The sequence below is a fragment of the Phaseolus vulgaris genome, chromosome 11, assembly GCF_051622355.1.
Source record: "Phaseolus vulgaris cultivar YP4 chromosome 11, ASM5162235v1, whole genome shotgun sequence".
NCBI classification, from domain to species: domain Eukaryota; kingdom Viridiplantae; phylum Streptophyta; class Magnoliopsida; order Fabales; family Fabaceae; genus Phaseolus; species Phaseolus vulgaris.
The window spans coordinates 48657432-48728157 of NC_143508.1; the positions used below are offsets into that span (position 1 = coordinate 48657432).

At 31.5% G+C, this 70726-nt stretch overlaps 6 protein-coding genes and 1 non-coding gene across 7 annotated transcripts; 2 read left to right on the forward strand and 5 right to left on the reverse strand.

Annotated features, from left to right (window-relative positions):
* Positions 1-2136: 2136 nt before the first annotated feature.
* LOC137810452 (G-type lectin S-receptor-like serine/threonine-protein kinase At1g67520) lies at positions 2137-6597 on the reverse strand. Its single transcript, XM_068611717.2, has 7 exons — positions 5353-6597; positions 4390-4500; positions 4082-4278; positions 3677-3737; positions 2960-3197; positions 2722-2872; positions 2137-2627 (listed from the first exon to the last, which is right to left on the reverse strand). Exons 1-7 carry the CDS (start codon positions 6509-6511, stop codon positions 2322-2324), a joined length of 2223 nt encoding a protein of 740 aa, XP_068467818.1. The 5' UTR covers positions 6512-6597; the 3' UTR covers positions 2137-2321.
* Positions 6598-14269: 7672 nt separating this feature from the next.
* Positions 14270-14342, reverse strand: TRNAR-CCG (transfer RNA arginine (anticodon CCG)). Its single transcript has one exon. It is a non-coding gene; the product is annotated as a tRNA-Arg (tRNA).
* Positions 14343-28987: 14645 nt separating this feature from the next.
* On the forward strand, positions 28988-42513 carry LOC137810740 (RAF-like serine/threonine-protein kinase 20). The gene is made up of 9 exons (XM_068612156.1): positions 28988-29395; positions 30108-33053; positions 33143-33223; positions 37251-37403; positions 37550-37713; positions 37989-38136; positions 38220-38342; positions 38712-38799; positions 42131-42513. The coding sequence occupies exons 2-9, from the start codon at positions 30276-30278 to the stop codon at positions 42322-42324; spliced, it is 3729 nt and encodes a 1242-aa protein (XP_068468257.1). The 5' UTR covers positions 28988-29395; positions 30108-30275; the 3' UTR covers positions 42325-42513.
* A 2954-nt stretch (positions 42514-45467) lies between these two features.
* LOC137828238 (GRAS family protein RAD1) lies at positions 45468-47405 on the reverse strand. Its single transcript, XM_068634723.2, has one exon. The coding sequence runs from the start codon at positions 47337-47339 to the stop codon at positions 45693-45695; it is 1647 nt and encodes a 548-aa protein (XP_068490824.1). The 5' UTR covers positions 47340-47405; the 3' UTR covers positions 45468-45692.
* An 8793-nt stretch (positions 47406-56198) lies between these two features.
* On the forward strand, positions 56199-57614 carry LOC137829836 (glucan endo-1,3-beta-glucosidase). Its single transcript, XM_068636798.1, has 2 exons — positions 56199-56370; positions 56461-57614. Exons 1-2 carry the CDS (start codon positions 56295-56297, stop codon positions 57396-57398), a joined length of 1014 nt encoding a protein of 337 aa, XP_068492899.1. The 5' UTR covers positions 56199-56294; the 3' UTR covers positions 57399-57614.
* A 5736-nt stretch (positions 57615-63350) lies between these two features.
* LOC137831016 (glucan endo-1,3-beta-glucosidase) lies at positions 63351-64745 on the reverse strand. The gene is made up of 2 exons (XM_068638502.2): positions 64596-64745; positions 63351-64505 (listed from the first exon to the last, which is right to left on the reverse strand). Exons 1-2 carry the CDS (start codon positions 64669-64671, stop codon positions 63568-63570), a joined length of 1014 nt encoding a protein of 337 aa, XP_068494603.1. The 5' UTR covers positions 64672-64745; the 3' UTR covers positions 63351-63567.
* Positions 64746-69151: 4406 nt separating this feature from the next.
* Positions 69152-69930, reverse strand: LOC150023326 (uncharacterized). The gene is made up of 2 exons (XM_090297809.1): positions 69346-69930; positions 69152-69205 (listed from the first exon to the last, which is right to left on the reverse strand). Exons 1-2 carry the CDS (start codon positions 69928-69930, stop codon positions 69152-69154), a joined length of 639 nt encoding a protein of 212 aa, XP_090153935.1.
* Positions 69931-70726: the final 796 nt, after the last annotated feature.

The window sequence follows — 70726 nt, forward strand, 5'->3', positions numbered from 1 at the left end:
CATATTAAAATATAAATAATATTAACTTTATCTCCTTTATATATTTAGGGATAGTAATTTACTAAAAGAAAATATTAAATTAACTTCTATCAATTGCAACGTCATTAGTGTTAACTAAGTTAACCCTAACGTGACATTAAAAAATATTTTTTTTAACTTTAAAATTTACATATTATTTATATTTTTTAATTAAATAAATATTTGTGTTAGTGTTGACTTAAACTATGCTAATAGAGTCCACTTGGATGCTAACTAAGTTAGTTTAACCAATTCTAATATGACACAAAATGTAAAACATTAGGATTTAGGTTTATGGTTTAAGTGTATGGACGTTAAATTAAATAAATTTTAAAATAAAAAATATTAATGTGAGTCAAACAGATGCTAAATTAAATAATTTTAAAATAAAATATATTAACATGAGTTAAGAAGACACTAAATTAAATAAATTTTAAGAAAATATTTATGTGCACAAAATGGACTCTAAATTAAATAAATTTTAAAATAAATATTTGAGTTAAAGTCTAGCTAATGTTGGACACTATTATAGTCGGTTTAGTCAATTCTATAGTGACGTTAATTATTTTTATTTTTGGGATTTATATTTATTTAATTTAGTGTCAGCTAATTAATTTATATGTTATGAATATGTGCGTCTTCATGATAATAAATAAGAACCGCAAATTATTTATAATCTTAAGGCCCAAATTTAAAGGTGATAAATCTCTTCACCCACAATTTTTCTCTCTCACTTTCTATATAAATCTCCTCACATTCATTTCCTTCATTCACACTCAAATCTCCTTACACTCATTTCCTTCATTCACACTCAAATCTCCTCACACTCATTTTCTTCCTCAACATTCATTTCCTTCATCTACAATCATCTCATTCGGTCACACTCATCTCCTTTCATCCACACAGATCACCTTCATCCACAAATATCTCCTTCATTCACACTTTTTTCCTAATTCATTCATTCAACTCATCTACTTCATCTACATTCATCTCCTTCATCAACACTCATCCCCTTCATCCACTACAATTTTTTCTATTCTTTTGTTTATATTTCATTTTGTTAAATATATGATGTGTTACAAGAACTTTTTTTTTAAATTACTCTCATTAGTGTCGGTCAAACCAATGCAATTTAAATTAATATTAAAATGGGTCAAGTCGAAGCTAAATTAAATAAAATTTAAAATAAGAAACATTAGTGTTGATTAAATCGATGCTAAATTACTTTAATTAAAAATTCAATTTGAGACAAATTAGTATTGATTACGTTGACACTACTTAGAGTCAATCTTCAAAAGTCGATATTAATAAATTAGCGTCAACAATTTTAGAGTCGCACACACATGAAAATCCATTTAGAGTCGACTTTTATTTAACGTGAGCTTTTAGTCAATGTTAAATAACTATTTTCTTGTAGTGGCTAAAGGAATTGATTATTTATAAAACTACCTAATTCATAAATAATTTATATATTTATATTAATTATCCATGTTTCTATCACTATGTATTATTGAATTTTCATAACTTTTTAAAGGCTTGAATACTTCATGTATTGTCGATACCGAAAAGGTATCATTTAGTACCTCGGTCATTTGGTCAAAACGACTTTAGCAGGTCATGCGGCTGAATGACCATTGTCTCCAAACCCATCTTAAATTATATCAGGCTTCCAACCCAGTAAGACGAACCTGCAATTAAGACTAATTATAATCAAACGACTAATCACTCTTTAAGCACGGTTAAGAGAGCATCGGGCTCTCATGGGCCTGGGATAATTCCTCTTACAGGAAAAGACCCATGGCAAAGCTATAAATAGACAAGTGTTCCATGGGTAAAAAGTAATGACTATTCAAACTATAAAACTTGTGACCTAGACATATTTACATCTAACTTGAGTGTCAAAATGTCTTTGCAGGTACACTCAAGAGACTTAGAGATTAGAGGAGTAGAGTAAAGGAGATCTTGATAGACGATATCCGACCTTGGAAGAACACTTCATATATGATTTGTATAGTATTAAAGAGTATTGAATATATCAATGTGTAAAACAATTTAAAGTTTCATTGAGTACAGGTAATAAGCTTCAATGCTAACAGAAAAAACATGAGAAGAAACGTCAAGAAAGCAAATTATTAGTATTATTATGAATCAACTCTATATTCAAAAATAGATACAAAGGTGGTGTATATATAGGTGGAGAAAGGAATCTGCATTCAATATATAGCAGCAATCATAGCTATCATAATTGAAAAATAACAACTTCACAAGTAATCAATACTCTATAACATGGTAACTTTTTGCAGTCAAGTTGAAGATACATAAAGGGAATTCTCGTGTGTAGAATCTAAACCAAAATCTCTGGTGGATGTTTCTTCCCCAAGGACTTTTGTTCTAACATAATAAGCTGGTTTTTTAGGCACAGTAGTAACTTTACTTTTGTTGGCTAACATAGATACAATGTTAGAGATGGAGGGGCGATCATCTGCATTTTCTTCCACACATAAAAGACCAGCATGCACACATCTTAGCACTTCATCCTCTGAAAATGAATCATTCAGTGATGGATCCACCAACTTAAGAACCTCACCTTCTTTCCATAGCTCCCATGTCTACAATAGTGATTATTTTCCAAGTTAATTTACCAATCCAATACAAGAACAAGAACAATGTGTTGAAACAATAAAGTAAATTACTTAATCGTACATGTCCTACTAGATTCAGTTGTCTTTCATCAGTGTAGAAGCTATTGTTTCTTTTACCACTAACAATTTCAAAGAGCAACACTCCAAAGCTATACACATCAGATTTTGTTGAGAAAACTCCTTCCATAGCATATTCAGGAGACATGTAACCACTACAAAAAAAAGTAAATAATTAAAAAACATGTCACAAAATAACTTAATTTATACAGCAATTGTGATAATGAACTTGGTTCACTCACTAAGTGCCAACAATCCTGGTGGTATTTGATTCAGAATCCTGCTGTGTGAACATTTTTGCTATGCCAAAATCAGAAATTTTGGGGTTCATATTGGCATCAAGGAGTATGTTGCTAGCCTTCAAGTCTCTGTGAATGATTCTATGTCTTGAGTATTTGTGAAGGTATAGTAATCCTTGAGCAATTCCTTCTATTATACTGAAACGCTTATTCCAATCTAGCAACTGATTTTGTGTACAATCTTCCACAAAGAAACATCAATGTCAATGTCATTTCATGATAGAAACGGCTGTAATGTAACTACTTAACCATCATAGTTTGTGTGAGAGATTAAGCTCAAAAGTTATGCAGCAGAATGCTATTAAATTGGTGAACTTTACTTCCTAAAATAGGAAACTCAATTATTGGTCTAATAATCAATTTTTGAAGCTGAAAATAAAGAATTTATCAGAACATGAAGGGGTTCAGAATAGTTCTCTTAAGGAATCTTTTACCAAAGAATAGTTCTCATTTTTTTTTTCATATGCAGATCCAACACCCTATGATCTTCAAAGATCTTAACATTCTTACCAAATAAAATGAAGTCCAAGCTTTTGTTAGGCATATACTCATAAACCAAAATCCTCTCGTCTTCGTGAATGCAGTAACCGAGTAGCTGAACCAAATTTGTGTGCTGCAGTTTAGATATGACTGTTAATTCATTTTTAAATTCAAGTAGACCTTGCCTGGAAGATTTTGAAAGTTTTTTCACAGCAACTTCTTGCATTGTAGGTAGAATTCCCTGAGGTGAAACCAAAAAAATAATCAGTCCTCTAAAAGAAAACAGTAATGTTATACATATGTTAATAGTAGAATTCATCTGGACTAAAGATAAAAACATTTCATATTATATGGTTTGTTAAGATAATTTTTATATGATTATGATACTATATTAAAAATTAGATTTTAAGTCTAATTCAATCTTACAAAACGGACTTATAAGATGAGGTTTACACTTACTTATATATTATTTTATATATTATGAAGTATCTTTATTTTTTTTTAATGTGAGATCTCCAATACTGTATATTAACAATTTGATGTCATCTTTTAAACCATGACACAAACAATGAACAAAAAAGTCACCTTATAAACTGGTCCAAAGCCTCCTTGTCCTAACTTGTTTTCAGATGAAAAGTCATTTGTGGCTTCCACTATTGATGCATACTTAAAAACCTTGTCATGTTCATCCTTTAAAAAAACTTCTAGTTTTTCTGCATAAGAAGATCTATTGGAAGCTTCAAGATCCTCATTCTCAATCCCCATTCTTTTAGCTTTAAGCTCTATTAATATATTACAGACAAAAACCATAATCAGGGAACAGTGATACAAATCATGAAGTAAAACATGTTATAGAAATGTAGATTATAAAGTAAAACATTATTGATGCATACCTTCAAGGGCATATTTTCTTTTCCTTAAGGCTCTATGACACAGAAGGCTAAGGCAGATTATGAGTATAGTTGCTCCTATTGCAACAATTGCCCATATCCATTTTTCTGTACCTATTAGAAAAATATTAATTTATATATATAAGGAACCAATTTGAGTTATTTTCCAGAATCTTTTTGCAGTTTGTGTAATCTTACAGATACAACTTCATATGATAAAAAACAAGAAATAATACTCATAAGAAATCTATTGAAACCAAGAAATAAAAACCTAACTATTATCCTAGAATAAATGAAGTTTACCAAAACAAAATCTGTTAGGAGGAAAAGACCTTCCTAAAGACAAGAGACATCTTAATTATGATAAAACCCACAAAATTAGCTAATAAAAGTAAAATACGAATCCTTGTTTTGAACTATAGATGTAGATATGACTGGTTTAAATATATGTTTTAGTTTCCATAAATATAAAGACATTTGGGTTGTATAAAAATTTTAATCTTTTTAAATTTACATATTTAATGAAAAAAGTACTATAATTTTAGTCCTTCTTTAAAATTGTTTCTAATTAAGTGCTTTTAAAAGTAAAGTGAATACTGGGTTGTAAATAATCACAAGCCCTAAAAGTTATAAATAGTTTTAATTGAGTGATAAACGTTTCCCTAACAAGCTTATTAAATTGTAAAAGTTCACATAAACACTTTAATCATTCCTCTCATCCAATACTATTCCACCAGGTAAACAGAAATCAACTTTAGTTTTAAAACACTTTTTAAAGTAAAAAGCTATAAAAAATAAAACTTCAACTTTAGTAACTTTATGTTTAAAAAGAGTAGAAAAAACATAAAGGTTATCACTATTAGAAAATATATTTTTAACATGTAAGTCATAAAAAGAAAACATTTTCACAGAAATGCACATCTAACCAAAAACAAAACTTAATTGCAAGTTAGTACATAGACTTACTTTTGTGATGGTTGCTCTTTACCAGCATGTAAAACTTATCACCCTCGCTTGCAATGTTGGTACCCTTGGTTGTATTCCACAGAAAGAAGGTACAACCAGTTTCATTATTATAAAGATGAGTGAATCCAACACAGTTGCAGTCTCTCCAGCAAATAGCTTGGCAATCATTTATGCCATAACTTGAATTTGCTTCATCTCTTGTCATGCGCAAGTCAAAATTGGCATAACCTTGCTTCAGTTCAAAGGCATCACCAGAATTTCTGCAAGAGGGTAGATCCTCCCACTTTTGGCACCCTTCATCTGTTTTGTATCCATAACACTGATCAGCCCTTGCAACATCACCTCCATTCCTGTTTATCACTTGACCAGTGGACAACAGTGTCCATTTTGTGAGCTCTTCCTCTGAACTCCTCAATGTGATGTAGGCTTCATTTTCATTTGAGACAAACACTATTTGGTGATAAGCCTCCCCCAAGATGTGCTTCATCTCTTTTTCACCAGCAGCCCAGTAAAGCTTTTCTCCTCTCTTGATCTTCAACTGTCTTGTTTCGTGCTCCCATTCAAGCCTGAAGGGACCAGGAGTAGGAACATATTTACTCAGCAATGAAACCAGTGACCATTTATGACCAGTTTTGTGATTCACACCTAACTTCATCCCTGGGAGCAAAGTGTCTGCGGGGAAATCAAAAGTTTCCCACAACACACCAATTGCAGACCCATTGGGGTGAAGTTCTTGAAGCACAAAGCTACCTGTGTCCAACAGTGTAGCCACAGTGTTGTTGATAGCTTGAGGTGGTGAAAAAAGGATGATTTCTCCATGTTGAGATTCTATTTTGAGTACCCCAGAATGATTCAATGATAGAACTGCAGAATTTATGTCAACAGGTTGGTCTCTATTAGCAATCCACACAGCCCAAAGATCCTTCTGATCATATATATATAAGATAGCTTCACTCTCACCATCAGATATTGGGTTAAAGTACATGCAGTAGTTACCCTTTTCTGAATATAGTTTGGCCTCTCCTCTGGCCTTCAACGTATCACCTGGCCTCAAAGTATTGTTGGTGGCTTCACCATGGACACAAGTACTCCACCACCACAACAAGAACCACGTCAGAAGTGGCAACACATGAGGTTTTCTTTCTGCACTGCAAGCCATGATTTCAGTGATACAATGATTCAGTTGCGGAAAGTTTAAGCTGCAATTAAGCTTTTGGTTTTGTATAATATAGGGTTGTTATTCATGACAAGCTGTCTCTATAAGATTATTATTATTTTTGGATAAAGTTAAGCATAAACAATACAACCCCATTATTTTGGGAGAAATTATTCAAAGGATCTTTGTTACGTTACGTGATGAAGGTGGAAGGTAATTACACATATATATAATATTAGAGTATGAGTTAGTTTATGTACCGTTTACAACCCACTCAAATAACATTTATAATATAATAAATACACAATAAAGAAATAGTTACAAACAATATTGAATGGGTTAAATACACTCTGAAATATACGAAAAATATCTCAATGCAACCATAAAAATTGATGAAACCAAAAGATACACCTCCACAATATTCAGGAAGTCACTATGCATGTTCTTATTAATGACTATCCAGCCCACCAGGTAAAAGTTCATGAGTCAACACTATAAATAGAATGTTGGTAGAAAGAAAGACTCACCTAAATCATAACAAAACGTCACAGTGCAATCGCAGATACCCGACCGGCGGAGCATCTATAGCAAAAGAATAAATATTGAAGGAATTGGAAGACAACCGACACATCAACAAATTGTGTACCCAACGAACAGGTATTGTCTAGCCCCTCCCTACTCCATACAATATCAAACATATTTTAGTCTCTTCTTTGAGTTAAGTTACTTTTTTTTTTAATTTAAAATCAATCTTTTTAGTCCCTCTATCCACATGCATACTTAAATATTGTGAAAATAAGTACTTTAGAAATAAAATAAAATGTAACTACGTAATATAAAAAAACTGGTAAATCGAAGTAAATAGGTTACATGTAATTATTAGTTATATAAAACAAAGTTTTTAAGAATTTTCATAATAGAAAGACAAAAGGAAGAGTTTAAATTTGAGGGGAAAAAACTTATTTCAAATATAAAAAAATTGTAAACATCAATACAACCAATTATTTTTGTTCCTTTTCATTTAGAATGATCCATTACTTTTGTATGAAAAGTAGATGGCACTTGTTCGTCAGAGTAATTAATTAACAGACTTTATTCTAGGAAAGATCCATGTGAACAATGGTGGTTGTAACTTTTCATTTAGAAGACTCGTTTGCATATATATAATGAGTGAAGACATGTGTTATTTTTCAATTCATATGTGTTATTTTTCAATTCAATGTGAATTCAAGACGTTTTATCTTAAAGTTATATATACCCTCCCACTTTCTATGTCAAAGGTATATTATAAAAGACTTCTACCTTAAGAAAAAAACTTTAAAGACTTGGACTTGCTTTAATTCCTCGTGTAAAATATGGATTTAAAAATATGGATAACTAAATATATTTTAATAAACAGATAGTGAAAAGAGAAAAATATTAGAGGTAAATAAATTCTTTTACCTCAAATTGGTTAAATTGAAATTAATATATCTACAAACAAGTTCAATAGTACCAATATATAATCTTTCTAATCAATAATTTATTACCTTTTATTACTTTCGGAAAAATATTTGTCACAATTTTTAAAAGGTTAGGGCAAAATAAGTAAATAATGACTGCATTTAATGATTTAAAAGTGATCATTGTCAAGAGAGAGAGAGAGTGAGACTTTTGTAATTAGAACGAATTTTATGACGTACTTAGTTTAGGATCATTGTTAAAATAGCAAAACAATGGTTTAGTATAAAAATTATTGTTAAAAGACAAATAGAAGTATAAATTATCGTTAAAGATCGTTATTGCTTGTTTAATTTATCTAGGTTCTTATTCTTCTTTATGTCATCTCGTAATTCTTTTCCTCCCTATCTTGAATCCTTATTATCTGTTGGTTCATAATAAAGTTTTAACTGTTCAATTAAATTTAGTCAATTATTTAGTTTCTAAATTTAGTCTCTAAAACATTGGTTGTTAATTAGATACCAATTTAGAAATTATTTACCAATAATAGAAACTAATTTAGAAACCAATTTTTTTTAGTTTCTAAAATAGTCTCTAATTTAGTTACTATTGTAACTAATTATTTTGGTATCTAAAAATTGATTTTTATCTCATGATTTTTTTTGTAGTGGAGTATATCCATCACCTAAAGAGGATGACAAAAAAAAAATAGTAAGGATGGGGATGAAATCTTGCTCTTAATTAACCTAATAAATGTTACACATTTTTCTAAATTTCTTCACTGCTCAAGCTTTGTGGAATAATTAACACGAATTTTTAAAACACTTCAATTAATATTTCTAATAAAATATCATAACTATTATTTTAAATAAAATGGAATCCACGACATAACTTTCACAACTATTTTTGCATAATTTTAAATACATCTTATACTGAATGCTTACAAAATTTTGTTATGAACAATTATTTTATAATGTCAAGTTCATGACCTTACATAAATTCGCTTTTAAGGGCACTACTTGCTTAAACATTGTTGCTCAAAGAGAAACATTTGGAAATTTTTTTATTTGATCTTTCCTCGATTAAAGTGTCTTACATTCTCTTATTCTTAAACAAGGCCACTTAATAATTGGGTCACTTAAAATGTCAAATATAATTATTTTAAGTGATCTACAAATATTTGATTATCTCTATCTTTTATTTTGCTTCAAACAGAACTTCAATACATTGGCTATTGAACGAGTTTAAGTAACATTTTTTTTTAAGACATTTGCAATATTTGCATTTTGTATTACATATTCTTAGTGATAGATTTTGGTGTCACAAGGGATGGTTACTAACACACTAAAAAATTCTTTTATGACATTTTAGGGATATATATATTTTCATTATAAAACCTGTTATAATTATTTGCTAATTATAAACTCTGACTATTTTCTCAAAAATTGTTACAAATTATGACATGTTCTCACAATTTATTATCACACAAAAATATTTTTTTTATAATGATTATCATAATTAAATTAACATATTTATTAAATATTAAGCATTAAAAATATTGAAGAAAAAAAACTAGAGATACTAATTGTACTGGTCGGAACTAGACAAGTCCTAAATATCTCGGTACCAACATGTTAAAATGCATTGAGATCAAGAGATGATTAACAAGGCTAAGTCATATGGAGAACTAGGTAATACGCTCTTAATCATGATTCATATGTTAATTTTGGTCCAATCGTAACAGGACTCGTCACATACATATAAATAAGCACAACTTTCAAGAAAAATGTACATCATTATTATGCATTTATTACACCAAATATCAAACACTTATTTGAGCATCAAAACACCTTTTGTAGGTATCCTCCCAACCAAGAGCGACGAAGGAAACAAAACTTGATCAAAGGTGGTGAACAAAGATGAATGAAGGAAGTAGATCCCAACCGAATCTCTGAAGATAGAAGAGAAGGAGCGAAAACAATACCGACCAACCAAAACGAAAAAGTCAATTGTTGAGTCAGTAGAAATTTTCTTAATATTTTTTTTTGTATAAGAACACTAGTTTTAATAAAATTATAATTTTAGAGTTGCTAAAATTTTATTCAATATAAAACAATACACCCATCAGTGATGCAAAATGGTCAAAGCAAAGCAATATTAAAACAAATAGAGAACATAGTGGTAATCCATCTAGTAAGATAAAATCATTTAAATTTTATTTATATATAAAATGATATTGTTGAATTAAATTAATCTTTACATATTTAAACTTGGAAGGAGTTTGGGTATTATGTGATTATAGGAATTTTCTATCTTTACTAAGTGACTTGTCTTCAGCCATAAAACAAGACAAATTTAATAACCCTTTTCAATTATTGCTACATTAAAACCTTGTACCAAATTAGAAATAGATACTATTATTAGAATTGTATACTCTTGGTTTTTGTTTATCAAGTTAAGATTAAGTGTTTAACTTTGTTTTGCAACGCTCAATCAATAGTATTTGTTATATTAAACATTTTAAATTTTTGAGAAATTTAGTTTTTTTTGGCAAGATTAGTTGGTACTGGTAAGTTAGTTAGTTAATAAGCTAATTTAGTGAAATAAGTTTTTAATAAACTAGCTGATAGTAAGTAAATATAAAATAACATAAAAAATTATTATCTAAGTTTATTATATAAATAAAATTTATGTTTCATTACAAAAAAAAATTATTAAATAGAAACTAATTTTAGAGATAAAGAATAATTAGTTATTATATTTGACTGAATTAGATATTATTTTATAGATATAGACTAAAAAATTATTGGTATCTAAAGTAGTTATTATATTGTTCAAAACCAAAATATTCCTTCATGTTTGAGAAAGATGATTTTGCAGGGTTGGTCTTGAAGGGATCCTTCAAGGATTAAGAAACTTAGGATTTCTCTTAACTCAAAATAGGCTTTGAGTCAAAAGATATCTTCATGGGAAAGAAAATCAATCCGCTGAGCAAATTGGTTAGGCGCTAAACGGATAGCCAATTTGAAGTGAAGAAATGTCTTATAAATTTTGAATCAACATAGAAGATCATGTGTGTCTTGCAAGAAAATATTAAGTCAAATTTTCATAAAAAATACTACACACAACATTGGATCACTTTAAGTTAAGAAGTTAGTTCGTCTTCAATGTGCTAAATGTATACATACATGTAACCTACACAAATGTTGCTAGAGTGTTATTCCAAAGTAGGCTTGATAGATGTTGTGAAACCCTCTTCAATACTAACATGTTCCTCCATTCTATCATATCTTTTCTTACTCCACCACCAACACCAATTATTTTTGCTCCATTTACACCCTACTTCATACACTCCACCTCAATTATCAAGAAAACATCCATCTAATTTTTGAACATGTAGTAAACAAATACCTAAATTAGCTTGCAACAAAGAAAAAGATGAGTGGAAGGATTTTACATTCATCCTTAACCATATTCATGTTGTAAAATTGATTGTTTTATTAAAACACCATTATCAAAAGCCCCATTCCTAAACACCACAACATTTCTCATACTCCAAATACACAATATCATTGCACCCCATACAACATACCACTTACCTTTCCAAGCCAAAAATCATGTTGTCAAAAATGATAGCTAGACTACCCGACAAACAAATAAATTTATCTACTGACAAATAACATGACTTACAAATGGAATTCATTTTCTATAATTAAATAATAAATTATCAAATTATTCAATTTTCATATCACATAGAGAACGTCTCAAGTTGTTGACTAACTATACATTTTATTGACTAACTATAATTTCTCTTGTGAACATTATCCTTAGTTGTTATCATGTTTCTAATGCTTCACTTGTTCTTACATGGTCTTAAAAACAATTAACTCCTTCTTCTCTTCCACTCGATTTCTCGACTTCTCGGTTACTGGATCAACTAGCTTGGACTCTTTGTTATATGGGCTTGAGCTTGTTCTCGGCTACTGGATGTGGACCATCATTCAACTATTAGATTTGGTTTAGCTCTCGGTTTCTAGGTCCTGGATCACTCTTAGATGTGTGTACCTGCAAGGGGCTCTGATGATAAAGTCATAATCAATTTGTTTGATTATCAGATAAAAGAAATTCTACTTACCTGTTAAACCGACCACCTATTTATAGTGGTTGTTGTTGAACTTTAACTGGATTGGACTTTTTACTTTTCACACCTTGCAATTACTAAGTATATTTTTAGTATTTTGAGCTTATTTATTGAACTTTAATACAATGTTATTTTATTCTATTATTTATTTATATTATTTTAACTTTCAATATTCTCACAACCTTTCGGCCTGTTCCTCTCGACCCAGTTAATACATCGCCAAATGAAAAAAAACAACAACTTTGGGTGGTACCTTTGGTAGCCATATATTGGGGCAAATTGCATTTTGTTTAGAAACTCACTCCATTTAATGAAACACATCGTAATTTAATGTTACATTGTACCTTCCACCTCCCTCATTAACCTAAATCCAGTTTTCCTTTTTGTCCTTCACTACTTGCACTCGTAAAATATCTTACATGAAGCTTTGTAACAAACTTAGCTCCATTCATTCTAATTTCTCCACCACTTCAAGTCTTAAACCCATTCATCTCAACCTAAGATTGCTCATTAATCAACTTCTCACTCTTTTCTTTTGCATTTAATTGATCTCTTGGATAATTTATTGCAAGACATTTTTCCCATAAACATTTGTCAAACCAAAAGCTAAATTTTTTCTCTAATCTCCACTTCATTATTGCAAAAATCAATTATCATTGTTATTACCCTCACACACCAATCATAATGTGATGCATTCATATTTGAATCCACTTCACTTATCAAAGAACTCCATTCATAAAGAAACCCTCTAGTGACAAAAATTCCATCTCTATTTTGCTAACAAAGCTTGATCAAACAATTAATATCTTTCACTACCAAACACCTCCTTTTTTTCCACAACATATATCTTTCCAACTTAACAAGTTATTTTTCTCTCCTCCTTTTTTTTCCCCATAAGAAACATATTTGCATGCTTCTAATCTTTCTTGCCACACCATAGGGAATTTTATAGACTGAAAGAAAGAAAAGAGATAAAGATGACAGCATATAGAGCAAAACATCCCAAGAAACTGAATAATAGATCTTTTTGTAATCCACTTTAAACACTAGACATTCTTTATGACATCTTTTAACTCTATTCACAGCCTCATTGAGCTTCAAAACACTTTGGAACATATTACTCTTTCCCATTGACCATCTAGAAATTTTATAATTTATACAATTAGCAAATTGTAATTAAATCATGAGTTTTAATAAATAAGTTGAAGTAACTTAGTGAAAATAATGAGTTTCTAAATATTTGTTTCACCATGTTATCGGTAATTAATTAGATAATGAATAGAAATAAAGGGAGACATTATTGTGAAAAAACTATATTCTCTTATTTGTTTTCGTTATTGTAAAAAGGAAGAATATTGTTTTTTTCTAAACAAAATGAGGATACATTGAAAGTAAATTATTACATTAATATTTTAACATTTATATATATATATATAGATAGATAGATAGATTATATAATTATATATACAGTAAAAAATATTTATATTTATGTTTTTAGTTATAATAATAATTTAAAACATATATAAAATAATAAAATAAAAGAAATAGATTAATAATGATAAATTATTTTACTTTTTCTTTATTTTCATTTTTTATTCAATTTAAATATTTTTATTTTTATAGTTATTTTTAGTCTCTCTTTTTTCCCCTCTTTTACTTTCCCTCGTCTAATAAAAGAACAAAAAAGAAATGCTATTCTATTCTTAGTTAGCAAATAAAAAATAAATAAAAAAAAGTTATATTTTAAAGTATATATAAAAGTTATATGCATGAAACTTTAATAGGAGCTATAAAAAAATGAGAAATGTTTAATTATAAATAAATTACAAATAACTACATAAGCTAATGGGGAAAATCTATTCAAAAATATAAAAAAAAAAGATAATTATTAACTAACAAGTTAATCTCATGAGAAATAAAGAAGAGGTAAATGTAAAATATAGGTTGAAGTCTCTCAACTTGTGATTTTCAATGTGTCTTTCTCCACTGAAGACAAATTCTTTTTAAATTTAAATACCCTGAATTTGTGTTATCTTTCTTAATAAAGGGTTATATACATACTTAATATAAAAAGAAAAAAATTATCGTAAAATATGTATAAAAAAAAAGTTGTAAAATATCTTATTAATTGTTATATTAAATATTAAAACAACATAAATTAAAAAATTCATTTAAAGAAACGATCGCGATGGGACTCGAACCCACAGTCTCCCGCTCCGGAGGCGAGCGCCTTATCCATTAGGCCACGCGATCACATGTTTAATTTTAAGACATTTTATTATAAGTATTTAACTTATAATACTTAAATTGTCCCCAAAGAAAAACCAATGTCAAACAAAAACTCTTAAATAAAATTTAGGTCCTCTATTTTTATAAATGTGTAACTTTAATTAGTATAAAATTTTAATTGTAAATTTAGTTCTACAACTTTTTAATCAAATAATTATAGTTCATTACTAATATGTTTTTTCTAACAGAAAATGCTATTGTGTACATTAACAACAATAAGATTAATTACTTATTTATATAAATTAATATTAATAACAGCTTTTAATTATACATTTTATTATCATCATCATAAGAAATATGTTAAAAAAAATTGTTAGCAGTTTGATGAGATATTATGTTAGATTAAAATTGTTTTATTATAGAAGCATAGAGAAAATAAATTTTTATGTTTATAACCAAAAATTTACGTTGATAAATGTACAAGGACGAAAAATAGATTTAGGTAAAAATAAATAAGCACGACTAGAGTATATGTACTGTGTAGATTATTTTTACATTGTTATAATTTTAATGATCCAAACAAGTTCCTTTAAGACAACTAAACATAAAACTTATTTTAATTAAGCTCTTTGCTAATTTAATTTTTGAAAATACAATTAAATTTTACTATTGCGATTGTAATAATGACTATGATCATATCATAACATAGAAATAAAAGTTAATACATAAACAACATGAAATGCAACCCATGCGTCTGATATAAATTTGTGAAATGCAACTCATTGACTAAAGCAAGGTCCAACAAATTGAAAAACTTTTCAAACTTATTCATTAAGTGCAAACTAAAGAAAGTTCAACAACAATCACATCTTTATAATTTGAAATAAATGCAACTATCTGATATAATTTGAAATAAATGCAACTATCTGATGGTTGATTAGGTCATTTTATTATATATACACGAGGATAAGTTATATTATCTATATTTTTTTATAAGGATTGGAGCATCTTCAAGTACTTTTTTTTTAATTTAATTCATTATTTATTGATCAAACAAAACAAAATCAGTATTGAAATAATGAGAATATAATATCTAATTAAGATAGTTGGGTCAAGTTATCTTCAAATTGAAAATTGATTTATGATATCATAAATCAACCTAATATCTAATAACAAATTAATCACCTCAATGCTTCATAACCACTTTATTGGATATTTCACTAGGTCCAATAAGCCTATAAATATAGTTTCATTCTCGAGGGAGTAGAAACTCAATCCTATATACTCACTTAAATATTATTATATCTCTCTAAGTTCTTACTAACTTGAGAGTCGAAAAATCTTCTGCAGGTGAATCATTACTCGATCTACATCATTAAAGTTCGACAACCCTTCAACGTAGAAGTCATTCAACCCATACAAATTCGGGCATTTACATTAGCCGATTCTAACTCGTTTTCTAGTAAGATACTCAATTTATTTGTGCACTGAAGTTTGATTAGGTAGTATTTAAGATTCATTTTCATTTTTTTTTCATGTACTTTTCTTATTTTAATGGATTAAGTTAATGCTTTTATTATATTTTCTAAATCAAATTTTAGTAGGAAAGAGAAATTCATTTTGATTGAAAATGTTAGTGAGGATTCTTATGCAATTTAAGGGTTGCTTAGTTTAGAACATAATGTTGTTGTAGTGCAAGTTATCATGATCAGACTCTGATGGTTGTGCTACTGAAGCGTAGTTTTCTGTTAGCCTTGTAACTAACTCCATGCTGTTGCGGCATTGACAGTAAGAAGTTGTTAGAGTTAGTTAGATTAGTTTTGCTTATAAATAGAGGTTGTAAACAGAACTAAAAAGATATAGAGATTGATTTTACTTGAGATTACGTTGTTGTTGTAATGCTCTGTTTTCGATTAATAAAATTCCCAATTTCAATACTTTCAAACTCTCTCAAGTTTCTCTTAGTAAATTTCACGTTAGTTTTCAATCACAATAGAGAGCCTTGTACCAACAAATTGGTATCAAGAGCATTGGTTAAGATCCAATTTCCGCAATGGCAAATCAAAGTACGACGAGTTCCCAATTTCCAGCGAATCTTCCGGTGTTCAAAGGCGAGAATTATGATCGGTGGTGTGCGCAGATGAAGGTCATATTCAGATTTCAAGATGTGCTTGAAATTGTGAATGATGGAGTTGCAGAATTGGCAGCAGATACCAATGAGGCTGCAAGAACCTTGCATCATGATATGAAGAAGAAAGATGGAAAGGCTTTGTTCATCATACATCAATGCGTTGATGGTAATGTCTTTGAGAAGATCATTGAGGAAGAAACGGCGAAGGGAGCATGGGAGACTCTAAAAAGGCTCTATGGAGGTGATGAAAAGTTAAAGAAGGTGAAGTTACAGGCTTTGAGGAAGCAGTATGAGGTGTTGAATATGAAAGAAGGTGAAGCCATATCAGAATTCTTTTCAAGATTGGTAGTCTTGACCAATCAGATGAAAACATGTGGTGAAACGGTCACTGGTTTGCAGAAGATTGAGAAGGTGTTGAGGGCCTTAACTGCAAATTTTGATCACATTGTAGTTGCAATTGAAGAGTCTAAGGATCTTTCTGTTATGAAGCTTGAGGAGTTACAAGCTACTATGGAAGCTCATGAGATGAGGCTGAAGCAGAGGAAAACAGAGAAGGGAACAGATCAGGCTTTGCAAGCAAAATTCACCAAGAAGGTCAAAGATGAGGCTTCATGGTTCAAGAAGAACAAAGAGAAGTGGAAAAAGAAGAAGGGTAATACTGAATCTGAGAACATATGTTCAAAGAATCAGAATGATGCCAAGAACAAAGGTGCTTCTAGTAGTAAGAATCCAAAGAAGAAGGATCTGAATGAGGTACAATGTTTTTGTTGTGAGAAGTATGGTCATTATGCAAGAGATTGTCCAAGTAGAGGATCAAACAATCAAGGGAAAGATGAGGCTCAGCTGGCAGAAAGTGACTCAGATGATGCAATGTTGATGGCTACAACACAATTGGATGATGACACATCAAATGTGTGGTACCTAGACACAGGTTGCAGCAACCACATGACTGGAAACAGAGGTTGGTTTGTAGATCTGGATGAATCTAGTTCTAGAGGAATCAGATTTGCAGACAATAGTCAAGTGAATTCTGAGGGCATTGGAAGCATCATGGTGAAGAGGAAGGATGGCAAAGAGGCTATCATCACAGATGTGTTGTATGTGCCAAGCATGAGGAGTAACTTGATTAGTGTTGGTCAATTACTTGAGAAGAATTATACAGTGAAGATGGTGGATAAAGAAATGAAGCTTTTTGATTCAAAAGAGAGATTGGTTCTTAAAGCTCCACTGTCAAGTAACAAAACCTTCAAAGTGTGCATTAACATGATTGATCACAAATGTTTTGTTACCACTATTGCTGATGATCAGAATTAGACATGGCATCATAGATATGGCCATTTGAATTTTAGGAACCTGAGCATGTTGAATGCAAAGGGTATGGTGACTGGTCTTCCTAAAATTCAGGTTCCAAGACAACTTTGCAAAGAATGCTGCATTGCTAAGTCTGCAAGAAAGGCATTCAAGCATGATTTACCCATGAAATCATCACAGAAATTGCAAGTTGTACATTCTGATTTGTGTGGTCCTATGGAGGCTCAATCTATTGGAGGTAATCACTATTTTCTCACTTTCATTGATGAGTACACTAGATCTGTGTGGATATATATGATTGAGAAAAAGAGTGACACCTTCCCACAGTTCAAGAAATTTAAGCTACTTGTTGAGAAGGACAGTGGTTGTAGCATTAAGAAATTGAGAACTGATGGTGGAGGTGAATACACTTCCCTTGAATTTGCCAAATTCTGTGAGAATGAGGGCATAATTCATGAGATTGTAGCTCCATACACACCACAACATAATGGCATTGCTGAGAGGAAGAATAGGAGCATAATGAATATGGCTAGAAGTATGCTCAATGGAAAAGGAATGCCAAAGAGGTTCTGGGCAGAAGCTGCTGCTACTGCAGTGTACATTCTGAATAGAAGTCCTACAAAGAAGCTGCAAGGTGTGACACCTTATGAAGCATGGACTGGTGAGAAGCCAAGTGTTGGTCACTTTAGGGTGTTTGGCTCACTGTGCTATAGACATGTACCAGAACAATTGAGAAAAAAGTTGGATGATAGAAGTCAAACAATGGTGTTCGTTGGTTATCACTCAACTGGTGCTTACAAATTGTATTCACCAACAGATCACAACATGGTCAAGAGTAGGGATGTACAATTTGATGAGGCAAGAGGCTGGTGCTGGAATGAAAATTCAACACAGAGAGAAATTGTACCACCTACAGTTAGAGCCACTCTTGATGACTGTGATGCTGAAGAGAATCCTATCAGGGTTGGTGCTGAAACTGGACCTGAACAACCAGCGGTCAGAAGATCAACTAGAACAAGGGTACCTTCAGTGAGATTGACAGAGTATGATGTGTTTCCTGATCAAGCAATAGGCTAAGAGGGTGAATTACTTGAGAAAAACATGTTAGCTGAATCAGAACCAATAAATCTCGAATTAGCAATGAGAGATTCAAATTGGTTAGATGCTATGAAAGAGGAATTGGCAGCTATTGAGAAGAATAAGACTTGGGTACTTGTGTCACAAACTGAGAAGAAGGCAATTGATGTAAAGTGGGTTTACAAGCTGAAGCTGAGGCCAAATGGTGAGATTGCAAAGTATAAGGCAAGGTTGGTAGCAAAGGGGTTTCTGCAGAGGGCAGGTATTGACTTTAATGAGGTATATGCACCAGTAGCTAGACTAGAGACTGTCAGGATTTTGGTAGCAATAGCAACACAGTATGGATGGAATTTGCATCAACTGGATGTAAAATCTGCATTTTTGAATGGTCCATTAGAAGAGGAAGTCTATGTGAAGCAGCCACCAGGTTTTGAAGTTAAGGGTCAAGAGAGCAAGGTGTATAGGCTCAAGAAGGCACTGTATGGGCTGAAACAAGCTCCAAGAGCTTGGAATAAGAGGATTGATAGTTTTCTGATAAAGGCAGGATGCACTAAGTGTGTTTCAGAACATGGAGTATATGTGAAGGGCTCTAGTAAGTCTGATCATATAATCCTATGTCTTTATGTGGATGATCTACTGATCACAGGTGCAAATGAGCAAGAGAATATGAAGTTCAAGTCAATGCTGATGAAGGAATTTGAGATGAGTGATCTAGGAAATTTGTCATATTTTCTAGGGATGGAATTTAAATTCACTGACAGAGGGGTCTTTCTTCATCAAAAGAAGTATGCTGAAGACATTTTGAAGAGGTTCAAAATGGCAAACTGCAATCCAGCTATTACACCTATGGAGACTGGTTTGAAACTGAGCAGAGAATCACTAGGGGAGCTTGTAGATGCTACACTGTACAAACAGATCATTGGTTCACTGAGATACTTGTGCAACACTAGACTTGACATCAGTCATAGTGTTGGGTTATTGAGCAGATTCATGGAACAGCCAAGGTCATGCCACTTGCTTGCAGTCAAGAGAATTTTGAGGTTTATCAGAGGAACTACTGATCATGGCGTGTTGATGCCAAGTGAAAACAATTTGAAGAAAATTGAAGTTTTGGGGTATTCAGATTCTGACTGGGGAGGTGATGTGGATGATAAGAAGAGTACTGCTGGGTATTTGTTCATGATTGGGAAGGCATTGATATGCTGGAGCTCAAAGAAACAGGATGTGGTAGCTTTGTCATCGTGTGAGGCAGAGTATGTAGCTGCATCATATGCTGCTTGTCAAGCTATGTGGATCAAAATGCTATTGGAAGAAATGAGGATTTGTGACAGTACCAAGGTGAAGCTGCTGATTGATAACAAGTCTGCAATTGATCTTGCAAAACACCCTGTTAGCCATGGCAGGAGCAAGCACATTGAGAGGAGGTATCATTTTCTTAGAGAACAAGTGAATGAAGACAAGCTTGATGTGGAGCATTGTAGAACCGAGGTTCAGTTGGCTGACATACTGACCAAACCTCTTAAGAGAGTGAGGTTTGAGGAATTGAAGAAGCTTATGGGAATGGAAAGCTTGGATAACTTGTACTAGGAGGTGTGTTGTTGTAGTGCAAGTTATCATGATCAGACTCTGATGGTTGTGCTACTGAAGCGTAGTTTTCTGTTAGCCTTGTAACTAACTCCATGATGTTGCGGCATTGACAGTAAGAAGTTGTTAGAGTTAGTTAGATTAGTTTTGCTTATAAATAGAGGTTGTAAACAGAACTAAAAAGATATAGAGATTGATTTTACTTGAGATTACGTTGTTGTTGTAATGCTCTGTTTTCGATTAATAAAATTCCCAATTTCAATACTTTCAAACTCTCTCAAGTTTCTCTTAGTAAATTTCACGTTAGTTTTCAATCACAATAGAGAGCCTTGTACCAACACATAATAGTATTGGTTCTGATGATAATTTACAATTAGGGTCAAGTTTCTCTTATTTTGTTTACTTATTTTTAGGGTAATCTTTAATTCGATTCACATAATTCAATGTTAGAGTGAAATGCTTTAAATCAAATGTTATTTATGTTTTTTCTCCTTAACTTATTCAGTCTTTAAAAAATATATTTTTTCATTATTGTTTTTATTTCTTCCAATTTTTATTGTTAATCGTCCTTTGTTATTTTTTGTGGGGTATTTTTTCACTGTCCTATTAAGCAAAAGAATTTATGAAAATCAAGAGAAGTTTTGTTGAAAAAAATCCAATGTAAAAATAATTATAAGAAAAAATTGAAAACAAATACATTCTTGGTAGTCAATGTTTGCTTCACATTGTCTACTGCAATATACAAACAAATTAAAAAGAAGTTTCAATTCAGTTTTTTTTTTTTCTCTTTATGGTTCTATAACACCATAATTGATCTTATTTCGATTAGAAAAAGAAAATTCTTATTGTTCCACTTTTAATTATTTCTTAAGAAAGTCTAAATGAGTGAAATATGAGTTTGTTAAATGTAATTTGAGTGAGTGTCTTTATTCTCATTTTATTTTTCTAACTCAATTTTTTAGCATTTTAATCGAGTGAGGTGAAAAAGAAGGAGAGATTGATATCAACTTGTTATTGATGAATGTTTAACAACAATTTCAAGTCTTAAATGCAAGATTGAATAATCTTCAATTTACATTGAGGTCTACAAATTAATTAAAAGGAGATATTTTTTGTGTGTGTAAAATATTAAGGTGAAATAATAATGAGAGAAAATTGGAGTATTTGTTTGATTTGTTGAGAAACATAGTGGGTTAATATTTTGATACTGTCTCAATATAGTTTTATTTTATAATTTTATAAGGATTAAAGTATTAATAATTTTTTAAGAAATATTTTAACAAAACTTAATTTGAAAATTAATTTTTGCCTTTTATAAATATATAATTAATTATGTTGAGTTCATTGTTTAGTTTTTATCCCAACTTGGTAGTCTCAATTCAAACTTTTTTTTTATAGAAGTTTGTTACTCATATGTGTCTAATTGCTTTAAGAATTGTTCTCTAATTAACGAGCATTAGGCAGTTGGACTGAATGTTTTTTTCTCTTACAACTCTAGCATGAAGGTATATCATTTTTATTAGCTTTGGATAAATTTGATATTCTTCGTCAAGAAATATTTTTGAATCTCGTATTGAGCGAGAGTTGTTGTAATTCCTAAGTCAAAAGAGTCAAGTTCTTCAACATCGATCCATTGCTTGTTGTGAGAGAGATAAGACTAGTGGTTATCTTTACAAACTACAAGGAAACTCTATGTGAGGTAGACAACGTGGTTGACGTCTCAAAAGTTACAAGGGTTTCTTGTTAAGGAAGTTTGTGAATAGTTTCTCTTTCAATGCACAAGTGTAACCTATTGCAACGTGACACAACTTTTTATAAGAGGTAAGGGTGAAATGATGCTTTGGGCTATTTTGAATTTTTGGCTCAGTCAATTCACCTTTACCAACACTTAAATACACCAATTCATAACTTGTTTGTTAGTGACATGTGTTGTGCATGTGAGCATGTTAAACATGTCTAATTACTTAACATGCGCACATGTGAACATGATGCATGAGTAACGTCCGATGAGTATGCATTTAACATTGCTAAAAGACTAATGGTGGACTAAGTTAAGTCCCACTTCATTTACTTGATAAGTGAACTGAGTCAACTGTAAGTACAATTGAGAGTTGTCGAATCCACAGGGAATTGTTGTTACCTGATGACTCTTTTTACGGCAAGTATACCGTGTCAAAAGTAATAATTTATCCCTAAGGACGAATATTGAATCCACAAAAGAACAATTAATTTCTCAAGTATAATATTCACTAAATATAAGACAATATGTAAAAATTTATTTGGAAAGTTGAGTGTATGATGAATTTGCAAGAAATTAAATAAAGCAATGTAAATGATTGGTATGAGTTAATTGGGGTTCATCCTTCTCACTCATCTGTATTTTTTTTCAAAAGATTATAATATTCAATCTTGATTGATATTGATGCACATATAAAAGTCATTCATATCGATTCCTTGCATACAAAATTATTAAAAGAGTCTCCTAAGTATTGATTCCTCACATATTTATAAAAATTCTTTATCATTATGAACAGATGTTATAAAACAATTAACATTTCAAATTTATTCCTAACATTCAAATATGTTAAGCATTATCATTTAGGTCAAATACTTAGAAGTACTTTCCAATCAAATCTAAGGATCAAAATCATGAATAGTTTCAAACTTTGAGAATAAAACGATAACACCAATCATCAATCAAGAACTGAATATTATAGATAAATATCACCTCAATACATAAGAGTTTGAACATATTACTCCCAATCCCGAAGAAAAGAATTAGTCATTCATGGTGGCTATTACAAGCATAGACAACAAGAAAAGAAAATCTAGAGCGATTCTCCTTGATGGTTGCCTCCTTTAGGGCTTCCTTCCTTTGGTTCCTCCCAATGATCCCAATGATGTCTAGGGTTATGCCTCATGCCTTCTATTTAACCTAATTGGGCTTGAGCTAAGTGACAACTTTATTCATAATATATTTATATGCTTCATCTCTCCTTAAAATCCAAAAAATAACACAAAATTGGGAATAAATCATTCTTGTTCATCTCATAATCCAAACATATGTAAAAGGTTAAAATTCCTAAATTAGAGGTTGAATTATAATTATTTTATCAATTAAAGTCCATAAGTGTCTATCTTTTTGTATGAAAGATTATGAATTATGACACTTATCATTACCACAAAAGAATTATCTTTTAAGATGAAGTGATATGAAAATTAGAGATAGTTTGCATATTATTTTTATAAATAACTAACTATTAAGCATAATAATACTACTAAATATTTAGATCAAGAGGTCAAGTTTGAACAAATAAGTGAAGTAAGGAGATAACAATTTAGCACGGGTGTTGAGATTGAAATAACTTTGTGAATTTTCTTTGTTATTGTTATTTATAAATGCAATGTTTATTCAAACTCCTTGTTCCTTATGATCAAACCAAGTCGATTTCTGGTGCAAGGTTATCTAGAACAGTAAGTCACTGTTATGGCTTACTTCTACATTAAGATGGAAAAATTTACCAAAGTCTCAGCTTCGCGCTCTACGACCATTGAATCCTATGGTTGAGTTTAAATACATGAAGTCGCCTTCAGGCCTCATTCATGTTCTATGGACAATCAATGGTGGTTCCTCACTATTGAGCATTAAGAACACTACCAAACCCAATGAATTTGAATTTAAATAGAAACATGAATATATAAACAAGAATAACTCCAAAAATATCACATTGTTATTAAATCATAACAAAATAGTTTTAGTAACTCATAATAAGATCTTATAGTGAGAGTTCAAGTATGAGAAGCTAAAGTAGAACAAACATGGATTCCTGAGTGTTGTAGGCTAGCTTAGGCTTCAAGATTCCTCCTCCAAAGATTAGTCTTCACTTCTTCAGAGGCTTGGCCTAATAGCTTGATTAATTTTGATGTTCACACTCTCTGAGCCTAAACAATAAGAAACTCTATATTTAAGCCTCCTTGTGGATCTCATTTGATTCTTAAAATCTCTCATCCTCTTGATTTTTCTAAAGGACTCAAAATGCTCTTCCCTCTCGGTGGTTTGAAATGTTGCCCCGAGGTCCCTATTTATAGATTTTTTTGAATGCGATTAAAAGGAATTCAACATTCGCTCAGTGCATGCCAATCCACTTAGCGAATTAGTTTTCTCCATCCTTAAGTAATTGGCTCAAGCCATTTTCTTAGCAAAATTGGGTTTTTTCATGATTAAGGATGCTATTTCACTTAGTCCTTTGGAATTTGCTCAACTTTTTTATCTCTGAATTTCTTTGATTGTTCTGGCATCAATTCACTCAGTGTATATAGATGCGCTCATCATTTTGAGTGTTTTTCATGGAACTTGCTCTATGAACACAATCTGATGAGCCATTCTTCATGTGTTGTACGAATTGACTCTTTTTTTTCTCAATCCTTGTGTTGCTTGGTTTTCTGCATTTTTTTCTACAAGAATTTTGTAAATTTCTTATTTTTCTCTTTATCTTCGTGTGCAACTTGAGTTGGAGGGTTCTTGGCATATTTTTCTCTAGTTTTTATACATATTCTATACAAATTACATGTTGAACAAGGTGCTTTGATGTATCCAAGTCCAAGTGGAATGCATGAAAAACTTTGTTAATGGTTTTCTGTGTGTGTCTAGTAGTCTTTGATTTGTTAATCCACTCTTTATGATGATCCAAAGTTAATTGAAATGAGTTTTCTAAAGGATGTAAAATTTCAACTTGTTGAAATGTTGATTCAATCAATTGTTTTACACTTAGTGGCTTTTGAAATGAGTTAGAAAATTTTGGCTTTGATTAACTTTGCTGTCAAGCCAATTCAACTGGTTGATTCGAGAATTCAATCGATTGTTTTTTTTGAAAACCTTAACAAAATTTTGTTAAGTTGTACCAATCTGTTTTAAATGATTCAAATTGCTTTGGGTTTTTGAATTAAATGCTTTGACCAACTGATTGGAGTATAAAAAGGTTGTTTTACGCTCTGGGTCATTAACTAAGAAAGAGAAATTAATCAAAAAGTTTTCAAGATTTCAAAAGCTTTGGATCATATCAAGTGTGGAATAGGATTGGATATTGTAATTCTGAACTTTAATCTTTGATTTACCCAAGTGTGGTGCAGTTTTAGAAAGTGGTTCTGGAAACTATGTGGTTTGCCAAAAGTGGTGTGTGTTCTTGAGGGGTTTAAGATCATCACTTTTGGTGTGTGTTTTGTAATCTAGGGTTGATTACATGGTGAATTCTCAGTGGTTAGCCGATGATTGGATGTAGCTCTTGGTTAAGAGTGAACCAGTATAATCATCTTGTGTGAATCTCTCTATCCTTACACTCATTAAACTGTTTTAACTTTGTTTCTCAAATCTGCTGGTATAAACAACTGGTTGTTTCATAAAAAACAACTGGTTGATTTTCTGGAATCAACTTAGCAACAATTTTCTATTGGACTGAAGAAGTTTTCAATATAATTCTTCTCAACTTTTCACTATACATATAATACTTGCAAAAATCTTTCAAAAACAATTCACTTATCAACTAAGCATATGCATGCACGATGAAAGTAAAATAATATTTTACTCTTTTTATTTTGTTGTAGTTGTCTGAGATGCTTTCAATCCTCTTGTGGTTGACAAGTGTTCCTCAGACACTTGTGTCTTTTGTAGACACATGTTTTGGCAATGAAGTTCCTTTATTCGCCTTGCCTTGATAGTTTGTAAAAGGAAATAAAGCTTTTCCTAATTTGATAATTTCTTATCAAGCTTAGGTTATCAGATTAATCTTTCCATTGATTTATAGTAATAGAGATATGTTTGTTAAGACTTTCAAATATACACTAGTGCAGAAATATAAAACAAATGCGGCTATTTCGAATTTATAAATGCGGCTTTATAGCCGCATTTGATCAACTCGCACTTGTAAATCAAGAAATATAAATGCGGCTATATAGCCGCATTTATAAATACCATTTACAAGTGCGGTTATTTGCTTTAATCGCACTTGTATATGCCAAATCATTAAAAAATTAAAAATTTTAAAACATCGTCAATCTTGTGTGAAAGCAACGATGATGAAGAGTCACAGGAGCGCCAACAACGGTGGCGGCAGCAGAAGCGACGGCGAACAGGGAAGCAGCAACAGAGCAAACCAAAAAATCCACAAGAAACCACAAAGACAATGAAAGAGTACTGAGCAATGCAAGAAACCAAACAATGTAAGAAAAACGAATGTCAGCCAACGAAACAGTGCTTCGAGACCACCAATGCAAGGAAAAAAAGATATATAAGAAAAACGAAAACATTTATGCATATATTTGTGAAGATGAAGAGGAAGAAAGAGAGTTCAAGAAACTTACATTGCACAAATGGAATGCAGATGCAGCAGAAGGAGACGAACTCAGAGTGCGAACGCGAAACGAAGGCAAAGACGAGAAAGAAAGTTTGAAATTGTGTGTGGCGCGCTTCAAAATTTAGGGTAAAAAAGGATTTACGAATACGGCTAAAGGTAAAACCGCATTCGTAAATCAAAGAATTTTGATTTACGAATGCGGCTATTCAAATAGCCGCATTCGTAAATCAAAATAATTTCAAAAATGCCACCGCATTTTTTACGAAAGCGGGTAGCACAAAAGCCGCAGTAAATAAAGCGTTTTCTTCTTTTTGCACTAGTGATATTGGATTATCCAAACAAGAGTCTTGAAGATACCTTGGATGTGAGCATTCTAAGATTTCTCCAAAAACACAAAAGGAATTAATAAAGAATTTAGGTTCCATACCTTTCCATCTAGTGTTTTCTTTCTTGACTCTTTGGCTTTCTCCTTGGGTTGACAATTTTTTTTCTTTCTCTTTAGGTTTTGGTACATAAACCTTTGTTTCTTTATGCTTATTTATTACCCATTTTCTAGGTACTATTTTGGATGTGTCCTTTCTAGAGTTTAAAATATTTGCAACAAGAAAATTTTTATTCTTAAGTATCCAAGTGAACTTTGACCTTTTTGTTAGTTTTTGAGGGCTTAAAAACACTTCATTTCTTAAATATAAGAGAAATACGACTTTTAATTTTTCTTTCTCATTGCTTAGTCCTCTTTTATTTGAAGGTTTACAAGATGATTCAATAAAAAGATTTAATCAATGTTACCTTCTTCATTGGAGACTTAGACTTTTCTAATCAGATCATTTTCCAAGATTAGATAGGCTAATATTAGAGAATAATTGTTTTTATGATCTCTTTTTTCTAAAGCTTTAATTTTGAGAACAAGAAAGACATTTTCTTCTTCTTTCTTTTGAAAATTTAAATCATTTTCTTTTTTAAGCTCATTGTTTAATTTTTATTTATGTGGCCATATTTTCTTCAAAAGACGAGTTAACACTCAAGTTTTAATTCCTTAATTTTTTTACAAAAAAATCTATCTCTTTAGAGACTTTGAGAAAACTTTACACAATAAGTATTAATAATAGAAACTAGACTTTGAGAAAACTCTATCTCTCTCCAATTACTAGGAAAACTTTTAAATTTTTTATCAACATTATAAAAAAATTATATAAATTTGAGAGATCTAAGTTAAGTTAATTTAGTATGAGTTGGAAGAGTTAAACATGTTTCACATGTCTTAATCTTCTTTATGTACTAAAGTTTTCATATTTTACATATATAAGAAGACTATTTTATTTCTCTACCTACGTGACCCCTTGTATATATTGTTGTAAAATTGTTCTAAAATCTAAATAAAGTTAAGACAAATCTGATCATATTTGGTCAAATCCATTTAACCTGGAATCTAATAAAATTTACGTAAATTTGTCCATTAGATTAGTATGATAACCCATTTTTTTAAAAAAAATTAATAATAAAAGAACTAAAAAAAACATTTAAATATATATACATTATACTCATTAATCTAAAATGAAAAATTAATTTTATTATGACTTAAATTTTAAAAAATAAATTTATTTTTAATTATTTTGTTTAAAATTACTAATAAATGTCCGTTAGTCTAAACCAAACTTAATTTTATTATGACACCACCTCATTATATATTGGTTGATGCAGTTCAATAAATAAACTTTGATTCAATGACCCAATTCCTTAAATTAATTAATCACCAATCCAATTAATAAAATTGTTAGAATTGTTTTTGGATGAAGAGTTAAATAGAAATTAAAAAAAAAGAGATATGTAAGATATAAATAAAACAAAAATAGAATGAATATAATGTACTATTTGAATGGATGATAATAATAATAAACAAATAAATTTTTCTTTATTGTAAAATAAAATAAATCATATTAAAAATATTTAATGTTAACTATTTTACCTTTAAACCAGCATAAATTAATTAACAATTTTTTTTATACTCATCTTACAATTTTTAATATTATTATTTTAATATTTTTTACACCATTTAATTATAAATTTATTTTTATTATATATATCTTTATTCAAACTTTCACATTTTTGAGTTGTGAAATTATAATTTTTTCTTACTTTATTATTTTTGTAAGATTATTTAATATTTAATTATTTTCGATAGCTTAAAAAAGATAAAGAGAAAGCATTCTCATTTTGTTCCATTTCATCATCACAAACAAATTTCCTTCCAAGTTGCGAGGCCACACGTGCTGCTGCTGATGGCATAACAGTAGTAACCACGAACATGCAAGGGTACTTTTGTAACTCCACAAAATGTCCGAAACTATGTACAACTGCGGTGCAGAGAAATTTTTAGAGAGGGAATTTTCTGTTTTCTAGAGAGAGAAAGAGAAAGCGCAGTCATTTTCCGGGAAAAAGGGTCGAAGCAGAAGCAACCTCTGAAGAGATAGAGTAATGGGCGAAAGCGTGAGAAACCTGAACTGGGTTCTTTTCATTTTCCCCTGAAACCTCTGTTTCTGCTTCAAATTCCCTACTTTTTATTTTCAATCTTTCCCCTTTTCAACTTCAGCAAACACAAGCACGGGTTTTTCCCTTTTCATCAGGTACCTAGGTCAATTTTCATGTTCTGTTATCAGTTTTTGCCGTGTTTAGTTTTGATGGTAGAAGATTAGATTAAGGGAAGTAGGTTGATCGTGTGTCTGTGTGGTGTGTTAAAATCATCAAAATATGTTGTTATGGTAATGAAATTCATTACATAAAAATGAGATGGGCTAAATTGACTGCTGAGGTTATAAGTTTCCGGACTATGTTGTGAGTGCAATTTATTTAGAACTTAGTGAACTTAAACAGCAAATTTGCACTTGTCATCTTGCATACTGTGACAATGATGTAGTGTCATACTAGTCATTCCCAAATGAAGATTGGATATCAAATGTGTTGTGTTTGGGTGTGTGTGTGTGAGAGAGAGAGGGAGAATTTGATGTTCGTTTTATGGCCACACATGAGAGACATAATGGTCCTTTAGCCATGGAAAGGAAGCTAGAATTTTCCACCAAATAACGTTGTTCGACTGCCCAAATTCTTTGTTCTGTCTCAAAATTGTAGTTGTTTATGTTTATTTATAAATTAGTAAGTACATCATAGCAAATTTTTAATGTTATCTTTTGGCCAATTATCCAGGTTATCAATATGTAACTTGGAATTTATAGTTGATCATAGAGGTGTAATTCTTTTGTTTCCATCTGTAGTGATTATATTGTTGCAATTTAATTTGTTTCTTAAACTACCTACCTTGATTCCATTGTGTTCACACAGGGCCACTGCTGTACAATTAAGTTGTGTTTCATTGGTGCAAGGGAGTTGGTCTTATCTTGGAAGTTTCAATTCGTCACATATTTATTTGGTGTCCAAGTATACTAGAAGTTTAGAACTTTTATTTGGTTTCTTAATGAGGTATTCTCTTAAGAAGTTAAAAACAATGTCATGATGGAACAGCCTAGATTCTACAAACACCTTCAATGCAATACCATGGAACCTAGAAATGAGGAGTTCCAGCCTGGATCTCAATCAATAATTCAGGACCATGTGGATGGCATGCATTCTATTAGACGACCATCTGACTATAGCACATCAGATGTTAAACCCGTACTTAATTATTCAATACAGACGGGTGAGGAATTTGCTTTTGAATTCATGCGAGATAGGGTGAATCTCAGGAAGCCCATGTTTTCAAATGTTAGTGATTCCTCTTCCAATTATGCAACTGGTAGCATGGAACTGAAAGGCATCAGCCATGCAGCTTCTGAAAGTGGATCAGACATTTCTATGCTATCCAAAGCTGAGAAAGGTCCAACAGAGTTTAACAGACAGGGTACATCATCACACGGAGACAGAAGCAATTATGGGTCAATTCGATCGATACCAAGAGTTTCATTGAATCAGGAGAATAGTCGATTTGTTTGTGGTTATGGCTCTTCTGTTGGTTCTGACAGCTCATCAATGATGAAGTGTCTTTGTAGCTTTGGTGGCAGAATATTGCCACGACCAAGTGATGGGAAGCTAAGGTATGTTGGAGGTCAAACTCGTATTCTTCGTCTAAGAAAGGACATATCTTGGCAGGAGCTTATGCAAAAAGCATTGTTAATCTATAATCTGGTTCATGTACTAAAATATCAACTTCCCGGGGAAGATCTTGATGCATTGGTATCAGTATCATCTGATGAGGATTTGCAGAATATGATGGAGGAATGTAATCTTCTAGAAGATAGAGAGCGCTCAAAAAAGCTTAGGCTGTTTTTGTTCTCAATGAGTGATTTGGAAGATGCTCAATTTTCTCTCAGCAGCATTAGTGATGACTCTGAGGTCCAATATGTTGTTGCTGTTAATGGCATGGACTTTGGATCAATAAACAGCTCAACCCCACTTGGTGTCAGTTTTTCAGCAGATGATCTGCATGAATTGGAAAGGCAAACCTCACATAGAGAGACTAACAGAGCTGCTGTAGAATCTATCAGGGCCAGCGATGCTCCCTTGACTAACAAATCTGATCCTTCGTTGACTATTCATTCTTCACAAGCAGTTCTACCAAATGCCTCAAATTCTTATGAAGTTGATCAACTATCTTATGGTGACCAAATGGCTCAATTTGGGGAATATAGTCATCAATATTTTGTTCACCATGGCCTTAATTCCACTCATAGCCCTGTTGGAGAGACTCCTATTCCTGTGGCTCCTTCTCTACCTAACAATCAACAAGGGGTTCAGAATGAAGACCATCTATCTATTGGATCACAAATTCAAAATTCTCAGTTATCTGCAATGCATGTGAAAAAGATAAGTGATAATTTAATTAAGCGAGAAAGTGACTCTGAAAAAGTTTTATCCTCAGAAACCACATCTCCAGCTCCCTTACAAACCTATGATAGTGGCTTAAAAAGTAATTTTCCTGAAGCATCGGTAGTAGTTACCATGCCTGAGGGACATCTACCTTCATTGCCTTCAACAAAAAAGGTGCAGCACAAGGATTATGATGAGTTCTCTTCTACTTCTAGCAGTGCATTTGTTCCTGCTTATGTTGATTCCCATGCCAATGCAATTGATTTGAGTTGTCTTCATCCTCCACCACTTCCTGAAAGAGTTTATTATTCAGAAAGAACTCCAAGGGAGCAAGTCGAGTTGCTGAATCGTTCCTCAAAGTCAGATGACACACATAGTTCTCAAATTCATGTCTCAGATTTACTTTCTGATGTCAACCCAGAGGACCCAGTAACAGAATCTGGGGACAACTTGCATCCAACTGATGAGTTGGGTAATGCAGAAAAGCCCTTGAATGCAGATGGCCATACCACTGACAATGGGTTTTCCAAAAATCAAATGAGCAAACCGTTGCCTGATACAAACAGTCTGATTAAGTCAAAACTATCTGAGCACTCAGACTCTGAGTTGAAGCCAGTGTTGTCAAGCAATGAAGGAACTAAAGATGTTGAAACTGATAATTATCATAAAGGTAGCCAAACCAAGCCTTTGCTTGACGAAACTGAAACCAAGACCAAAACCAAAGATGGTAAATCAGATCTTACTGCTTTGCATCATGTTTCCTCTGCTAAGCGTCTTGATGATCTAGCATCCAATCTGCCAGAGATTGATTGGGGTGAAGCCTCAGGGAAGGAATCTAGTGATGGTCGTATGGTACAAGAACTACCTGTATCTGTGACTGGGAACATAACCAAAGATGTTTATCAAGATTTCCCCCAAAGTGTTGTTTCCAAACAATCTCAAGGGGACATTCTTATTGACATTGATGATCGATTCCCCCGAGAATTGCTTTCAGTGTTTTCTAAAGCAATACATGGAGAAGATCCCTCCAGTCTGCACCCACTGTCCGGAGATGGAGTAGGCTTAAGCATAAATATGGAAAATCATGAGCCCAAAAGATGGTCATATTTTCACAAATTAGCGCAAGGGCTTGATAATGTCTCTCTTATTGATCAAGATCATCTTGGTTTTTCACCCGGGATAGGAAAAGCAGAAGATAATAGAACTCATCATGTTATGCCGCTAACAACTGATGGAGATCCCCTACATCATGAAGATTCCCATCTCAATTTTAATGAAGAAAATCCCCAGGACTTACATACAAGGATGGAAACTGAAACTACCATTCTGAAGTCTAATTATAATCAATCCCAACTTAAGGATAATGAGAGTATGCAGTTTGATGCTATGATGGAAAATTTAAGAATGCAAGGGTCAGAGTTTGAGGTACTATTTCAATTTTTCATTTTATTTATTTTTGTGTAAGGTTGTATAGATCTGTAATCCAATAATTAAAGATCTTTGCTTCAATTTAGGACAAATTTGATGTGAAAAATAACAACCTACCTCCACCCCTTGATCCTTCTTTCGGAGAGATTGACATTAGTACTGTGCAGGTAAAACCATCTTCTTATATACTTTTTCTCTTACCTGGAACATGTTTTGAATAGTTTTGGGCAAACCGAAGGCTCTGTTTGCCTTCTCAATAAGCCTTTCACTTGCTGGGAAGCTAGTTACTGATTATTTGACATGTGTAAATGGATTACTAGTGTATGTATTAGCATGCACGAATAACTATAATTATTAGAGTAAGCTTGAGTATGTTCTATTCTATTAGATATGGGTACGAGTATTGCATATGATACAATTCACAAATATGAGAGTTTTCTAAATATGGTTACAACAGTATAATGTGTGTACCCGTAAGGTTGTATCTTTGTTGATCACATATGCTTAAATAAGCAATGTTTGGGTATTGTATGACATATTGCAGGCTTGATTCTTAATTACTTATTTAATTATCATTGTTAAGTTGGATTCTTCAGATTTCAGAAGTGTATAGGTAGTAATAGTTGATTGGATCTGGATCCATACAATCTAGACTTATACACATCACTCATGTTAATCTAATTTACATCTATCTTTTTCATTTAAAGCATACTGCTGATGTACAGTCTGTCATAACAGCAATTGGATCATTCAAAATATCTTCCAAGTCTCACCAAGGTTTTAAAAAATGTTTAATACTCTGCAGACCTTAGCTTTCTATTCTCTTAGTGGATCAATAATAGGTTGAATGAGGCATGTTACCCATAAAAAAGAAAAGGATCGAGATTGGGATATATCTTATTATTTCTGGAAAGGATTTAGCTTTAAGTGAGTGGGGAGAAATCAGGGTCTGTTGAATACCCTGTGTACTATTGTAATTCATCTTTGACTCTTTTACAAGATTTGTACTAGAGAATAATACCCAAGTATTCTTCATCTATTTTCTCTGTCTTATTTTTTGTCCTTATCTAGTTCTATTGATAGAATGGTATTATAACAGTGAGAAAGAATGGGTTTTTATTGGGTAAAACTAGCGAGAAGCCTGCTAGAGCCAATACACTACTCTAGATATTTCAAGAGGTCTGGATCCACTTTTTTTTTTGATCGGCAATAGGTCTGGATCCACTTTACCTTCTTATTTACTAGAAGTCCATTAACTGTTTATAATTATCCCTATGTACAGGAAGATGCTGGTCTACAAACATAAGCCCGCCCTTGAGGGGCATAATCTAATGCAGGTCATGTCCCATTCTCACTAACACAAACCCCTGTATTTCTTTGTCCAATTAACCTAATTATCTAACTAATGGGTATCTATCATCGATCAATTGGTAAAAGAGCTATTGGAGATTGATTTCACCATCCCTTCCCATGTATTTCCTCTTCTTCAAGCCAACAAGTTCAATTACATACATAATTCATGAAATTTATTTTAACATGATTCCTCGCTTAAAAAAACCTAGATTACTGTGTGCACCCGATTCCTCTATGAAAATATTAAGCAAACAACACTAAGGACAAGGACTTACTGCGAACTTGATAGTTCCTACCACATTCCTAGTTGTAAGCTATACCATGATCTTTACCTAGATCCTAATTTATGAAAGGGTTTTCCAACCATAACTAAAATTATGAAGTTGTGATTTGGTTAGCTAGAGCAAACAAGCATTAAGAATAAAATAAAAACAATTAACTGAATAACCAAATGATGTTGGAAAAGAGAAGATAAATTATACAGTCTGGTAGCTTGATAAATTATCAGAAGCCCAATCAGCATCATGCACAGGAGTAACAGATAAAGGTCTGCAAAACAGCAGCTTGTTGCATGTGAAGACCATGAGAGAGAGTGCCCTTTAAGATACCTAAGAATTCTCTTGACAGCCACCGAGTGAGAGTCTTGGGATTTACAATGAATTGGCAGACTCTGTTAACTGCAAAACTAATTGCAGGTCTTGTATCAGTAGTGTAGTGCTAATCACCAACTACAAATCTGTAAAGAGTTGGATCCTGAAAAAAATCACCACCACTTTTAGACAATTTGCATGTGGAGGTCATAGGATATGAAATAGAATGAGAATCAGCCATATTAGTCATGTGTAGGAGATCTCTAATGTACTTGCTCTGAGTCATTAAAAAAGGGATTTGTCTGGTAGGTGTTTGATCTCAGTACCCAAAAAACAGTCCAAATGGCCCAGCTGCTTCAGAGAAAAGGTTAAGACGCTGTTCAGTAATCTGCTGAATGAGTTGGGGTGAGCTGCCAGTGATGATAATATCATCCACATAGATGAGATTATAAACAGTGAGCTTGAGTCTTGTACATGAACAAAGACTGATCATATTGACTAGGTTGAAATCCAAACTGAATAAAGGTAAGTTTTAGTCTAACCACTGCCTAGGTGCTTGTTTTAGGCCAAAAGGGGCTTTGTTGAGTTTTCGAACGAGATATTTCTCTTCAACTTCAAATTGGGTGCTGCACCACATAAACTATTTAATCCAAGAAGCCATTAAGAAAAGAATTATCCACATATAACTGAAACAATTCCCAATTACTGGTGAGGACAAGAGTGGTGATGAGTCTGATAGTAGTAGGTTTAACAACAGGAGAAAATGTCTCATGAAAATCAAAGCCACAGGCTTGATGAAACCCTTTAGCCACTACTATCAGCAAATGATATTCAGTTTTCCTCTCAAAGTCTCACTAAGGATATCTCTCCCTCTCAATATTTCACCCTTTAGCCATTACTATCAAAGCCACGGGCTTTTTATTGGCGATAAAAAAAAACTCAGCCTTTTATTGTGAAACCCTGCAGCCTAGAATTATGAAATCCAGACTTTACCTGGTTTACATGGAATGATTATTAACAGTTCTGGGAAAGAAAATCAGCAGATTCTGAAGACTCAAAAGGGGATAAGGAGATAGACTCTGTCTGTGACATAGGGCTGCCTTGGACATTATGGTCATCAATTTCAAAAGAGGGAACAGACTGGTGTGAGGGTGTAGCAGCAAGTATAGAAGAGGAGACAAAAGTTTGAGGTGAGTTGGAGAGAACAAAGAAGGATTAGAACACTGGTGAGACAAATCTGGATTAAGGGTGAATGAAATATTGAGAGGGAGATATATCCTTAGTGAGACTTTGCTGGATAAGACTAAGACAGGCAGAGTGGGATTGACTCGCTTTGATGCCAACTTGAGATAAATAAAAAAGGAGACAATATTCTTTTGAGAGCTTAATTTTGCCTCTCTTAGCTTATATATTAACTGTAGATTGTTCTCTGATACAATGAGGAGAGGAAAGGGTAAATCAAGTAAAGGCATTTCTAGGATCCTAGGTAGAGATAGGTACAGCACAAAACAACTTTTTAGTAAAGCTTATTAAGGCAAGCTAGGGCTGATTGCAATCTAGGAAGCTTTCAAGCAAGATGGCTAAGGTTTTAGCCTGGTAGCAGAGCCTCGAGGGTGAGCAATCTAATACCAACCCAGAACATGAGGAAAAGTGAATATCATTTTCTGATAATTTAAAGAGCTAAAGGATCACTATTTATACAACTTTGATCTTAAATGCTATGCTAGAATTATGGACATCAAAATCAGACTTTATTACCTCAAACAAGGAACCTTGACCAATGAATCCTAATGAATGAATAAATCTAATTAAATCTGTATAGTAATAAAAAGTGCACAGGTTACATGTTATAGCACTGGGCATCTGCTGCATCATTCTTGTCGCCATTACACTATACTTCTTCCTCTTGTGGGCTAATTGTAGTTTGACATTTTTGGCACATAATTGTGTAAAACATTTAGCTTCTCTAATATGTATTCTCAATGTCTTTATAGATAAGTTAATAAACTTCTTGTTCATGATCTGCTGTTTTAGAATTTTTCTTTCTCTCTTTTGACGTTGTAAAGTTTATGCTTATCTGGTCATTTAGCTGTTACATGTGTTTGTATGTGTGTGTGTGTGTGTGTGTGTGAGTATATATTATAAATTCAAATTTTTTGAATGCATGCATACATTCATGCTGTAGTGCGGACCTGAAAATATTTAGTTCATTACTTCAATTATTTCTTTGTTTTTTTATGCAAATTGGTAGGTCATTAAGAATGAAGATCTTGAAGAGCTGCGAGAACTAGGTTCTGGTACCTTTGGGACCGTGTATCATGGAAAATGGAGAGGAACAGATGTTGCTATTAAAAGAATAAAGAAGAGCTGCTTCACGGGTCGGTCATCTGAACAAGAGAGATTGGTAACTTTTTATTTAGTGGATGTAGTATAGGATGCAATATATTTTTCATTAAAATAAAATAAGAGAGATTATTTTTGTCATGATTGTTTCAATATCCTTAATCATGATATATTTTGAGCTGAGATGATATTTGCTTCTTTTCTCAGACTGTAGAGTTTTGGCGGGAAGCTGACATTCTTTCCAAGCTTCATCATCCAAATGTGGTTGCATTTTATGGTGTGGTACAGCACGGACCAGGTGGTACAATGGCCACTGTGGCAGAATATATGGTGGATGGTTCTCTTAGGCATGTATTACTTCGCAAGGATAGGTAATGCTTTTGAAATTAGATTTTGCATCTCTATTATAGTGCATTAGATTAAGGCTTACTTCTGTCTCAAATTTGTTGAAAAGAGAGCTGTCATTGCAATTTATATCTTGGATGGAGTGCATGGATATTTATTAGGAAAACTTCATGATTTGGTATAGTTGTGTGTGATCGACTCTAAGTTTTATTGTGTCAGCAAGAGCATTTGAGTGTTGAATTTTATGTCCATTTTTTTTTATGATTTTGGTTCAAGATTCTTACAAGGATTTTGTATTTAGGTATCTTGATCGTCGCAAGAGGCTGATAATTGCAATGGATGCAGCTTTTGGAATGGAATATTTGCACTCAAAAAACATTGTGCATTTTGACTTAAAATGTGACAATTTGCTTGTAAACTTGAAAGATCCTTTACGTCCAATATGCAAGGTATGTAGACTGGGTCTGGTATTATTTTTCTATCAGCTTGAAAGATCACATTTTTGTGTTGACTGAGAAATTTTCTTACCCAGGTTGGTGATTTTGGCTTATCAAAAATTAAGCGAAATACTTTGGTTACTGGTGGTGTGCGTGGGACATTACCTTGGATGGCACCAGAGCTTCTGAATGGCAGCAGCAATAAGGTCTCAGAAAAGGTAATATTTCAACTTATCTCTATAAAATGTTTTTCTGCAATCACATGACTCAATTGTAATTTAACTAAGGTAATGAGGTCTTCTATTGATTTTTTTTTTTTCTAGATGTAGAAATTTCTTTCATCTCACATGACAATAAAACTCTTTACCAGTTCACAATACTCTGGTTTTCAGGAAGTTCCTGTTGAATTAGTTTTATTTTACCATTTTAAATTTTGAGCATTCAAATTCTCCTACTTCATTCTCTTACTACCTTCGAAGATCTTTTGTTCATATGGGATATTTGTAATTTACATCTCAATAGTATCTTGGAAGGAAATCGCTGAAATTCATTTTAGTTTGTTACCCTTGTCTCCCTTCTCTCTGCAGGTTGATGTGTTCTCCTTTGGCATAGTATTGTGGGAAATTCTTACTGGTGAGGAGCCATATGCCAATATGCACTATGGTGCAATTATAGGTAATCTTATGCTCTTCTTTTTATCTCTACTAGTCTTTTTGTGTCTTCTTGAAATCGACACTTTGTATTACTTGAATAAATAAGATAGAGGAAACACCTGTATTCAATCTACATTGTTGTGCTTTTGGTTGATGTATATATAGGTTAGAAAAAGAGGCAAGACACTTATCTTAAACTGTAACCCTAAAGTTGGGTACCTACAAAAGAAATAATAATAGAACATTACATTTCAACTCTCCCCCTCAAGTTGGAGTATATATCATATGCACCAAGCTTGGAACACAAACTAAATTCTAGGTCCTCTTAGAGTTTAAGTTTGAATGGGGTAACATGTTACAAACCCACCACTCAACGGCCAAAAGAAAATAGGAAGAAATGAAATAAACACTTATATATATGTATTATTTGTCAATGAAAGAATGAATACAAAAGGATAACAAACCCCATTGCCTAGAGCTAAGCTCCTCTAGAACAACCCAAACAGTTCCTCTCCTTTTACCGAAAATCCCCCCTCTCTAACTGACCCCAAAATATAATACAAATTGGATCCCCAAAACAAAATATTCTTCTCTCTCCTCTAACTGCTCTACCCAAAAGTCATGCCACCTCAACCATCGTATTCTTCTTTCTCACAAATACTTTTCCCCACCATGTATTGCTCCCTTCATGGGCTAGTGGCTCACAAAGCCCATTTGTTCTCCGGGCCTCGTCACAACACTTTGTTTCTTACTTTTCCAAGATATAGGGTTCCCTCCAAGGAATACACAATATCTCCCCTGGAAATGGGACAACCAACCCAATTTGCATCACGAGATGAATAACTCCTCTAGTTGAGTCTTGCACTTGTAATGGTAGGAGTAGTCGAAAACAATGAAGCAGAACCTATTGAAGCCATCTTAGAGATGATGAACAATGACTGGCTGAGAGAAGAGTAACCCTAAAACTGAGATAGAGAACATGTCCCAACACCAAAGTACATTGGAACGGTGAAATGAGGTCTTAAATGGAGATAGAAGAGGCTAACAAGTCAAATGGAAGAGTCTCCCTGTGGTTCTGACGGTGTGAAGGCAGTGCATGGACGATATGCATTAGAAATTGGATTTGCGTAGATTGGCGCTTGGATGATCATCGAGATGCACCTAACCCTGATTTCTCCCAATGGAACTAAGCCATACGGTGGTGGATGGAGGTTGATAGTGGCGATGTCAACAACCAATGTGGTGATGTCAACTACTGATGTTGGAAAAGAAAATGAAGAAGACAGAGCGGGGTTTTACTCTCTTCGATACTGTTGGAGATCCTACATCGACAGTTTTATAGGGTTGAGTTAGGCTTAAAGTCCACTTCATAATATGGTATCAGAGCCATTTAAAGCCTATCTTAGCGAGTGTTTGTTGGGCCTATCGTGTCACTCTCGGCGTGAGGGGTGTGTTGGAGATCCCACATCGACTAGAGATTGAGACAATTCATTGTATATAAGTGGGTGCAAACCTCACCTCATGAGCCGGTTTTATGGGGTTGAGTTAGACTTAAAGTCCACTTCATAATAGATACCAACTTGAATAAATAAGATGGGGAAAATCTCAGGGTATTCAATCCACATTCTTGTGCTTTTGATTTATAGGTTCCATTAAGAGGCAAGGCACTTACCTTAGACCCTGGGTACATATAAAAGAAATAATGATAATGAAATAATATTACATTGCAATAGTATTCAAGTAACAAACATTAGATAATAGTAGAATAGAGCAACATTATCAAAATTGTGATCTTGCATAGGATCCAGTAAAAGCAGGGTCAAGTTGTAGAATATCCTTAATAGTAGAATATCAATAGGGATCTGAAGATCCCATTGAAATCACATCAACCATGCAGAAGATGTACCTTGTTACTTCACATCGGACCAATATTAGTAGGAATGGTTGGGAAATCAAACATGTTGTAAATAAAGCATTGAAAACTTTCTATATTTTGTTACTTTTAATGCATCTATTTCTTTATTTAATAATTTCTTTTAGTGCTTAGAGAGCTATTGTGAAGAGGCTATAAGAGGTATATGAAACTCTTTGTTAAGACCAATGTTGTCAAGATCGCGAGTTTACTTGCATATTTGCATGAGTCAGCGAGTTTGGAGGATCAGAGTGAGGCACCGCGTGGCTTGGTGGATCAAAGGATCGGCAGGGGTTGTTGATTATGGATCATGACTTGTGTGCAGCCATTTTTGGTCTTGTATGGTGGCAGGCACGTGCTCCGGTGAGGCTGTGAGGTGGTGGAAAATGAATCAATTAGATGGGATGTTGTGCCCGTTGAAGGAGGTGTTGTCCAAAACTAAAACCCTAATTTCAGAAAACCTAATTCAAACATTTGGGCCTTACTTGGCCCATTTTTAATATGTTGTGCACAAGACATACCATGTGCCCATGTATCTTCTCTTGCATAGAAGGAAATTAGTCTGCTTTTGTGGACTGCCTTTGCTAGGCCTCAAAACTTGGAACTCACTTCAATGTTGGCGAAGTAACTAGACAATGATGGATATTAACAATTCTTTATTAAAAAAACCAAATACATATATTTTCAGTGTAATGGGTCAAGTTTTTAGAAATAGTGGACCTTCTTTTTCATGTCTGTATCATACCTTCAGCAGTTTTCTTTATTGTTCTGGAAATGGATGAAGTTTTTATAAGAAATTGATAGACTAATGCTATTTAATTATAGCTTATTTTGCATTCCTCAGTTTCTGATAAAAAAAATCTTTTGGAAAGAGCGATTGGATTAGCTTTTTATATTCCTTACAGCTTTTAATCAAAATCTTTGGATATAACTATTTGAAAAAAAGTAAAATATAAAGTGATTCTGTCCAAAAAAAAATTATCAACACCAAATATGCTGCGACACATTCAAAATTTGTGTCTACCTTAGAATGGTTGTAGATTTTATTTTACTGTTGACCTGTGCTTGGTTTGGTTTTAGCTATCTGTCTAGACTATCTGTATGGTTCAGATTTTGGTAGAATTAAATTTGGAAAAAAATGATGTTGAAAGAATTGCTGTTTACAAGAATTGGTTTCTGTTTGACTGGTAAAGTAGAATCACTTTTGGATGGTACATAAACTTTTGGTTCCTTACTAAAATCTATTCTGCTTCTTAAAACATGTCCTAATTCAGCATCATAAAACTAACTTGTAAGATGAAATTTTATTCAGTTATATACTCTAATAATTTGACTATATTTATAGTCTAGATCTTTAACACACCCCTTAGAGCCTATGGAAAAATTTATTCAAAAAGGATCTTTGTGCAGAACCGATCACTAATTTGTGTCTCCCTTACAGGTGGGATTGTAAATAACACATTAAGGCCAACCATCCCAAGTAACTGTGATCCTGAATGGAGAACACTAATGGAACAGTGTTGGGCTCCCAATCCTGCAGTCAGACCATCTTTCACAGAAATCGCCAGTCGTTTGCGCATAATGTCTGCAGCAGCAAGCCAAACCAAAACACAGGGCCATAAAACTTCTAAATGAGTCATACATTGTAAAGTTGGCATTCATACTGTCATTTAATGGTGATCCAAGGAAGTAACTTATACAGGGGTGGTTCTATATACTGTAGTTTTTTTTCTTCTTACTATAATAATCCTATACTACACTATGATGCAAAGTTGTATACCAATGTTTCAACATAAGTGCAAAATTTGTCATTTAGTTTCTGTATATTGTACAATGTTTTTCTTGTTCCTTGGTTTTCCAATCTTGTAACTGCTATCAATGATTTTATTATAGATAATTGCTATTACTTGTCTAGAGGGCAGTGTTAATGATGTGCTAGACATCTCAAAAGGGAAGCAGCCTCATTCAAATATACTTTTGATTTTCATTTCTCACAATCTTGAAATTTTTTTTGTATCCTGTGTTTGGTTTTTGAATTCTGCACATCATTATAAGTCTCTTTTTTCTATTCTTTGCTTAACCATAAATATGAATAGTAACTTCATATATCTGTCATCTGTCATTTCTAATAATATTCAGTTCTTTAATGATTATTAGATAAAAACCTAATGTCAAGTTAAAAATGATTTTTATTAAGAATTTATATTAAATTATAAGCACAGTCATTTTTTCTAAAAGGATTGTAGTTTTTTAATATATTTATTTTGAATTGTACGAATACTTGTATTTATCAAAAATGCTAAAAATGGGAAATTTGATCAAAACATATTATCCTTTTAAATTTATTATTTTATCAGTACCAAAATTTACACTTTCACCATTAATTCCAACAAGTTTTGTTTTCATCACCACCCACACCTCTAGAGTAATGGGTATGCTTGCATAGAGATATCACTTCACTAATTTTATATACTATTTTGCTTCTATTGTTCCTTAAGACTTTCTTTCTTTAACTGACACCCATACTTCTTAAAATATTAAAAATATCTTTTATGTTATTGATGATTTATTTATTTATTTTGGAATGGATGATTTGGAAAAACTCTGGATTATAGAATCCGAAAAGTATAATAATTTGATGCTAATTTTCGATATCAAATTGAGAGTCGAATTTCAAATTTCTTCCCTTCTAAGGATATTTAAAATACTAATATCTTGCTTATTTGAAATTTCCTTAACAAAAATCAAATTTAATTTTTTTTTTATCCAAACAACTTATTTTACTTTAAAGAATTCTAAACTTTTCAAATAAATAAATTACCCTTCTGAATTACTACAACAAATTTTAAATTTAAATTTCTTTTAATCTTTTTATCCAAACAACTTATTTTACTTTAAAAATTTCTATTCTTTTAAAATAAATAAATTACCCTCACAAGGTTACATGACTTTTGGTAGCCTTTGACAACATCTCTATTCTAAGGAATGATTTAAAAGATCTCCAACAACCTAAAGATGTCAAACCCTAGTTAAAAATAAGGCAATGTTTCTTACACCCAACATTTTTAAGCTACACCCAACACAATTTTAAAATTTCATCTTCTATTTTAGAAATGAAAATCTGAAATTCAAATTAATACATTCTGAAGAAGTAGATCTATTGTTCTGAAAATAAAAATCCAGAAAAGAAAAATCAAAAACCTAGTCTGAATAAGAAAATTCGTAATAAAAAAATAATACATTAAAAATATTTTCGTCTTTTTCTTTAGAATTGGGTGCAGATCACTGCCCTTCGATAGGGAAAATGTCATTTGAATGCAATTGGACATTCTCCATTAAACACAATGTTCACAATGTTGATGGTAACATAAAGACAAATGTTCCTACACCCGATCATTTTTAACCTGCACTCAACATATTTTTTTAATTTCCAAAAATATCCTTAATTTCGGAAATAAAAATTCGGAATTGAAAATAATATATTCTGGAAAAATAAATCTGGAAGTGGTTATTGAGTTTCGGAAATAAAAATTCAGAAAAAAAATTAAAATTCTATTTCGGACAAAAAAATCCAGAATTGAAAATAATACATTCTGAAAAAAAAAATCTGGAAAAGAGATTATTCTGTTTCGGAAATGAAAATCCAGAAACAAAAATGAAAAACTCATTCCAGATAAAAAAATCCGTAGTATAAAATTTCGTTATGGATAAAAAAATCTGGAACATATATTTCGGAAATTTTTTTTAAGGACAATTTCGTCTTTTCCGCTAGAATCGGGTGCAGTGATATGGTGCAGGAAGCAATTGCCTAACATAAATTAAAATAAAACCCGATTAGTGACAAATAAAGGTGCACAATCATATAATCATATAGTATGGATTACAAAAAGCATTTGTAGCAATGACCAAACTAAATTCAGTTTGTGTCATTCTATCATTTATTCCAAAACTTAGAGTGATTGTTGTACCAACTACACATAAAGGATATGAAATTGAAAGAGGAAGTCTAAGTTCTTTCAAGACTTTAATCACCAACACCTTAAACATGGTGTGTAAGCTTAAAAAAAATCTCTTTAATGCCTCAAGCAACCCCAACTTGATAAACTAAATTGATGATCTAATGAAAATCAATTAATCTTAATTATGACATACTATGTTGTGAAACACTCCTTGAAGAAGAAAGTAATTTATTTATTGATGATATTGTCATCACAAAGATTATTATAATCAAATTGAGGTTGGTGATATTACTATTTCAAATTTTGGTAGTGTTATCTTATTTACTTAAATAATTAATTGTATTTGTTATCAAGTTTTAATATATATACATTAAAAATCATTAAATAGAAATCAATTTTAAAGATAAAAGATTTTGCTAAGATGACATTTTGTTTTGATTTAGCATGTGTTTGTCAACCAAATTGAAAATATTTTTATTGATTTGAACTACATAAAAATTGTCCATCTAGATCCATCTGAGGAATCATGAAAACATACTTAATGCATATATCAGTAAATTGGAAAAGACAAATGTTGAAATGGTGTTTCTCTGTTTTTTTTTTCTTTCAATTTCTCTTACTAGCATTTGCACTCATTTTTTTTTTCATATGAAAAACAAAAACATGAACAATAAGAGGAGAAAAGGAAAAGTTTCAAAGAAAAACAATTCACTTAAAAAATTATTATTCTGAAGCATTACATATTAATAACTAATGCTTGTTCTGCTAAAGTGTATGTGCTGTATTTCTTGGCAAGTTTGAATGGTATTAGGAAAATGGCTCTATCCCTTCATTTTCCTAAACATTTTCACATGAATTCTAGGACTAAAGGTCAAAAAGCATATTCATTTCATAAATAGCTAATTCAACATACTTGGAAAGTTTTGTATTATCAATGAGGGAAAATGCAGAAGATTAGGTAGAAGATGACTAGTTTTATCAAATTAGTTGTTAAAGAAAATGAGCATTCTTCATTAGCTTCTTCTGACTATTTAATAGGGAAAATCACATACTTGCCACTTTCCATGCAGAAGACATCATCACTGGCCTTCCTTTCCATCCAAGTAGAAGGTTTCCCTTCTCACAGGATAATGTGTATCCATCACACTCATAAACAGAAAGCATCATTCTAACTTGGCTTGTGCACTCCAATGGTATCACCTGAAATCCTGCTCGGCCTAATTGCCTTCTCCATTGGTCTACCCTTTCATGTCTTTCTGTTCTTTCTGGACCCTCATAAGCTACAATGTTCTGAATTTCATCTGCAAAGTGTAATCTCTCTATCTTCATCCTCTGTTGGCTATTTCTTGGCATACATGCCTCAAGAGAATCAAATATGGCCGAGTAATAGTGAAGTGATTCCAAAAATCTCCCAAGGAAGAAAGGGCCATTGTGGTTTGTGTCTTGCTCTACCACTGTAAAAGCAGTTGGACCTAGCTTCTTCACTGATAGCAGAATTTCCTTCAGATAGCTTCTACTTTCTTTGACATATTTGTGCAACTGCAAGATACTATTGACAAATAAAGCTTCACCTTTTCTCAAGTTCAGCTTCTCCACAGTAAGAAGAGAAGGAGATGCAGGCTCAGAAATTGTCTGGAATTCAAGATGCATTCCCAAAGAGCTTGCTTCCTCCACAAGCACACTCATGCTAGTTTGAAGTTTAGAGTTATCTTCATGGTCGGTTAATCCTGTGATCCGGAGCATTGGAGGACCCTCATGCCTTGAAGCAAAGGCCCTTATGAGGGAAGACCACTGAAGGGTATGCTCCATTCCTAAATCAACAATGTGTATTGAGCTCTTTCCTTGTGATGCTTGGCATATGGCTTCATTTGCAGCCATGAAACCAAAGGCAATGTAAGGTGTGGTTTGGTAAAGAAGTTGAAATGCTTCCATCTTATTCTCCCTATTGATCAAAGGCATATCCATGGAAGTATCTGTGAGTGTACCATTTGTAATGACATTATATGGAAGAAGTGACAATCTACACTTCAATCCTGTGGCAAAACAGTAGGAAACTCTTTGCAGTGCATCTCCTGAAGGGCTTGCCAAAGTCCAAATTCTTCTGATCAGCAACTCAGCTTGCTGGTTGTCCCTACACCCCACAGCTTCAGCACAGGCCAGCAGCATGTGAACCAACTCTAAGCCTTGGTCCACACCAAGGTTGGCCTCTTTGGCACAATGCACAAACTCAGGTATTGCACCCAAAGAGTCACTCATTGCAACAACCTCTTCCTCCAACATGGATGTTGTGAGATTTTCATAGATCTCCAATTCTGAATCCTCCATGGTGGTTGGAAGATATCCAAAGACACCATTCATGGAGGAGTATTCATCAGCCTCATCATCATCATTACTCACCACAAAGTGGCCAAAACTTTTATGCTTCTCTTGGTACCCTTGATCTGCTTTCTCATACTGATCCATGTTGATGAAGCTATCAACAAAGTCATCAACTTCTGATGAAGCCAAACAAGGAGTGCTGTCATCAGAAGAACATAACTCAGTATCATCAAAAACCACTCCCTCTTGATCTTGGCACTCTCCTCCTTGCTCTTGCTCCATTCTTGCTGGACAATACCTTCTGATGGCAAAATCATGGTTAACACTTTCATTCAAATAAGACGATAATAGCCACCTGTTTATGTCTTCCATTGTCACTTGAGGTACTTGAAACCTGGAAGAAAAGAATGGAGAAAATTAGATTAGAGTGATTCATGACCTTAGTTGGTGTTTTTCAAAGAGACATCTTTAAAATGCTTCAAAATTAGCTTGCAAGATGCATAATAAACATTAAAAAATGGTACTATTGAAGAATAATACCTTTGATTCTCTTAGTCTGGGAGTAAAACATGATTGTACATAGTTTATAATTTAATATGAATTGCATTTCAACATGGTCATGCAACTTTTTTCCCTTTGTTTATAGTTTTTGTGTTTGTTAAAAGTTCATTCTGCTATGGCTTTTTAGCTAGTTGTCATCTATCGAGGAGCTTTGCAACACTGACAAACACTATGTATAATTCTTTTATAAGAAAAAGACCAATTCTTTCAAAATAAAATATTCTCCTGACTTGTCATTTGCTTTCCCTATTTTGTTCACGAAATTTTACTTTTTTTTTAAAATATATATATATATATATATATTTATATATATATATATATATATAATATAATATTATTATAGGTATATCAGTGATGACTATGGAAGAAGTTAAAATTGAATAATGACACTTAAACTTATTTTACTTACTATATATCAGTGAATGATTTCAAGTTTTTTAAGTGAAAAAGAGTTATACTGTTAATTAAAACCTTTTTTAGTAGATTGGTAACCATTATATCCGACTAATACAACAAAATCATTAAATAAAAATTAATTTAAAAAATAATAATAATTAGTTGTTATATTGAATAAATTAAATATTATTTTAACAATTAAAAAAATTTATTAGTGTCTAAATTAATTTATATAATTATAGCAAATAATATTTTTTGTCTTTAAAATTAATTTCTATTTAATTTTTTAGTAGTGTTCAGATTCATCAGAGTCGGGTCAACTCGTGTTTAGTCAAGTTGGATTAGACCTAGGTTAGTCCTAATGCAATCAAGACCAGCTTCGGCTTACCTTGATAAAGACCATGTCAAGCTGGATCAAACCGAGTCTACCTAGGCTTAGGTTGAGTTGAGTCAGCCTGGGCCATGATCGAGCTAAGTAGACCCAGACTCAGGTTGAACCGAATTAAGGTAAATCCACATTCATTTGAGTCGAGACAAGTCCACATTTATCTGAGTTAGGTCGAGTTGGGTTAGGTCTAGGTGGGTCATAGTTTGATTAAGACCAGATCGGGTCTAGTCCGGTTCAGACCAAGTCAAGTTGAGCCCAATCGAGTCGAGTCAAGTCAAGTCTAGCCAAGTTGACCGGGTTCAAGTCAAGCCGAGTCGAGACAAAATCAGGTTCAACAGAGTTAGGTTAGGCCCATGTTAAGTCAAGTTCGGTTGGGTTCAACTCAGATCAAGTCCAAGTTCGATTGGGCTTAGGTGGGAGCGAAACAAATCGAATCAAGTTTGGTCAAGTTGAATTGGGCATGCGTTGGACTGCGACATCGAGTTAGGACCGTGTCAAACTAAGTTAGTTCGATCCCACATTAGATTGAGCCAAGTGTACCTAGATCAAAATCGAGCCACAAGTGTACTCAAGCCCAAGTCAAGCTAAATCTTTTTTAATTTTAAATAATTCACTTACTCTAATAAAATTCTAAAATTTCAATTTCTTTCTAAATTCATATTTTATAAATATTTTAAAATCTTTATCCAATTCATATTACAATACAATCTTCCTATACAATTGTTACTTGCCACAAGTGGTGTAAATCTGTGTCAAACTCAGTGGTTTTGTAAGTGACTTCTTGGTTCATTCAGGAACTCGAATCAATAATTTATCCAAATTTTTAAACATTGCTTGAAACTTCTTATGCAATGAGTTTGTAACAAAGCACGAAATACTCAAAACTTTTACAAAATCCCATTTAACACTAACTGGAAGCACGAGTGATGTTCATACACAAGATTGATTGAAAAAAAAAAGGAAACTATAATTTATTGGAACTTTTTTTATTTTATTTAATAAGTTTTACTGTAAAATTCATTTATTTATTTGGAAATTTTTCAAATCAAATACTTGAATAAATTCTTTTAAAGTCACTAAGAAATTATTTACCAATTTTTTGTCGTTAGGCTTCTTCTTGTTGGCACAAACTTTGTCCAATAAAACTCAACAATTAGCATAGACATTATGGATGTATATATGATGCACTGTCAAATAATTATGAATACCACATATATAATAATAATAATAATAATAATAATAATAGATTTAACTGTTAATGTAAACTGACAACAGTGAACCTGATAAATACTCTTCATATATAGATTAAAAATTTATTATCATCATTTCTCTAAAATAGGTTATTTACACTAGTATAACACTCTCATCCAATCACAAACTACTATATATATATATATATAACATTTTTTATTTTTAATAATAACTATTTTAAAAATTATATCAGTAATAATTTGGTTATTGATTGGCACTATAAAACAGTATTACATTATTATTAAACTTGAATTAATATTAATATTACATGAGAGTGGAACTTCATTGTGAAACATTTGGTTTAATAAAGAGTCTCATGTCTTCATCCCCATTTTATCTTTCAGAAGTGTACAAGTAAATCAAGACATGAATGTATGTATCCATTTTTTTTTTGCATGGAATATTAAATAATGTGAGAGTTTTTGTACATACCAAAAACAAAATAATGACTGAAAAATCAAAGGTAAAAAAGAGAAAGAGTCATAAAATTGCCATGTTGAAATTATTAATTGAAGGTAATAATAAAAATGAAAATGCAAAAGAGTATCTAGCCGGCCACTCATAATTATATTTATAGTTGTTGCCGGTTGCTTCACATAATCAACAAAATTCTCCTCTTTTCTATGCTCTCATCTCTTTGTTTTAAGTTTATTCTCACTTTGGTCGGCCAACAAGTAATGAGACACAAGGTGCCTTCAAAGTACTCCTTCTCTATTATATATATTAGAAATTCAACCATATACATCACATTGAATAAGAATGAACTATAACATACAAGACAAAATATTACAAACTCATTATCTGTTATGAAGTGGACTTTAGACCTAACTCAATCTCATAAAACTGGCTCATGAGGTGAGGTTTGCACCCACTTATATACAATTAATTGTTTTCATCTCTAATCGATGTGGGATCTCCAACACACCCCTCACGCCGAGAGTGACAGCTCGTGCGTGGGATAACATATTATGGGTGATCCGATAACGGCCCGATAGTGGGTGACCTGATAAGCCTAACAAACACTCGCTAGGATAGGCGCAAAATGGCTTTGATACCATATTACAAAGTGGACTTTAAGACTAACTCAACCCCATAAAACCGACTCATCAGGTGAAGTTTGCACTCACTTATATACAATGAATTTTCCTCATCTTTAGTCGATGTAGAATCTCTAACATTATCTTAAACTATATAAATCTAATAATCTTTTAGATGTTTTCTCTAGCCCATATATATATATATATATAAATTTATTAGGTCATTCTTTTTTATTTGTTAAATATGTTTCTTAAGAGTAAGTAATCTACTTTTTTTTAAGATTAGGAGGGAACTCACACTCCACTCAGTTAGTCCATAAACTAATGGACGAGGGGGTCATTTATATTAGACATCCACATGTTGTACACGGAAGGCAAAATGGATACAATAGTTAGGTCATTATATTATATATTTAGATTTTTAGTTTTTTTTTTTAATTTAAGAATATATTGTACGTGAACTTGAAAACGTTTTAATGAGATATTTTAATTTATGCAAGTTGTTATTATTTGTAAACATTGTATTAAGTATAAAATTTGCTCAATATAACTTAATTGTATAACATAGTAGGTCGTAACTCACAACATGTTTTAAAATGAAATTTTCTCATTCAGTTTATAGAATAACACAATCCAAATGTAATACACTAAACAAGTCAATTATCTGCCAGACTAACATATGCGGATGTAACTCACAACTGCTGGACAAATACTTGATATCGACTGACTTAAAATGATGACTATAACTTAGCCTTTAGGTAATGGTATGTAAACCACGATATGTCTACAGTGGGTGTGGCAGTACAAGAAAATCCGATATTATATATAATTGAAATTCGTATGTAATAGACAAAATTTGTATGTAAAACATAGTTATATATAAATTACATACAAACATAAATTCGCATGTAAAACTAACATAAGTAATTGTTACTGTTGAATATCTCACATTCACTAGATATTAGAGCATTTCATAGTATATAAGTGGGTGCAAACCTCACATCATAAGTCGGTTTTATGAGGTTGAGTTAAGCTTAAAGATCACTTCTTAAAAGTTACATACGATTTTTACGGATATTGAAAAATCGTATGTAATTACATACAAATTTTGTATGTAACAATAATCTGAGACCTATCTAATTACAACTTTATTTCAAAGTTCAAAGGATAACATGAGCAGAAGGGATTGCAAATGAGGTGGAAGTTAGAATTTGGGATTGTTTTGAAGAAGAGAAAGGGGAAACAATTGGGGTTTACAACATAAGGAGGAAAGTAAGAAAAAAAATTTATATATATATATATTATAATTATATTTTTATTTTATTTTTTGTAAAAAAAATTTAAAAAGTGGTTTCTATTATTAATAAAAAATTATAAAATGGTTTCTAAATTGGTATTTAACCATTAGCTACCAAAGTTTTAACTACTTACTACTTTATATTCCAAACAATTTAGAACCTAAAATATTAGTAATCAAAACTTTAGTAACTGATTGTTAGATATCAATTTAAAAACTATTTTATAATTTTTTTTTATTAATAATAGAAACTAGTTTAGATATCAATAATTTTTTAAATTTATAAAATGGTATCTAATTTAGTCAAATAATAATTAATTATTTTAGTTTCTAAAATTATTTTTTATTTAATTATTTTCTTGTACTCTCATGTTTAAAATACGCAAGTATAAAACTAAACAGTATACTACTCAAATTAAACCATCACACTTAATCATCAAATTTGGTGATAAAATTTGGCAAAAACAAAAAAAAAATCTTATAATCAAAGTTAGTGATAAAGTTCTACTACTATTTTTTTTTAAAGGTAAATATTTTATGGAATTTTGATTTTTTTTTAAAAAAAATCTACCAGAAACATATTTATAGGTAAAAAATTTAATAGTATTTTGCCAACAATAAACATAAACTCCTTCATATGAATAGAAACTATTCATACGAAAACCTGCTTTGTAATTTTATTAAAATGAATTTAGGAAAAGAAATATTTGTTTCACATGGAAAGAAAAAATGAGTCTAAGTTTCTTTTCCTTTTGCCAAAATGAATTATTTAAGTTTTATGTGGATTTGATGTCGAAGAGTAACAAAATGGAAAAGAAAAAGAAAGTAAAAGAATAAAAATAAATTATTTAAATTAAAGTGAAATTTATTTATTTATTTTAATATTATTTTTTAATTATTTATTTTAGTATAATAAAAAATGTAAACATTAAAAATCTAATATTTAATGTCTTAAAGTGAATTTATTATATATAATAAATATATACATTAATAAAATATTCAGCAAAATATATACCATTTTAGAATAATACAATAATTGTATTTTCAAATACAATTGATTATATAAATTCTCCATGTGAATGTCTTAATATTTAAGGGAATTGTTTAACACACATTTTTTGTTTTTTTCTTTACTTCTAAGGAATTCCATAACATGTTCTTTTCTAACATAAATACGTATGAATCTACTAAATGTATTAGTCAGTTAAAAGTTATTCTCAAATATTTATTCATAACATGTAAAAATCACCTTATTTAACTAATCTTTTATTAATGGAATGATGGTAAGTGAAAACTAGAAATGAAAATAAAAATTAACAATTACGAAAATAATTGAAAAAATAAATATATTTACTCGTTATTATTTATTATTTGAATCATTTATTTTATTAAAATAAAAAATATGAATATTAAAAATATAATTAATTGCATATCAATTTTACCAAAGAAAAATTATATTAAAAACATAATTAATTATTTAACATGAATATTATATAATTAATTATGTTTTCAAATGGATGATCTTATTTTCTGTTCGTATATTTGTGTGCATGCGTGTATCTTATTATATTGTGGTGTTTATTAACTGTTTTTATTCTATATTTTTCTCTTTCTGTTTCTTTTTTTCTAATTTATTGTCTTCATGCAAAGAAGTCATCACTGAAACAATAGAGGAAAGTGCTGTGAATACTCATATAATGAATAAACAAAAAAATAAAAAAATGTCACATCAATAAAATATAATTAATTATCATATTAATTAAATTAGACCTTATTTTATAAAATAGAAAAATTTATTAAGATATAAAATATTTATATATAATTTCTAGTATTTGATTAGTTATTAATTTACTTAGATATTAATTTAAAAGTTAGTTTATAAACTTAAAAATCATTTTAAATACCAATATTTTTTTTTTAGTTATAAAATAATATATAATTTTTTTAATATAATAATTAATTAAATTTATCTTTAAAATTATTATTTTTTGTAATGGTGAACTTAGTTTTTCAAAATTTTAATGATGTTTTTGTTAATCAATTTCAAACTTTTACATAATATCAACTAAATTAAAATTTTGATTTATTATTATTTTTACAATTAAGTATATTTTTAGATGAGTTGGTCTATTCAAACTGTATTTAACTTGTCCTAGGTGGGTAGGGTAGCCCCTAAGTTTGGTCCATTGCAAAAAATATTAATTATATTTTCTCTATATAAGATAAAATTTGTAGGGCACATCCACAGAATTTGTTGGACATGAAGAATTGAATTTTGCCCCATAAATTACTCAAATGAATGTTCAAATTTTAGTTTTGAATTCCAACATCTATTCATTAATACCATCACACTACTAGTCAACTACCCTACATCAAACGTTCTTGAAACCTCTTTATACATCACAAATACAAATGTACGGGTAAAATACTTTTGAATATTCTACTACTACGAAAGTTTATCCCTTGCTGTATAATAATATGTACATTTGTATTGTTATTACCAAAGATACCCTTTTATGTAAAAAAATAATTAAAGTCTAATCTCTATTCTTTATATTCCACCTTTTTTTAATTTTTATATTAAAGGTAGACAAATATTACTTTAGTTTCATTTCATTATTACTCATTATATTTATTTATTTAAATAAAAATATATTTATCAAATTCTTGATATTGTGCACATCATATAACACTATAAGAAAAATCAAATATTATGCATACCTGTCAATTATAGTCCCTAAATAATATTCATCAAGTTTAGTTCATAGGTAATACCTATTAACTCTAGTTCATAAGTATAGTCCCTAAATAATATTCATCTAGTTTAGTTCATAGGTAATACCTATTAACTAGTTCATAAGTAATATTTCAAAGTTAAAAATAACAGGATATTTATATAAAATGCTTATTTATATAAAATGGTTATATCTACGTGGATCCTAACCATTTTAGAGACTAAGTTTTTTTTTGGTTTCTAACTTAGTTTCTATTATTGTTAATTAGTTTGTATTATTGTTAAATAGTTTTGAAATTGGTATCTAATTTAGCTATCAAGGTTTTTGCTATCAAATTTAGAATCTAAATAATTGGTAGTTAAAACTTTGGTAGCTAATTAGACAACAATTTAAAAATTATTTAATAATAATAAAAATTAATTAGAAAAAAAAATGATCTTTATTTTAGTCTATATAACATCTAATTATTTCTGGTCTCTAAAATTGGTTTCTATTTAATGATTTTTTATACATAAATTATGATTAATTTATAAAAAACTCATTTTATTTTATTTTTAGAATTTTTTTGTCCACAAAAATGTTTTTCAAAACATACCCTTTTAAGTCATTATTTACCTCTTGAATTAATTCTAACTAAAATTCATATTGGAGTTTACAAATGAAAAGAAAATTTATTTTATAGAAAAAAGAGTGGGATTAGTATTAAAACTGATTGGACAATAGGTACTATATATTTTCTATAAGATGGTTCTCTTTTTCCAGCAGCCATTAATTAAATTGATAAATAAATAAATGAAAATTGGTGATAATGGATTAGAATACGTGTAGTTCTGACCAATTCCAAAATGGTACTCACTCATTTAACTAAATAGTTGCATAGACTTCCCAATACATACAAAGACTTAAATTGAACATGTGTGACCTAAGGAGGTTTTAGGAACCTTCCTTCATGAAGACTAGTATGCACAAAAGATTAGTTGATAAAATATTAATTGTTAATTTTTATTTTTATTTTATTATTATTGTCATTATTATTATTATTATAAAAGAGTTATACTGAATAAATAGGAACATTTTCACTACAAGAAAATCATGAAATAGAAATCAATTTTTAGACACCAAAATAATTAGTTACAATAGAAACAAAAATAGAAACCATTTTAGAAACTAAAAAAAATTGGTTTCTAAATTAGTTTCTATTATTTTCTATTATTGTTAAATAATTTTTAAATTGGTATCTAATTAGCAACTAAGATTTTAACTACCAATTATTTAGTTTCTAAATTTGGTTGTTAATTAGATACCAATTTAAAAACTATTTAACAATAATAGAAACTAATTTAGAAACGAAATTTGTTTAGTTTAAGGATATTTCAAAACCCCAAGAAAACACCAAAAGTTTTCACATGTTGCAAATGTGATTGTCGTGTACGGCCATGAATGAACATGGTAGGAACCATGACGGAAATTATTGGTGAGATATTGAAGACTATAAAGAAGTGATTGACGGGTAAAGTCTACTCTATTGTTTCTTTGTTACAAGCACTATGGTGCCATGCAGAATAAGGGTTTCTGTGTGCATATAAATAGAGGTTATGGAAGAGTATAATATACAAAACTTGTGTTAAGATACTTACTTGTATAATACACTCATATTCATATATGTTTCTTGAAAACACCACACAAATGTCTTCCATTTTGGTGCTTCTTCTTCTTGGATTATTATCTTCCATTGCAGGTATATATACTCTCCTCCTTCATCTATGAATATAAAACCATGTCTTTATCTTCTCCAAATGATTTAACTCCTTGGTTAAATATTTTGCAGCTGCAGAATCCATAGGGGTTTGCTATGGAGTAATCGCTAATAATCTACCATCAAAGAAAGAAGTTGTTGATTTATACAAAAGCAATGGCATAGGTAAAATGCGTATATATTTTCCAGAAGCAGAAAAACTTGATGCTCTTAGAGGTTCAGGAATAGAGTTGATCATGGACGTGGCTAGGGAATCTCTTCAAGCTATGACAGACCAAAATGCTGCAACAGATTGGGTGAGAAGAAACGTGATACCTTATGCACAAGACGTGAATTTCAAGTACATTGCTGTAGGAAATGAAGTTCGTCCAAATCACAAGGAGGCTCCGTACATTTTGTCTGCAATGAGAAACATTCAGAATGCAATTTCATCAGCAAATCTGCAGGGTCGAATCAAGGTGTCTACAGCAATAGACTCCACTCTTATTTCTAACCCTTACCCACCCAATGATGGAGTTTTCAATTCAGAGTCATATGTGAGACCCATTATCGAGTTTCTGAAGAGCAATGGATCCCCACTTCTTGCCAATGTGTATCCCTACTTTGCTCATATTTATGATAAACAACACATTCCTCTTGAATATGCTCTTTTCACCCAACAAGGGAAGAACAGTGTTGGGTACCAGAACCTGTTTGATGCAATGCTGGATTCGAAATATGCTGCTCTTGAGAAAATGGGGGCACCTGATGTGAAGATAGTTGTGTCTGAGAGTGGGTGGCCATCTGAAGGTGGTGATGCAGCTTCAACTCAGAATGCAGCCACTTACTATGCCAATTTGATTAGTCATGCAAAGGGTGGAAGTGGAACTCCCAAGAGGCCTGGTGGGTCTATAGAGACTTACTTATTTGCAATGTTTGATGAAAACAATAAGACTGGTGACAAATCTGAAAAATATTTTGGTCTCTTCACTCCTGATAAATCACCCAAATACCAACTTAGTTTCAACTAATACAAATTGATATGCAAATTCTGGTTTATGCATATTCTTCTTGTTTAGTTTGAATAAGTGTGTTGGGGTGTCCCCATCTTTTAAAAGATGTTTGTACCCCTAGATTACCAATGTGAGGGATCATACTTTTGTTTACTTTGTTTGAATAAATACAAACCAAAGTTATGTTGGTTTACTGTTCCAATGAAAAATATGCTACAAGATTTTATGATGTCATTTGTACACTCTTCTTTATATATATTTATATATATATATATATATAATATAATGTAAATATATTGTCAGTAATGAGTATTCTTTATTAACCTTTATTTGATGATTATTATTGAGATGATAGTGGTAAGATATTAGTTATGATTTTCTTGCTGATAAAAAAAAAGAGAAGATACTAGTTATGAAGATGATAATATTATGATTCTATGAATAAAGTGTGGGTAACGGGTTATGAAGTTGTTAATGAAATGAGATATCCAAACTGTGTTAATGACTTGAATCATTTACATGAAGATATCTAAATGAAAAGAGGATAGGAGTTACTGCATGCAATTTTGTGGAATAAATGTTTCAGAAACAACCCAAATTTAATATATATATATATATATATATATATATATATATTGCGAATTTGATACTCTATAGAGTTAGATGTTAGTCTCACTTAGAAGAACTTAATATCATCTTTCAAAAGAAGTTTTGGATGATTTTCTTTAGTGCCTTTGGTGAACTAAAAGGTAAATTTGTGGTGTCAAGGGAAAAAATGATTATATGTACACTTCTAAATTTCTTTTTGAGGTATGTACAATTTTTTTAAGTCTTTTATGCTTTGAAAATTATTAAAGTATAGATTGAGGCAGTGCTCAAACTTTTAAAAAGGCTTAACATATTGTTAGCTAGCAAACATATTATTTGTAAAGAAAAAAATTGTTAACTCTAAACATAGAAGGGTTGAATGGAGTTTAAATTTGTGTTTAGAAAACTTTTTGCAATTATGTTTGTTATATGTGACAAGAGATTGTCTAATGGTTTTACAAAGAAATTCTCAAACACTTTGAAAGCATTTCACGATCATAAAAAATGATAGAGAACTTGTAATAGAAAAAGCAGTGATTACTTTGTTTCTATATTGATTCATCTCAACCTCGACTACATCTTATTCTTCAATGTTCGACTACATCTTATTCTTCAATGTTAGTGCAAAAGGTTTTACTATCCAAAAATTAATTATAAGTATTTTTAGTGTTACTTTTGACTTACTACAAATACAAAAAGTCCCTCTTTACTATCTACCAAACTCTCCATGAGATTAAAAAGTACATAAGATCTCGAAGAAAAGTACACAAAATCTCTTTAGACTATATAAGAATAAGGTTGTTTTTATATAAGATACCCTTGTGAGTGCTTCTATCTTCATCAAGTAAAGTGGATTTTGTGTCTTCCTTGAGTTAAAAGGCAAAGGGATTAATCTCAACATATGTATGGTACTTGGTGTGATCTCTAAAAGTTTGAGAGGGTAGTACAACAATGAGCACACCAACACTCAGCCAGAGAATTCGGTTTGTACGTACATAGCAGGCGAATTTGGAGTTTTTTGTGAAGGTGATTTTGGAGTTGTGCGCAACGGCTTTGCAGTTGCAGATGGCAGATACTTCATTCTTTTTTACTAACTTTCCTCATGAGTGGAGAGTATTTTAGCATTGGGGAAGAGTTTTAGATGTTTTCATATCTAGAAAATTAAATGCCAGAAAATAATGTTTCGGGTTCGTCTGATTTCATGGAGTGAGGGATGTGATTGCTTTGGGAAGACAACTTGATTCAATTTGGATTGGTACATGGAAGATACAGGCAAACAAACCCAAATATAGAAGGCAAGAGAAACCAAAGCACACCTTGAAGAGTCAGGTGCATACTCGGAAAGTTTGAAGTCAGAAGGCTCAATAGTGCTCTTACGCTCAAGTTGTCAAGGGTCGAAACGCGAGCAATGATCTGAAGGGAGAAAAAGACATTTTGGCACATTTTAAGGTTAATGTAGAGACTTCCTTTTGGCTGGAGAGATGCTTCGTCGGGAAGTTGTTGCAGGCAGGGGATGTGTAAGCCGTCAAGCAGATTTTTATTTTGGGAGGGTAACATATCTAGGGGATATGTATATGTTTTTGTATTATGAAGAAGAGAGCTTAATTGAGAGGATAATCATAAAAAACAAAGAATGACTCAAAGGTATTTTTGTATCTATCGTCTCTTGGAATGACTCCTTTGTGGTATCCGATAAGATTGCATGATTCCATTGTAGAGATATTTCGCTGGATCTCTGGAGCAATCACTGTTTTGAACGTATTGGGGCTTTTATAGGTACACTTGTAGAAGTTGATAAGGGAACTGTTTCAAAAGAGGTGTTAAAGTACACAAGGTTGTGTATTAGAATCCCTTTGGGAGAGGAGGCAAGGTTAGTGAAATCAATGAAAATAAATGATAGGTATTGTCAGGTGTCCTTTGAGGAAGAGGTTCCTTCCGCTTCTACGTTTGGGTCTCCTTTTCACAAGTGGGAAGTGGCTTCGGAGGAAGAATCTGAGGCCCATCTCGACATTAGTGTTTGCGAAGATTTTTCCGAATCTGAGTGTTCTGAACTCGACGACAAGAACGGAGAGAGGAGAGGTGAGGATAAGATTTTCAGTTTCCGATGGAAGGGGAAGAGTATCCAAAAGGTGGCGCATGCCTTAGTGGAGGAATTAATTTTGTTGGGAAGAGTCAGAATGATGCTTTGGAATTGAGGAAAAAAGGGATTATTTTATTGGAAAACATGGTGGGGAGTAAGTCTAAAAGTTCCTTGGCGGTAATTAATTGCGAAATGGCTTATGTTGGGGCATGGTTAGATGACCTAATATGTAGTGGGCTGGTTCAGGCCCAATTGAGTGCAGAAAGTTGGATGAGGGAAACCCTAGGGTTTGACCCACACTACAAGAAATTTGCTATTTACATACATATTTTTACATACAAATCTAAAGTGAGCATTACATAAGGAATTTTACATACGAATTTAGATTTGTATGTAAAGTGAGCGTTACATACGGATTTAACATACAGATCTAGATTCGTATGTAAAGTAAGCATTACATATGGATTTTTACATACGGATCCAGATCCGTATGTAAAGTGAGCATTACATTAGGTCATATGTGTTACAGCCCATTGAAAAACTAAAAACAAAATTAGGTGTTGCATGAAGCGTATGAAGCGGAAATAATCCGTATTCATATATAAAGTATTACATATAGAATATTTTTAATAATAATAATAATAATATTGATATTAATGATAATATTGACATTAATATTTTTATTAATATTAATAAAACTTAATAATATTAACAATATTTAATAATACTATTAATATTAATAATATTAATAATGTTTATAATATTAATAATGTTTATAATATTAATAATATTATTAATTTTTATAATATTAATAATATTTATAGTATTTAATAATATTAATAATAGTTTATATTATAATAATATTAATAATATAATAATATTAATAATATTAATAATTTTAATAACTTTAATAATATTAATAATATAAATGATATTAATAATATTAATAATATTAATAGTACTAATAATAGTAATAATACTAATAATATTACAAATATTACAAATATTTTATAATAAAATAATATAATAATATTAATGATATTAATAATTTTAATAATAATAATAATAATAAGTATAATAAAAACCATAATATGACAAAAAAACTTGTCTGGTGTAGTGGTTAAAACTTATTTGTTTCTAACATTAATAATAATTATGATAACATATATAATAATTGTAATTAATAATAATAAAAATAAGCATAAATAATAATTGGAGATAATAATCAGAAATAATAAAAAAAGATAAAAAATAATAATTAATGGAGAAGAAAGGAAGGTAGTAGTTGGGCTTGGAAGGTAGGAGTTGGGATACAAATTACGGTAGCGAATGTGTATAGTTTTGGCTCATTGAAAGAAAGGAATGAGGTATGGGATGAGATTCGTGAACTCAGGAAGAGTTCATAGAACAGTTGTTCTCAGCAAATCGGTCTTTGATCATTGTGTTGTAGGCAGAGCTATGAGGTGTTTGGTGGAGGGATGTTTGTATTAAAAGAAAAAATGAAAAAGTTAAAATCATATTTGAAGAGGTGGAATGGAGAGGTTTTCGGGAACGTTAATCCAGTAAGGGAACTATTACAAAAGAAAATTCAAGAGCTGGACACAAGAGATGATGAAGGCGATTTAGATGAGTTTGGGCGAGAGGAGAGGAGACTTCTGCTAGCTAAACAAAGTCATAATTTCTTCAAACAAGAAGCGGTCTTACATAAAAAAAAAAAAAAACAAAGCTAAAGTGGTTGAAACAAGGCGATTTAAATACAAAAAAATTTCATTCATCCGTGAAGTGGAGGAGAATGAGAAACGGGATCAACGGGGTAGTAGTAAACTGGCAGTGATGTAATGATAAGGAGGTGGTTAAGGCTAAGGTCAGAGAGTTCTTCGAAGCCAAATTTGATGGGAAGTCTGAGCCCCATGTTAGGTTGGACAATGTTCGATTCAACTCTAGTTGTGCCTCAAACCTCCTATTTAACCTAATTAGCTTGTGCTAAGTGACTTCTCGCTTGGGCGAGAAGCACGAAAAAAGGCCTAACATTACTGGAACAATCTTACTTGGGCGAGAAGCACGAAAAAAGGCCTAACATTACTAGAACAATCTCACTTGGGCGAGATTGAGCTCGCTTGAGCGAGATTATCTGGTGGTGTCTGACTTAGGCGAGTTTGGGCGAGCCTTGGTGAGTGTTTGTGCGTTCTAGCTTTCCCTTTTTAGCTTTGTATATTCTCCTTTTGCCCAATCATCTTCATTCTTCCATGGAATCCTGAAATTAACTCAAATTTGGGAATAAATTGTTCCAGCTTTCCCCTTTTAGCTTTGTATATTCTCATTTTGCCCAATCATCTTCATTCTTCCATGGAATCCTGAAATTAACACAAATTTGGGAATAAATTGTTTTTATTTAAATTAAAATCACAAAATATGTAAAAATGTATAAATTCATAAATTGTAGGTTATTTTATGTATATTTTATCAATTAATACCTATAAGTGCATATATTTTAATATAAAATATTACTGAACTCTGTCTCTTATAAGTTAGAAACTGTTATCTTTTTTTACTTGTAAAAGTGGCTTCTCCAAGTGGCTTCTCCATTGTTGTATTTTCTATAAGTATGAAGAGCTTAAACAGGTGTATGAGTGAAATAAAAACTTCAATACGTATCAACTTTAAGAGGGCCATCTAAACTACAGCTTTATATACATGACAAATTAAAATAAAAATTCTAAAAATATCTTTCATTTATTCATAGTTTTATAGGATCTTGTAAGTGTAACATTATTTGATCACGGTCCACATTCGATTATTACTATTACAAAACAAAACATAAGAAACAAGTTAAACTAGTATAATTGTTAAATCTATTTATTATAAAATTATAGGAAATATAGAAGTACATATAATCAATTTTTTCCTCAACGCCACAAATTTACCTTTTACTTCATCATAGACACTAATGACTTTTGAAAGATGACATTAAGTTCTTTTAAGTGAGACTAACACCTAACTTATGATGTTTTAAATTAGCAATTTTGATCCCAATTCACAATTCATATATTTTTGGGTTGTTTCTTACACATTCATTCCACAAAATTGCATCCAATAACTCCTACCATCTTTTCATTTCCTTGATATCTTCAAGTACATCATTTAAGTCATCCACAAATAACCAAATACCCACATTCTATTCATAAAATCATATTCTTATTACATTTCTAACTAATATCTTACCACCATCATCTCAAAAATCATCATCAATTAAGGTTAATAAAGAATACCCAATATTTGTAATATATATAGAAGAGTGTAAGTCACATCATAAAATCTTGTAGCATATTTTCATTGGAATAGTAAACCAACATAACTTTGGTTTGTATTTATTCAAACAAAGTAAACAAAAGTATATGATCCCTCACATTGGTAATCTAGGGTTACAAACATCTTTTAAAAGATGGGGACACCCCCACACACTTATTCAAACTAAACAAGAAGAATATGCATAAACCAGAATTTGCATATGGATTTGAACTAATTGAAACTAAGTTGGTATTTGGGTGATTTATCAGGAGTGAAGAGACCAAAATGACGTTCAGATTCCTCACCATTCTTATTGTTTTCATCAAACATTGCAAATAAGTAAGTCTCTATAGATCCACCTGGTCTCTTTGGAGTTCCATTTCCACCCTTTGCATGACTAATCAAATTGGCATAGTAAGTGGCTGCATTCTGAGTTGAAGCTGCATCACCACCTGCAGATGGCCACCCACTCTCAGAAACAACTATCTTCACATCAGATGCCCCCATTTTCTCAAGAGCAGCATATGTTGAATCCAACATTGCATCAAACAGGTTCTGGTACCCAACACTGTTCTGCCCTTGTTGGGTGAAAAGAGCATAGTCAAGAGGAATGTTTTGTTTATCATAAATATAAGCAAAGTAGGGATACACATTGGCAAGAAGTGGGGATCCATTGCTCTTCAGAAACTCGATAATGGGTCTCACATATGACTCTGAATTGAAAACTCCATCATTAGGTGGGTAAGAGTTAGAAATAAGAGTGGAGTCTATTGCTGTAGACACCTTGATTTGACCCTGCAGATTTGCTGATGAAATTGCATTCTGAATGTTTCTCATTGCAGACAAAATGTACTGAGCCTCATTCTGATTTGGACGAACTTCATTTCCTACAGAAATGTACTTGAAATTCACGTCTTGTGCATAGGGTACCACGTTTGTTCTCACCCAATCTGTGGCAGCATTTTGGTCTGTCATAGCTTGAAGAGATTCCCTAGCCACGTCCATGATCAACTCTATTCCTGAACCTCTGAGAGCATCAAGTGTTTCTGCTTCTGGAAAATATATACGCATTTTACCTATGCCATTGCTTTTGTATAAATCAACAACTTCTTGCTTTGATGGTAGATTATTACCGAGTACTCCATAGCAAACCCCTATGGCTTCTGCACCTGCAAAATATTTAACCAAGGAGTTGAATCATTTGGAGAAGATAAAGACATGGTTTTATATTGATACATGAAGGAGGAGAGTATATATACCTGCAATGGAAGATAATAATCCAAGAAGAAGAAGCACCAAAATGGAAGACATTTGTGTGGTGCTTTCAAGAAACATATGAATATGAGTGTATTATACCAAGTAAGTATCTTAACACAAGTTTTGTATATTATACTCTTCCATAACCTCTATTTATATGCACACAGAAACCCTTATTCTGCATGGCACCATAGTGCTTATTACCAAACAAACAGTAGATTTGACTTTACCCGTCAATCACTTCTCTATAGTCTTCAATTTCTCACCACTAATTTCGGTCATGGTTCCTACCATATTCATTCATGTTCTTACACAACAATTACATTAACTGTTCTTACACAACAATTACATTAACTGCAAGATATGTGAAAACTTTTGGAGTATTTTTGGGGTTTTGGAATATGCTTAAAATGTTTCTATTTATTCATTATAACTCTCTCTCTCTCTTTCTATTTTTGTAAAAATTCTCATGTTATAATCATTATATATAACTCTTTTATAATAATAATTATAATACAATTAAGTAATAATATTTTATGAACTAATTAATTAAATAAGTGATATTATATAGCTAATATTGATATTGAGAAAACTAGTTATAAGGTCTAGTCTTCATGAAGGAAAATTCTTAAAGGCTCATTAGGTCACACATGTTCAATTTGATTCTTTGTATGTATTTGGGAAGTCTATGCAACTATTTAATTAAATGACTGAGTTCCATTTTGGAATAGGTCAGAACTTAGAATGCACACGTCTTCTAACCCATTATCACCAATTTTCATTTATTTATTTCTCAATTTAATTTTATTAATTAATGGCTGCTGGAAAAAGAGAACCATCTTATAGAAAATATATAGTACGTATTGTCCAATCAGTTTTAATACTAATCCCACTTTTTTTCAATAAAATAAATTTTCTTTTCATTTGTAAACTCCAATATGAATTTTAGTTAGAATTAATTCAAGAGGTAAATAATGACTTAAAAGGGTATGTTATGAAAAACATTTTTTGGACAAGAAAATATTAAAGAAAAAAATTAATAGTAATTTATACTACAAGAAAAAAAAGAAAATCATTAAATAAAAATTAATTTTAGAGACTAAAAAAATTATTGATATTTGGACTCACTCGGCTCGAACTGGGTCCAGGTCAACTCGACTCGACCTAGGTTTGGGCTGACTTGGCTCAACTTCGGCTCGTGGGCCTGGATCAACTCAGTTTGACTTGGGCCTAGACTAACTCATTTGGACTTGGTCTCGTGTCATCCTGGCTCAACATTAGTCCGATCAATTCAGCTCGACCTAGGCCCAAGTGGACTCGATTGGACCTGTGCTTAGACTGACTTAGCTCAACTTAGATCCAAGTTGATTCGGTTTAACCTAAGCTCGAACCAACTCAAAATCAAGCGCAAAATCAATTTTTGATAAGGGTTGTTTCTCTTGCACTAGATCATTTCAAACCTGCACCCAACACAATTATATGAAAAGTCTATTTTGTTCTTAATGATTTAAAACATAGGTTCACTGAGGCACACACAACAGTGCAGTAGAGAGAAGAGTGGTGGCAAGGAGAGAGGGAGTTGTCGACGAAGGAAATGTGTGAATCGGAGAATGCAGTGTTGGTGGGTTGTGATACGCAGTTCTCATCGGAGAAGAAGGCGAGTTTTCATGAAGGTGGTAACTTCCAGATTTATATATCCAGAAGTGTTATTTCTATTTTGGATATAACCATATTCGTAAGTTAAATCACGCAATATCAGCAACCTTTGCTTTCTAGATATCCATATCCGTAAGCTAAATCACGCAATTCTGGATATGAAAGTTCAGAACACATGTCACTTCCGGATATGACAATCCAAAGACTTAATTGGATAACTTAAATGACCTTTCAGATGCAAATATATGGAACCAACTGACCTCATTATGGATTTTCAAATCCAAAGTCATAATAATCACTTCCAAATTGCTTCATCCGTAAATCAAACATAAATGAAAAGGAAAATTTTGGGTTTTAAATTTTATGTTAGGTGCAAGTTTGAAATGATCTAATGGAGAAAAAAAAACTTTTGATAATTCAAAATGTATCAAATCTATATCTAATCTAAATCCAATTAAATAATGGATTATCATAACATTACAAATCAAGAGAGTTAAAGCACTAATTTTTTATTAAATAATAATTATTAAAAAAATAATTAATCATTATATCGATTTAAGTTAGATATTATTTTATAAATTAAAAAATTATTAATATTTAAAATAATTTTTATTATTCATACAAATTTATATAAATAATTTTTAAATTAATTATCCAAATTTTAACTATTAATTACTTTAAATTCTAAATTAATTTTTAATTATGAATTAATGATAATTTAAAATATAAGATAGTTAATAACTAAAGCCGTTAATATTAAATATTAATTTAAAATTTATTTTATAATTTTTATTAATAATAAAAATAATATTTTAATTTATTATTTATAATTTAATTAATATTTTTTTAATTCAATTATTATTTAACAGTTTTTTACTCATATATCTGTATTTGTAACGTATAAAGAGGTTTTAAGAACGTATGATTTAGGGTAGTTGACTAGTAGTGGCTATTAAGACCATTAATCAATAGATGTCATCTTGTGTAAGTTGGTTTGAGTGCACCACACATATATAGGTTTTTATGTAGGAGATCTCATCTTTGGCTTTTTTTAAATAGACTCATACATTCCTTAAATGTTTTAATTAATTTATTATACTTTTAGTCGAATTTTCTTTATTGTAACTAATTAAATTTAGTTCTTATGTAAAATAATTTTATCAAATTATTGATATTGTGCATAGAAATATATGTCATTTTTTAAAAGTATCATAAGACTTCTATAAAATAACTTCCAAGATTGTTATAGAAAATTCTTCTAAAAAATGTCACGAAGTATTCTTTTCAAAATTAGGGTTCAAAATTTAGAAAATATTTTTTACAAACATTATTTTCTACATTCATCTACATATAAAAGCATATTACCACGAAAATGGAAACAAATGATAAAACTTAGAGTTAAAAAATAGTTTCATATACATTTTCACTAATAAAAATAGGTCACATTTGATGTTTAATATCCATGTACACGACGTAAAAAAAATTACGAACACAATTTTGTAAACAAAGTGATTAATTTTATGTCAAACCCTTAAAAAATTGAATCTAAATATTAATATTTACATTGAATAGTTAAGTGTTCAATCTAAATATTGAATTTTATGATGACAAAAGATTTTTTCTTCTTTTCATTTTTTCATGCTCGTGATTTTCCTTCTTATACAGTATCAAAAAGTATTTTTCAGCACAAATTTGGAAAGTAATTATTGTAACTATTCTGAAATTTAGTTCTGTAATTGTCTCAGAAGTTATTTTTCTTAACTAGTAATTTCTAAAATATAAAACTATAACAAATATATTGTGCACAATATCAAGAATTTGGTAAATATATTTTTAAATAAATAATAAATTTAATGACTAATAAAATGAAATGAAACTAAAATAATATTTGTGTACCTCTATAGAAAAAAACAATTATATATATGAATAATATTAATAATATTTATGTTATTAATTATATTAATATTAATAATCACACGTATAATAATAATTATAATATAACAATAAAATTTAGTTGGTATAATGTTTCTTTTCTCATTTTTCAAAGAACTTGGTTAGTAGATAGTTTATACGTATAACAATGCAAATGTAGATATTCTTATTATTGTATAGCTAGGCATAAAATTTCTCTTAGTAGCAGAATATTCAAAAGTATTTTTTTGTCAAGTACCTATCTGAGCAAAAACAAAATAAAAATTACTTCTAATTGATATCTTGTACGAAAAAAAAAAATTATAACCAGATGCCAAAGATCAATTACCCTAAATGAAACTTCAGAACAAACCATGGATTGAGAACAGTATGAACAAAGAGAGCTAAAAGAGATATATGAAGTAGTATTACATAATATTGATAAAAAAATTGTTAAGAAAAAAGGGTTACTATGAACATAATATTTACTTGATTTGATTTACACTATCAAAATATATAAAAAAAAAAAAAAAAACTTATGTTATTATTTATCTTTAAAATTTAAAACATTAATAATTTACCCATATATTTGTATTTGTGACGTATTAGGAGGTTTTAAGAACGTTTGATTTAGGGCAGTTGAATTGTAGTGTGATGTTTGTGACTATTAAGACCATTAATGAATAGATATTGGAATTCAAAGGTAAAATTTGAACATTCATTTAAGCAATTGATGGAGCAAAAAGTCAATTCTTCATGTCCAATCAATTATGTGGATATATGCGATACAAATTTTTATCCTAGATCATATAAACAAAATGCTTCAGTCAAGAGAGGTAAAAGAAAATGTAACAATTTATTGGAATAATGATGAGAAAAAGAAAACATCACCATGACATAATATATAAAAAATAATATTTATAAATAATTTATTTTTTTATCAACAATAAAAAATAAATAAATGGGAACCACTTCAGGGGTGGTCCAACCCTTATACATAAAGAGCTAGTGTCTTACCAACCTCCAACGAAGGAACACCTTCCAACTTAAATAAGGAACAACCAAACCAAACTCAAGAAAGTATTAAACAATCAGCCTCATACAATCCACTTGGTTCAAAATCCAGTTGGGGTACGTAAAGTAATTACAAAAGGACTTTGCAAAAATCCAAGACCAAACATTTACCTGTACCAGTGCAAATACCTCGAGCGCATCTACCACGCCCCTGTCGAAGGTCACCGAGTTCCTATGTTTCCAAATTCCACTCACAACACCAACCCAAATCGTCCCCCAAACGTCATTAACCACATCAGAAGCCGAACACAACCTGAATTGTTGGAAGTTTACCAAAGGGTCCTTGTGAATAACAAACAACACTTCAAGCCACTCAAAACAAAGACACCACACCCGCCAGGTAAACTCGCAGACGGAAAACAGATGGTTGGACAACTCTTCCACCTTCCCACACAAACCACACACCAAATTCTCTACCACCACCCCTCGCCTTTCCAAATTTACCCTAGTAGCAATCTTATTCTTCATCACCCTCCAAGCAGTGACCAAAGCGGAAGGCAAAGCTTTGCACCTCCACAACTTACTATAAACTGGAGAAACCTCCCCAACTCTATCCTTCCTAACCTGAAAATAGGTTGAGTTAACCGTAAAAGTATGAAACCCCCTGCCTTCCAACTCCAGCAATCTACCTTCCCCGATTCCAACTTTGCCCCTTACAGTAACTGAAAGAACTGCTCCACCAGAGGTTTCTCCCATTCAAAAAAGGGTCTACGCCATTCAAAGTGCCACACCCAAACACCATCAATCTAATTCCCTAGTTCATCCACCTTTGCACCTTTTGTCACACTAAGAGAGGAAATTCTCGGAAAAAACACTCTTCAACGCTCCACAACTCAACCAACTGTCCTCCCAAAAAAGGATAGCCCTCCCCTCACCAACTTGCCACTCAAACACATCTTCAAAACTTCTTCCCCAACCCTCCGAAGCCCACACCTCCTTCAAATCTTTCCACCAAAGAGAGCCCCTACCAACTTTACCTTCCTCTCTCAAGCTTCTCCACCCACCGTACTTAGAAACGAGGATCTCTTTCCACAGACCACCATTATCCGTACCCAACCTCCAGATCCACTTACCTAATAGAGCCAAATTAAACAACCTTAGGTCAATAATACCTAGACCCCCATAGTCACGAGGCTCACAAACCTTTTTCCAAGAGGCCCAAGCGATCTTCCTACCATCTAAACCCCATCCCCAAAGGAAATTCCTTTGTATTTGAACTAACTTCTCTGCCACCACAGAAGGTAACTTAAACAGTGACATAAAAAATAACGGGATTGAGGAGAGAACTGATTTTAACAAGCAAATCCTCCCAGCCAACGACAGACACTTGCCTCTCCATCTTGACAATTTACCCTGAACTCTCTCTATCACCCTGCTCCAAAATGCACCCCGTTTGTGACAACCTCCTATCGGAAACCCTAAATAAACAAAAGGAGTTACCATCACTTTACAATTTAGAATAGTCGCAAAACTCTGAAGCAAACTCTAATCC

What these genes read in the sequence shown, in the direction of transcription:
- LOC137810452 (XM_068611717.2), bottom strand. Translation starts at nt 6,511, where the DNA reads ATGGCTTGCAGTGCAGAAAGAAAACCTCATGTGTTGCCACTTCTGACG. An exon ending in AAGAAAATATGCCCTTGAAG is followed by an intron (nt 4,279 to 4,389) that starts GTATGCATCAAT and finishes ATATATTAATAG; the next exon opens with AGCTTAAAGCTAAAAGAATG. An exon ending in ACCAGGATTGTTGGCACTTA is followed by an intron (nt 2,873 to 2,959) that starts GTGAGTGAACCA and finishes TTTTTTTTGTAG; the next exon opens with TGGTTACATGTCTCCTGAAT.
- LOC137810740 (XM_068612156.1), top strand. Translation starts at nt 30,276, where the DNA reads ATGATGGAACAGCCTAGATTCTACAAACACCTTCAATGCAATACCATG. An exon ending in TTGACATTAGTACTGTGCAG is followed by an intron (nt 33,224 to 37,250) that starts GTAAAACCATCT and finishes GCAAATTGGTAG; the next exon opens with GTCATTAAGAATGAAGATCT. An exon ending in GCACTATGGTGCAATTATAG is followed by an intron (nt 38,800 to 42,130) that starts GTAATCTTATGC and finishes TCTCCCTTACAG; the next exon opens with GTGGGATTGTAAATAACACA.
- LOC137828238 (XM_068634723.2), bottom strand. Translation starts at nt 47,339, where the DNA reads ATGGAAGACATAAACAGGTGGCTATTATCGTCTTATTTGAATGAAAGT.
- LOC137829836 (XM_068636798.1), top strand. Translation starts at nt 56,295, where the DNA reads ATGTTTCTTGAAAACACCACACAAATGTCTTCCATTTTGGTGCTTCTT. An exon ending in ATTATTATCTTCCATTGCAG is followed by an intron (nt 56,371 to 56,460) that starts GTATATATACTC and finishes AATATTTTGCAG; the next exon opens with CTGCAGAATCCATAGGGGTT.
- LOC137831016 (XM_068638502.2), bottom strand. Translation starts at nt 64,671, where the DNA reads ATGTTTCTTGAAAGCACCACACAAATGTCTTCCATTTTGGTGCTTCTT. An exon ending in ATTATTATCTTCCATTGCAG is followed by an intron (nt 64,506 to 64,595) that starts GTATATATACTC and finishes AATATTTTGCAG; the next exon opens with GTGCAGAAGCCATAGGGGTT.
- LOC150023326 (XM_090297809.1), bottom strand. Translation starts at nt 69,930, where the DNA reads ATGGGAGAAACCTCTGGTGGAGCAGTTCTTTCAGTTACTGTAAGGGGC. An exon ending in AGGTATTTGCACTGGTACAG is followed by an intron (nt 69,206 to 69,345) that starts GTAAATGTTTGG and finishes TCCTTATTTAAG; the next exon opens with TTGGAAGGTGTTCCTTCGTT.